This window comes from Tasmannia lanceolata, unplaced genomic scaffold, assembly GCF_043159265.1.
Source record: "Tasmannia lanceolata isolate RefF3 unplaced genomic scaffold, GAP_Taslan_0.1 ptg000018l, whole genome shotgun sequence".
In the NCBI taxonomy this organism is placed as follows: Eukaryota; Viridiplantae; Streptophyta; class Magnoliopsida; order Canellales; family Winteraceae; genus Tasmannia; species Tasmannia lanceolata.
In genome coordinates this window covers 11287962-11359714 of record NW_027518695.1, presented here as the reverse complement: position 1 = coordinate 11359714, position 71753 = coordinate 11287962, and the positions used below count along the sequence as shown (strand labels likewise).

The 71753-nt window shown below is 38.8% G+C and overlaps 4 protein-coding genes and 1 long non-coding RNA gene across 6 annotated transcripts; 1 reads left to right on the top strand and 4 right to left on the bottom strand.

Annotated features, from left to right (window-relative positions):
* Nucleotides 1–7772: 7772 nt before the first annotated feature.
* Nucleotides 7773–10995, bottom strand: LOC143851335 (uncharacterized). Its single transcript, XR_013236292.1, has 2 exons — nucleotides 10902–10995; nucleotides 7773–8100 (listed from the first exon to the last, which is right to left on the bottom strand). It is a non-coding gene; the product is annotated as an uncharacterized LOC143851335 (long non-coding RNA).
* A 914-nt stretch (nucleotides 10996–11909) lies between these two features.
* Nucleotides 11910–14206, bottom strand: LOC143850906 (protein GRAVITROPIC IN THE LIGHT 1-like). Its single transcript, XM_077360193.1, has 2 exons — nucleotides 13771–14206; nucleotides 11910–13548 (listed from the first exon to the last, which is right to left on the bottom strand). The coding sequence occupies exon 2, from the start codon at nucleotides 13465–13467 to the stop codon at nucleotides 12142–12144; it is 1326 nt and encodes a 441-aa protein (XP_077216308.1). The 5' UTR covers nucleotides 13468–13548; nucleotides 13771–14206; the 3' UTR covers nucleotides 11910–12141.
* Nucleotides 14207–25662: 11456 nt separating this feature from the next.
* Nucleotides 25663–27389, top strand: LOC143851619 (uncharacterized). Its single transcript, XM_077361103.1, has 3 exons — nucleotides 25663–26132; nucleotides 26247–26290; nucleotides 26824–27389. Exons 1-3 carry the CDS (start codon nucleotides 26012–26014, stop codon nucleotides 27079–27081), a joined length of 423 nt encoding a protein of 140 aa, XP_077217218.1. The 5' UTR covers nucleotides 25663–26011; the 3' UTR covers nucleotides 27082–27389.
* Nucleotides 27390–31277: 3888 nt separating this feature from the next.
* On the bottom strand, nucleotides 31278–58002 carry LOC143851032 (uncharacterized). 2 transcript variants are annotated; one of them, XM_077360357.1, is made up of 6 exons: nucleotides 57856–58002; nucleotides 55460–55547; nucleotides 55280–55366; nucleotides 32076–32120; nucleotides 31841–31962; nucleotides 31278–31657 (listed from the first exon to the last, which is right to left on the bottom strand). In XM_077360357.1, the coding sequence occupies exons 1-6, from the start codon at nucleotides 57930–57932 to the stop codon at nucleotides 31630–31632; spliced, it is 447 nt and encodes a 148-aa protein (XP_077216472.1). In that variant the 5' UTR covers nucleotides 57933–58002; the 3' UTR covers nucleotides 31278–31629. The 2 variants fall into 2 exon arrangements, with proteins under 2 accessions (XP_077216472.1, XP_077216473.1); XM_077360358.1 differs by having other exon boundaries at nucleotides 31895–31962.
* A 5039-nt stretch (nucleotides 58003–63041) lies between these two features.
* Nucleotides 63042–67006, bottom strand: LOC143851171 (Excinuclease ABC, C subunit, N-terminal). The gene is made up of 4 exons (XM_077360512.1): nucleotides 66770–67006; nucleotides 64201–64339; nucleotides 63968–64101; nucleotides 63042–63865 (listed from the first exon to the last, which is right to left on the bottom strand). The coding sequence occupies exons 1-4, from the start codon at nucleotides 66913–66915 to the stop codon at nucleotides 63055–63057; spliced, it is 1230 nt and encodes a 409-aa protein (XP_077216627.1). The 5' UTR covers nucleotides 66916–67006; the 3' UTR covers nucleotides 63042–63054.
* Nucleotides 67007–71753: the final 4747 nt, after the last annotated feature.

Below are 71753 nucleotides of genomic sequence, written 5' to 3'. Positions count from 1 at the left end.
AGGACTCAACCAAAAAAAAAAAAAAATTTTTTTAGACTTGAGAACTGGTGAAGTTACCAGAGGGCAAGAGTGTGATCAAGTACAAGTGGGTTTAGAGGGGAAAAAAAAGAAGGAAGGTGCTCAAAAAATGGTGGAGAAATGTACAAAACATTCCCGGGGGCAGAGTATTATGCAGACAAGGAAGGAGTAGACAACAATGAAGTATTTTCACCTGTGGTGAAGTACACTTCGATCATGATAGTATTTGATATGACAGATTATTTACCTTGAACTTGGGCGACTTATGAAAATAACTTTCTTGCATGGGAATTTAGAAGAAAAAATCTACATGAATCAATCACAACGTTTCAAGATAAACGGAAAAGAAGTCTATATATGCAAGTTAAAAGGTCTTTATATGACTAAAAGTTGTCTCTTAGATAAGGGTGTCAGAAGTCTATATATGCAAGTTAAAAGGTCTTTATATGGCTAAAAGTTGTCTCTTAGATAAGGGTGTCAGAAGTCTATATATGCAAGTTAAAAGGTCTTTATATGGCTAAAAGTTGTCTCTTAGATAAGGGTGTCAATTTTGGCTCGGGCTCGGAAGCTCGCTCGAGCTCGGCTCGTTAAGAATTTAATATATTTAAATATATATATTATATATTAATATATACATTAAAAGGGTTGTCCATGGAGTGAAAAGAGGGGGCAAAATATGTCACTTCATTTTTGGAACCCCATTTGTTACTAGGACCACCCCCCATAGCGTAAAAAAAGTAGTCAAATTACACTAGTAGGGCTGTCCAGGGAAGATGAGGGGTGTGAACATAATATAACCCGAGCTCGGTAAGGCTCGCGAGCCTGACCGAGCCGAGCCCGAGCCCGTGCCCGAGCCGAGCCTCACTTGTGAGCTTAACGAGCCGAGCCGAGCCGAGCCTGGTCAAGCTCGGCTCGGCTCGGCTCGTTTACACCCCTACTCTTAGATGATGGTACACGAGGTTTGATACCTTCATGATTAGCCAGAGCTACTAGTTTTGATGAGCGGCATGGTAATTTTAGAGATGGTGCATTTAGGCTACTGATATTTGTGCTACCATGTTTTAATGATTTCACAAACTCAGCTTGTTATCAAAACATCGTAGTGTCAACATCAGTACTGTGTATTTAATAGGTAGAGGCCTTAATGTCATATTTGCAAATAAGTTTAACTTTAGAATAACTTTATTTTTAAGTAGGGACTGATTTTGGTGGCATCCAACGGGGCCCTTGAATATTTGTTACATGTGACATGCCGATCCCGAAAGTCTTCTGAGTGTCCAATCTAATTAATTTGAGTGCAATTTGTGAGAAAGCAAATCGATTAGATTAGATTAGACATCCACCATGCCTTAAATCATGCCAAGCATATCAACATCACTATATCATAGTCAAGCACTCAAACTCAATATTCAGAGAGGGATAAACTTAGCTTCAACGCCAGAAACTAAATCCCTTCAAACCAATTCATAGCATCGAAGTTCCAACCTGTCCTGCACGGCAAAGCCATTTTCAAAGCATTATTGTTGGACACTTCATACTGGATAGATGGGGCCCGGAAAGTCCTCTTGTGCATTTAATGCCCGTTCGAGAACCCATTATTTACACTCATTTTTCATGTCTTCCACCTCAAAATGGAATAAACCGATGGGCCCACCTTGACTGATCTAGCCCGTCCACTTAGTGGGGCCCAGATGTTGTGAGGTGTTTTCTGAAATCATTGGATGAGTTATTCTTGGATTTGGCTTCCTTTTGTAGACATCCCACTTTCGTCCTAACAATGGCTTCACTAAGTGTGCAACTTGGGTGGCGCTCAACCCGAACTTGACGGGTTTAACCCGATTAAGGCTCGGGTTGGTTTGGCATTTCCTTGGGTTGGGTTGGGTTGGGTTAGAGTTTGGAAAAGCAAATCCGATTTAATTTCAGGTTGGGTTAGGGTTGAGCCTTGCAGGGCAACAGTTGGGTTAAGGTTGAGGCCTCCGCAACTCAACCCAACCCGACCTCCGTCCTCTAATTTTATCTTGACTTTCTTTGGGTTATGTTTTTTCTTGTATTTTTCTATTTGGCCCTAGGTGAACCCGAAACTAACCAGACTCAACCTGATCCGATTTCGGGTTAGATGGGTTGTTGGGTTAGGGTTGAGACATTTAGAGGCTGGTTGGGTTGGGGTTGGGAGATTTAGAGGCTGGTTGGGTTGGGGTTGATTGTCCTCAACCCGAGGCTAGGGTTGGGTTGGGTTAGGGTTGAGGGAATGTTATCTCAGGTTGGCCTCAATCCGATCCCAACCTGACCTGAGTTACACCAATCAAAAAAAAAAAAGTTTCATCCAGATGTTTGAACAATTTTCTTTACACAGTAGCTGAAACTATTTTAGAATACTTTATCTTTCAAATGGCTTTCTAAAATCATTTTCAAAATTATTTTTATTCAAAAGACAGCAGAAGTTCAAGATTAGACCTTTATAAATAGGGATTTGCTAGGAGATTTCAGGGAAATGCACTTCGCTGCTGACTATTGCACGAGAGAGCAGTCACTTCAGATGAATTCAATGAATAAGACAAAATCTGCAAAAATCAACAGCGAATGCCTTTATGCAAAATTCCCTAGCAAATCCCTTACTACTTGGCTTTAATTCCATATCGGATAATAATTCTATGAATCTAGACCCTATATAAAAGGATTGATTCAAACAAGCAAAAAAGGACCTTTAAAGAACCTTGATGAGTGAAAATTTAAGAAATTTTTTCTAAAATTATGAATTCTCGAAATTACTACAGAACAACAGAACTTTTAGAGTTGTTGGCACTTTAGAAGAAGGAAGAATTAAAGGGAATTTATATCAGAGTAAAGGTGCATCTCCCTTCAACAACACCATCCTTCCACCTTCACTGTGACATAAATTCCCTTTAATTCTTACTTCATTTGTTGCATCTCCCTGCATACAACGCACATGATTTTGGGTTAAGTGTCATGACAACACTAAAAGACAAGAAATAAAAAAATAACAAAGAAGAAGAAGAAGAAGATGGAGATTCTTATATTGAATCTTCCCTCCAAATTTCCAAATTTAAGTAGAGCTAGAGCAAACCAAACTTGATAACTGAAAAAGCTTACCTCTAACTAATGAATCAGATAACATTGGTTAGGACAATATTATCAACACATGTTTAAGCGTTGCCCAAATTGGGAAGCGTCTTGTTTATTTAATAGTCTATATCAAAAAGGCATGTATCGTATAAGTGGTTTACGCATCAAATTGTGGTCTTTATATATGCTTCTAAACTATTGATAGTTAAGGATGAGTTGCTTCGTAAAAAGATGTGCGTATAAAATTCAATCGAGTAATCGACAAAACTACTACCAGGCCAAGTGCCCTATATCAGAGTATCTGAAAATGATTATTTTAATATTGAAACTTTTTTATGTTAAGTTAATTTAATACTTGATTAAAGAAGAAAAAGTAGTGAAGATATGCCACACTTGATCAATGATGAAGAAACAAAAAATTTATTATATGGAGGAAAGAACTAACTAGGGGTGGACATGGTTCCGGTTCAAACCGGGGACCGAACCGAACCTGTACATTTGGTTCGGTTCGGTTCCAGCTAGATATGGCTCGATTCCGGTTCGGAAAGTTTCGAACCGGTGGAAATTCGGTTCGGTTCTGGGTTTGGGATCCCAGAACCGAGAACCGACCCTACTTACTTACTTAGGCATTTGATAAAATCACTCCTCTCCCATTTAATTCACCCCTCTTTAACGTGTTCCTTTGCCTTTGAAATTTTAATGGATATTTGTTGACACAAGAGTTCAAGATATATACATGCGATAACACCATTTTAGATAAGGACACAGAGAGGGGGTTGTCGATAAAACCAACAATAGAGACAGCAAAGAGAGGCAATAGCCTCTCACATTATCTATCGAAGGGAAAGAGTGAATATATCTGTTGTACTTGTCCTCATCGAATTGTACAAAATGTTTAAAGTAGTGGTGTGTGGTAGTAATTAAGGAGGACCCCGCCAAGCATAATAAACAAAAAACTGAGTACCTAACAGGTACAACACGGCATTTGAAACCATACAAACATGATTGGTCTCTATCTTATTAAGTCCTTAGTCCAATCAAGTACACTGGAGGAGATGTGAGCCCCCATGTGTTTGTCGACTTAGTGAGTGAAATTTTAGAGATAATAATGGTCACATAACATGTGGAGACCACATCGCACCCATCATGTGGCTGCTAAGTTCACATTCGGGAATAATTCTGCTGGGCAACTTGGTAAAAATCCTGGAAATGATTGACAAGTCTATCTACTATGTGTGTGTTTTTCTATTGACAAAGAGTACGTATTTACTATACATATACTTATTTTTTTATTACCATGCCGTGTTTGGATTTTTAGCCAATCAAAAAATTCCAAACAAATAAAACCCTAAAACTAACTAAATTTTGGATCCTTGTGAAACAAGGACCGTTGATTTAATCATCGTCCGATCTCTTCTTATCAGCAGATGATAGCTAGGCCTCTGAAAAATATGATCTAGCGATCACCCGAGCTTTCTCGTCAATCCAAATTATTCGATGCTTAATCCGATGGTCTTTAGTTGTCTGATCATGATGTTGATGTGGTCCGCCTTTGATCTATGATATCCAATTAATCTGATGCATGGATCAACAACTTCTTCAATGTTTGGTTGGAATTCATGAGTGAATCAAAGTCGGTTCATGCAACAAGATATGTTGAAGAGATTTAAGGAGAGAGGAAAAATTCTCTTGCCTGCAACTCTTTTCCTTGAAGATATTACAGTAGAATTTCTTCCTCCACAAAAATCTCAGACCTAATTTCAAATTGAAAATGAGAAAAACTCAACTGAAAAGAGTATGCTTTTGCTTATTGTAGGCATACAACGCATATCAAAGGGCATCATCGTGCCCATACCATCTTCAAGATTTCTCCCCTGGCCGGTCGATAGAATCAATAACTCTGACGCCATGTAAGAGAATGATTTCATTAATCTCTATTTAATTACATTAGTCATAAACTTATAATTCATAACAAGTGCATATATAAAACACTTGATGTATAAACCTGACTAATCTAAACAAGTCTAATCTATTCTAACTACCGTACCTCTCCTTTAACTCTCATGTAATACTTGATTATCCAGCAGACATATCTCATCATATCTTATCTAATCATTCTAACAACATCTATAGGAGACAGTAGCGATAAATTCTAATGATAATTAGTTGGGTCCCACATTGGATATGAATGTGTAATCGAGACCATTGATCTTGTGACTTTATGAGGGGATCCATATCATCCTAGTCCATGACAAACGTTCATCGATAAGATAAAGGTCTGCACAAATCCAGGGTTTAGCTTTACATGGAGACCCCTAAAGAGGAAGTTTTTGATCGATAAGGGATCAAGATTCTTTGATCATCTTGAGCTCATCTGAAGTGGGCCATACATGTCATTCTGGTTGGATCAACAGACTCGATCACATCCACATGCTACATTTGGGCCCGATGCATGCCGTTCCTAACAGCCAACCTCTTTTCAGCATTTTAAATTATTACAACATTTTTGCTTTGTTCAACAACAATCTATTCTGTTCTATGGATTTTCAGTAGGGGTGCAACTCGGGTCGGGATGAAGCCAACCTGAAACTCTAAGCCATCAAACCGAACCCAACCTGACTCTCAACCTGATGAAGGCTAACCCAATGTCTCAATCCAACCCGAACCCGACCTGATTTCCCAATTCCAGTGGGGTGACCCGGTTATGGTGATTTCTTTTGCCTATAGGTTTTTATGTTCTAAAAAAACAAAATAGAAAATGGTAATGTTAAAAAAATATCTGGGTTTTGTTGCAGGTCGGGTCAACCCGATACCTCAATTGGAACCCGACCCCGACCCAGGTTCAACTTCCTCAACCCGAACCCAAACCCCACCCTACTCAAACAAAACACAACCCTTGACTTTTCTGGGTTGAACCGCACACGAGTTTTTATGGTCGTCTCATTCTTTGGGAATAGGCTCGTTTTTGCTTGGCTTAGTTGGATTTTTTTTGTTTTATTTTGAGATTGTTGCACTTTGTGGAAATGAAAATCATAGGTCAGGGTTGACAGTTCTCGCTAGGGGTGTCAATGGACACAAACTGTCCGATGGATAGTCTGAATCCAAACCTTAATAGACAGGATCTAGGTACATTAGAAGGATCCATGGACATATTTTGGATCCTCTTCCTAAGATCCGAAAAATTTCGGATTGTGATCAAGACATGGCAAAAAAATCCGATTGATAGTCACGATCCGAAGTCCTTTTACTAAACTACCCTCAAAATATTTCTTATATTAAGTCTTATAGGAGGGGTATTTTCATAAAAATTAACTAAATTTTGCTTAGCTTAGAGTTTCCACTTCCCCCCTTTTCGAGGCACCTTTTTCGCTTCCTTTCCTCAATCGGTTTTCCTTCCTGTAAACTTGCCACTCACCATCAACAAGAATTAGTTACTTGAAAGTTTATCGTCACCCACCGTTGAACATTGGAGTTCTTTTAATAAATAATAAAATCTACTCTTCATCAAAATCATGGGTTGTTATTAGGTTTCATAGAATTTTCTATAGGATTCATTTCATAGAAAAGTGGCAAAGTTTACAGCCGGCTGCCAACCTGATGCCTACCCTCGTCCTTCATCCTGGCTTGGGACGGGTTGTGAAAAACATAGGCGGAGTTATTGGATATAGTGACTAATTCTTTTCTGAATTGAGGAAGTTTAAGAGTTCATATCAAAGACACTCTGATGGATGGTCCAATTTGAAATGGATCTTGACCGGGACACAAGAAGTAGGATCCGAAGAAGACTCCGAATCTGATCCGACCTATAAGGGATTTGAATGGATCGTGACTAAGACATAGGTGGATCCGATCCAAAATGGATCCGTTGACACCCCTAGTTCTCGCATTTATCTTAGGATAGCTTGTGGAAGAATTTTGATATTAGTTTTCAATAATCTTTTCTTCATTTCCGTTGGAATTAGGGATATTGTTGGAATTTGGTTTTCTTGTTGGAATTAGGGTTTCTTGAGGCTATATTGTTCTTGAGATTAGGGTTTATTCAGAGTGGGAAAATGTGGAATGGGAAGATGTGGTTGGATAATGGGTGAATGTGCGGTCAGGATTGGTTGGAGAATGGCAATTGGATAGGTGGGACCTTGTTGGGAATTCGAAGTTTTTTTTATTTTTTTTTTCTGATGACGTAGGATGTCCCCACCCCCTTTCGGGAGTAGACATACGGATACACGCAACGACCCACTCACCACATGTATTAGGTAAGTCGGGGGCGGGATTCGAACACTCGTCAACAGGGAGCAAACCCGTGACTTTATGCCGAAGAGCCATTGCCTCGGTGGGTGGGAATTCGAAATATTGGGGTAAGAATGGAGGTGTATGTTCTAGAGCTCGAAAACAGGGCCCTGAATAATTTTAACAGGCTGAATGGTAGTAGATTTAGATACTTCGACATCTTTTCTATCATTCTTAAAAGCTTTTAATGGAGCTACATTTTTTGGAAGGGGTGCTCCTACTTCTGCAACCTGTGCTACAAAAGTGAACAACTCTTCTTGCTCTGGACATCATGTCCAAATTTCTGTTAATTGGAGAGAGTTGCATTCCTCTGAACACGTAACAAGGAAGTTATCTTCAAGTGGAGATGATAAGGCTACCCTCCAGTTAGAACGACATGTAAGTTCTGATCCAATAAAATCCAGAACTATTCTGATTGAATGTCTAAATTTTGGTTAAATGCACGAAGGATTGTCCGAGTCAGTAAACATGCCCAGTCTTTATGGCATACAATAGTTTAGTTTTTGTTAACTATATTGAGGCATGACTTTGCTTTACAATTAATGGCCATTTTCAAAGCAGTATCAAATTCACATCCATGTCCAACGGTTCAGAAAAAATCATGGCAGCAATTGGTTACTCGTTCTTCTGCTGCTCCTTCATCCTCTGATGCAAATTCCATTTGCTGACCAAATCAACATCTTCAAGCAGAAGGTCGAAGCCCACAGATACCTGACCAAACATCACCAACTTATCAGTTCAACAACCAAATCAATTTTGGTTTATCCTTACCTTTCAGTGTCTCCCCCTTATGTACTGGTTCAGTAACTGCTAAGTCACTGGTGAATCTGTATTTTTGCTCTTGTTGAAGAACCCTCATATGATTTTATATCCAAAGATTCATAAATTTATGAAGACCCTTGTTCTTTTCCTGATCCAGTATCCTTGCTTGGGTCAGTTTCGGAGTCAGTATCCTTCCTAGCACTTGCTCTCCTCAAAAAAATTGTGCTCGTAATGGGCAGAATGATGGGACATTTAATCCTCTTGGTCCTGGCTCAAATGATAATCATCGGTGGCCACAGAAATGGCAATCCGTTCGAACTGTCTCCAGCCAATTGTTGGTCCAATTGAGTTCTCTATTCTGAATTTTTTGGTGCCTGTTTCTCTTTTGCTTGAGTATGGGCTGGCGTGAAGGTCTGTTTTTTAATGTGTCTTTTGTGATCGCATGATTGATTGCTATTATTTTCTTCCCTTTACAATTAGGGTTGTCTTGGAAAGTCGGACAATTGCCTTCTTATGTTCAGATTAATTGGTTTTGGGCTGCTTCTACTCACGTGGATATATTGTGATTATTTCTCAATAATTAAGCAATTGTTGTGAAAGTTACTGCAGTATGACCAGCATGAGAAAGAAGCCTTTTTTTATCATTCCAACTGGTGAATTTTTTGTCATCTGATACCACTTTTGATGTAGAGCACGACCGGAAGCCAAATTAGCTTAGGTGAGAAGCTCTGGTACCAAACTTGATGTAGAGCACTATTAGAAGCCAACTTAGAACAATATGCTATGATACATATTCTGATGTAGAGCTAGAGTAGAGAACTGAACTGGATTATCTGCTAGATCATATCACCATTGAACCAAATAATCTTCAATTCTCAATTTCAGTTAAATCCATGCAGAACTGAATATGGTTCCAGGTCAAAAATACAATGATATATCATATATTTGAGCTATTCTAGATTGGTTCTGCACAAGAGTTTCTTTTCTGATTTCAGCTCCAATTAATTCAAAGGAGACTTAACTGAATGAGGTAAATGGCAACCCTTGATTCGGTTCATAACTGAACTGAAGTAGAAGGGAAGTGTAAATCGCTGTTCAATTTTGAACTAACCTACCATTCAAAAAAAGAAAAAAAAAAGAACTAATCTACAAAAATTTAATTGAACCGAACTGCTCATGAAACTCACAAGATTTTTCAATCTGCTGCACGTGCCATACGAACTAGACTGTAGTTCAGTTCAGACACAATCCTATACCTAACACCGTGGGCGTGGCTTGACTTTTCTTCAATAATGCTGAACTGATCTTCTAGTTCAAACCAGAACTGGAGTTTTCTTTTCTTACTGTTGCTCACAGTGTACTCCCAAACAAATTAGCTGAATTAACTAGAAGTTTAACTTCAGCTGCAAACTGCCTTGATTGATACACTACTGAGCTGAATGTAATTCACTTTTGGATTGAATTTTCCCCACTGCTCACAGTTTGATCTAAATCAGAAATGAACCTTTGCGTGTGGCTCACGATTTTCATTCCAAACATCAATAAAGGTCTGATTCAAATAGATCTGAAACTACTAGGTGTGGCCCAGCTAACATTTGCAGGAAATTGAGAAGAAACTACGGGCTTTGTGAACAAAATTGAAGAGCTGCAAGTATTTAGTTTAGTAATGAACAGAAGTCGTTTAAACTTCAGTCCTCAGTTCCAGTCAAAGTTGTAAGTGATAATTAGTTCAGAATCGATCTAAACTAGCTCTTGATTCAGGAGACTTCTAGGTTTTATTAAAGGCAAATTCTTGACAAGAAACAGTCAAGTTCTGCACAATTCAACTTATCTTGAAGCTGATGCAGATCATATCCGAAACAGTTCTCAGGTTCAGCTAGAACTGAACTCCGCTGAAACAGATGCTCACGATTTCTACCTTATGCAACATTAGTTGATTTGGAATTGTTAAGAACTGAATTGAATTAGTCTAGAATAATAGATCTCGATTTTGTAAATATTCACATGCTAAAGAAATTCGGTGAGAAGTAATGGTTTACTACTAAGAACGATCAAAACTGTAGTCCATTCAGGTCTGGTTTAAGTTGAAAAAATGATGTGACTTATAGCGCAGTATATGATAATCGACCAAAATTGTTGCAGAAACAATTATTCTTCTGTATATTGTTGAGTCTTAGACTATCAGAAGTTAGGTTGGACATCTGGATGGGAGACCAAACTGAATTACTTCACTCAAAGATCTTGATATGTCAAAGTATACGATTGTCAAAGGTGATCTGTTCTCGGTTAGAAGTTTAAACAGAAAGTTGCAATTCGGACTAGCAGAGCCGGAACTTCAAAAAATCAAAACCTTCACTGGTATTGATAAAGATTCGTTTAAGAGCTAGGATAAAACATCAATCTCGGGGATTCTCATACAAATAGAAACTCAATTTCCTTCAGCATGCAAAGAAAAAGAATCCAAATGACAGTCACATGCAGAAACAGAATTCTGCTTGTGATCGGATTCAAAAATCTCATATCTGACCCAAATCAACTCATATAAACTGAAGTAGATGGAACTGATAAGCATGGAAGGCTATTTCAGTAATGAATTATAAAGGTGAGTTTAGAAAATTATAGAACTGAAATTCAAGAAGGAAGAATGATTGCATTCTAAATGAAAAGATAAAAAATCTTACCATTCAAAAATAAATAAAAAATAAAAAAGATGGAAAACAAGATAAATATGAGAATTGAAGATCTCTTACTCAAACATTCTTTCAGTTCCTCATCTATGGAGGGAACTCTCCACTCCTAGAGCTCTCAAGCTCACCAAACTCTCCCAAAATTTTAACTTTTCTCAAATCCAGAACTACTTTCAAATTACAGCATGAGGTCCTATTTATAGTTCTCTTAGTAGCTGCCGGCTAAGAGCTAGTTGTCATGCCAGCTAGCATACAGGTAATTGACTGGTGAGGTGGCACAAAAGGCTAGCTCAATTACAGCTCTTGTAATGATGGTGACATGCATCTTGATGTACTGGTTATTATCTTGTAGAAAATTGAGAGATCTCTAATCTCTCGAAATAACTCTGTTTAGCAAACGACGAGAAGAGATGCATAAAACTCAATCACAGTACGCTACCAAAACTATGATCAACATAGTTTGGTAGCGTACCTACATCCACAGGAGAAGAGTTATACTATTTCGGTTCAATTGTATAACTCTCCTTTTCTCTCGGCTAAAAAAACTCACAAAACCTTACAACTTGTTACTCGAATCCATCATGCACATTAGTCTGCCAGAGGGATCAATCATTGCCAGAAAGACATCTGCACAACATATCTCGGAGATAATGCTGATTGAATCTCGAAGACAATATTGCCAGAATTGCCTGCACGTTAGGAGGCTCCAACTATCTTCAAGAAATGGCACTGCAACATGCATCTAAACCATAAAGGAGTGTGATGTGCAAAAATTAAGCACGGGCGTCCTTTATGTAAATAAAGGAGTGTGATTACTGAAGAAATGGAATGAGGCAGATGCTGGGACAACTCATATGAGAGAGCATGCATTTGAAAATTGATCCCAGAAGTACCCTTAATAAAAATAACAATTTGCTAGGGTTAGAAATTAGGTGTGTACGCTAAGAAATAAAATGTGAACAAGGGTGAGCTTAGATTATGTCAAGAGAGGAGGAGAAAAGTGTAGATATCATTTACCCTTCAACAATAGCTCAAAGGGCCAAGACCATTCAAGCGGTCAAGCAATTCAAATCTTCCAATGTGACTTTCATAATATTTCTAAGTCTACAGAGTATAGACGACTGCTAAAAACATAACAAAGGCATTGGAGTCTTGCAAGAACTCTTGCAAGAACATTCAAATTTACAAATCCATTTTAACTTTGTAGGAGCATTTTGCTCCAACAAAAAAGAAAACAGGTGAGAACAAGACAACTATTCCGTGACTAACATGGCACATGCTATCTTCACAAACGCTACTCAGGCTAACATGCACCGAGCGATGACTTGACTCCACACAGGGACAGATAAACCCTGCTCCTAATTACAGTCCTCCCAATTCTAAACCCCGGCATAACCATCAACCCAACCTTCAACTTCCCTTCACCCTCCTCCACAACATCCTTCCCCACATTCTCCATGTAAACCTCAGAAAATCCGCTCCCTTTCCGCACCAAAAACATCTCTGCCTTCGGATTCATCGATGCTGCCATGGCCAGCAAGACCCACACCCACCTAGACATTTTCACAAACGCCTGGTAAAATGGCGTCCTTGGATGCCCACTGCTCAATACAAAGGCTCTCTGATCCAAATTCCCAAAGAATGATTGCTCCATCGAAGAATGCACGACTGAGAGATACTTTGATCTGCAGAATCTCCCAAAATTTGAATCTGGGTTTTCAATTAAAGCATCAAACGGATCTTTAATCTTTGTAATAAGGTTATCCTCATCGCCAATTTTATCCAATCGAGGAGTAGAGCCACCAAACATTCTCCGGGAGAGATAGGCCTCAAAGGCATACTTCTTGTCAGCCCTTCTCGCATACACAACAGAATCTTCAATGGATGATGCAGCCAGGTCTAGATTCCAACCTGAAGCTTTCATCAAGGCAATCAATGGCTTAGCAAAGTCATGGATAGATTTCGATGCTGCTTCAAACACGTCCGAGAATCGTTTCGGAGTCAGATCAAACAGAATGCTCTCTTCATCTGAAAGTCTATGTTTGATATTCTCCTCAAATTCAGCATTCTTTCTATCCAGTTCCTCAATTTCTCGCGTCAATCTAAGAATCTCTGAGTCTCTAACTTGAACATGGGTTCGTAATTTCTCTAACAGGATCTCATATTCTTGAATCTCAGCAAACAGAGAAGAATGACTTAATGGTGGTTTGGCATTCCGTTCTCTGTAGAAGTGCTTGATTTCAGAAAGGGCTTTCAGTTGGGAGATGACTAGCATATCAGCAGATTGAACTTTTTCAGAGTCGTAAGGAATGTGAGCTTCTTGGAGCTGAATGTAAGCGGATTTAAGGGAAGAAACGGAGGCAAAAATTTTCGAAATTGCTGCTACAGTTACAACATCTTGGTGGGTTTTTGTTAGGGTTTCTTCAATGGGTTGGGGATGAATTTTCTGATCATCATTCTCATAGCTGGTTGCTTCAGTGGCATCACTCCCATCTTCAATCGATGGAATATCATCGATGTTTCCACCGGAGAAAACTCCGATCGATGTCAGTCTACAAACCTTAGCAAATCGGTGCACAATGTCGGAGATGTTTGATGAAGGTTTAGTAATTTTTGATGCAGAATCCATGGCTGTAAAATATTTCAAAAATATGTGGTATGGAAATGTCACAGAGATTGCTCTAATACAAGTGAAATCTGGATTTTGGGCCTACAAGAAACATAAAACCCGGATTTCACAATGCAATGGAAAGCTGGATTTCTGAAAAGATAGCCTGGATTTCGAAGGAAAAACCCATGAGATCAGTCAAAGAGAACAGAGCAGTTTGATTGTGGTAAAAAACCCTTCTAAGAAAGATAAAAGAATAAGTGAGAAGTATAGTTTTCAACTTCAAAACCATTCTGCATAGAAATGTATAAAAACCATGATCACCTGAATAATGTAGAAAGACTAAAGATAGTCTGATCGATGCAGAGAACCCAGATCAGCTGAAAAGTCATGAGGCATCTAGACAAAAAAAAGGGCCACAAGAAGGTCACGCATTTCTGCTCGAGGTCAGTGAGAATATCAGCATTTCTGAAGGCTAATAAGAGCTTCTTGGTTTTTTATCTTCTCTCTCTAAATCCGATCTTTTCTCAAGAATCGCCGAAAATGGGTTTGGTTTAATAATCGGCAAATAAAGTGTGGAATAAGGCGATCCTGCTGGGGAAGAATCGGGTCAGTGAGAAAAGGCTTTATTTATTGAGAAATCTAATCTTTCTCTGTACCTCATGCCGCAGAGTTTGAATTTGAGGAGGTTGGTATCCCCCCCTCTTTTATTTTATGGTGGATAACACCAAGATCGAGGCTCCTCTGTTGCAGATGAGACATCGGACGGCCAACATTAAACCCATTGTATATTTAAGATTAACGCTCCCCCTCTATAGTAAATGACAGGCCCTTGACTCGATAATCGTACCTCGACGAATATCCTAATGTCTTATGGACTTTCAAACTAGACCGTTGCCACTCATTTGATTTTTTTGTTTTGTTTTTGAAGGCCGTTGATCAGACAGATTGATGGCTGTGATTTCCATGGGGTAAATAATTGATTCTTGCATGCCCAAGTGAAACCAACTAAGATTGAAAAAATCACACAAGCACTTTCAAAGAGGAGATCCGTTTTCAAAATTTAAAAAGGTTGTTCACAATAATATTTTTTCACACTTAAATTTGAAAAGTTGATTAAATTATTGACAACAGGGATTTATTGTACTAGAATAAAGACCTTAATAGTTAATACTCATCTAATCGCCTCTCTCTCTCTCTCTCTCTCTCTCTCTCTCTCTCTCTCTCTCTCTCATCATTTTCCCCTTCCATATTCTTCCTCCTCTTCCCTCTTCTCCATACTTTTCTTCTTATGCCACCACCCCCCTTTTTCTTCTTTCTCTACTCTTCTTCTCCACTACTTTTCCCCCTTTCTCTTTCTCTTTCTTCTCTTTGGAAAATCCTCTTCCTCCTATGAAGAGAAGAGGAAGATGAGAAAGTGTAAGAGAGAAATTGTTTTACTGCATACTAGGGGTGCATTTTGGGTTGGCTCAACCTGAACCCAAAGATTTTGGCATTTCCTCAGTTGGGTTGAGAAAAGCCAACCTGATTTAATTTCAAGTTGGCTTAGGGTTGAGGCCTTGGCAACCTGACCCAACTCAAACCCAACCTCTAATTTTATCTTCATTTTCTTTAGGTTATGTTTTTTTCTTGTATTTTTTGTTTTTTTTTGGCCCTAGGTCAACCCAAACCCAACCCGACCCGATTTCGGGTTAGATGGTTCAATTAGGGTTGAGAGATTTACAGGTGGGTTGCGTCGGTCTAGGGTTGAGGGAATGCTATCTCCAGTTGGGCTAGGGTTGTCCTCAATCTGATCCAACCTGACCCAAGTTGCACCCCTACTGCACACACAGATGGGAAGTTCTCCATTCCCTAGCCTCTTTTTAATCATTTTCTATTTACGTGTCACACCCCTTGAGCCTGCAGCATAATCCAGGGAAGTGGCAGCGATCACATGCCCATAGGACTCGGTCCCATAAGCTTGCAATGTCTCTAACTTTATCTCAAATTTTATAACAGGACAATTCTAAATAATACCATTAATACCTTGATTTGCATAATTTGATCAAAGTTGTCAATAAATTCCTGAATCTCAAACACTCAACTAAATAAAAGAAGGTATGGACCTCCAAAATAAGGGAGTTACAATCCTCAAACCCATTACCAATTAAGAAAAAAAAAGCGAGAATAAACTAAGTGTTTTTATCTTCCAAAATCTCTATATGATTCACAAGACAATCGAGGAATATTAGCGTCCATTTTTTGCTACGCTGGAAATAAAATTTATTGGATTTTTTTTTCTTTGAATGTATTTTCATGAAAAGTATCCCTTGTAAAATAAAGACACAGCTAGTAGCTACGGCACTGCTTGTTTTTCAAAGTTCTTATGAAAATTTTTACCTGAAAAGATGGGTTTCTAAAGTTTTGGATGGCCATTATAGAAAAGAATTGGATTAAAAAAAGAGAGTACCCCCCGCTCTGTTAATGTGATTTGACGTCAAAAAGCATTAAAGTTGCCCACTGTTCATGTTATAAGGGGGCCGAATGCTTGGGTGAAAATATCATCTCCCTTTACATTATTGTTCGCTAACGACCGCATTTCAAGTTTTAATTAGAGGGACCTTCACTTTGTAATGGTATCTCTCTAAATTAACCACATCCATATTATTTCTTTCTAAACAATGGAAACAAAAAAAAAATCATTTTCCACAAGAACTAATTTTCAAATTTTTTTAATGACATGCAAAATGCCCACAAATCGCAATTGTTGCTTGTAGATTGCAGCTCAACATGAAATTAGCAGACTACCAAACCCACTAACCCTTAATAGTATGTACACTCAAAATAACATAAGCTCAAATGTGAAAAAAGAGACTGCTTGTGCATGTTGCTCCTACTGCAAATGTTGACCAATGTTATAGATCCACATGTTCACTGTGTGTACTAGAGAGAAAGAGATGGAGAGAGAGGAATTCATTCCAAGAAGAATTGGACGAGCACTAGAGTCCAACCCGAGTGTCAGTCCAAGGCAAAAGAGAGCAAAATCCAATCAAAAGGGGACCCATCTATTCACAAACATGGAAATACAGTTCATCTCTCTTGCTCTTCAAGAAATACCCACGGTGTGTGCGTGTAGGCACGCAGATGCTCTTTATAGGCCCCTATGATAGTTATTGATGTTGAAATACTTCACAAGGTATCTTGTCACTGCATGCTCTGTTAAGGGGAGACATACCCAACAGGTCCAACCAAACCGTGGCTCCACATAACATCTCTTTCAATGTTAGACATGAAAAAGGATAATCTGCCCTACAAGTATAAATGAACAAGAGCAACGGAACAATGAATCAAGAACGGCTTTTGTTGCTTGAGATAACTTACTTCAAGAACAAGACATCTTTCCTCTGGTAGTTACCTTACCTCTAGCGGGAGTGTAAATATCTATTGCCCTAGGGAGGTACCGAAGCCCGAGAGTGACACTTTCCTATCACGTTTTGCGAGAAAGATAGAAATACAAATACCCCATTTTGAAATAGTAGGAAAAATTGAGAACACTCCCAAAGAAGTCACGTGATCTCCTGCTTCCAAAACCGGGATATTGAAGGACCATCCGTGAAAAACCTTTTGCAATGGACCTTATCAAATCCCTGAAAACATTTTAACAAAAGCAATTTTAGTAGTATACTCATAAATCTTGATAGTAGTGCTAAAATTTGATAGTTTCATTGATGAAAATATAAGTAACATAAAGTTTGAAACGAAGAACTGGCATTTGAGGGTATATAATGCTTAACAATCTCTCACTTGCACTCAAAGTAAATGAGAGGCATGTATTTGATCCCCATCTTCTTAAGATGTTTCTCAGACAAACTATGGATCGAGCCTTTTAGTCAGTGGATCCACTATGCTCGTTTCTCGTCGGATTTGAGCATGGTTGGGCTCGTTGCTAGATCCACTATAACTTACTCGTTTCTCGTCGGCTTTGAACGTGGTTTGGCTCATTGGAAAGCTTGTGACATGAGGTTCACAAACAGCCCAACGATCACACTGCGATATCACCGGAGAATGAATACAAGGGGGAAAATCCCTATTTTAAAATCTTAACTTATGAAAATCAAGGTATTTAGGATATCTTAAGCCAAAATCACAATCTAATCCTATTTCTTACCTTAGATCAATCCCTCCGATGGTTGGAACAGTCTCCTGTAGCGCTTGGTTCATCTACAAATGTTCTCCTATTGCGTTTAGGGTTTCCTCTAAAGAAATAACCACATAATTAGTATTTATACCCCATCTTAACAACCCTAATCCAAATTTCCTGACGTCTGACCAAAATACTCTTTTACTTGAAACGTAATTGCGATAGGGGTATTTCATATCATAAAGCAGATAAAGGAGATTCCTACACACAGGTTAGGAGCATGGTTTTAAATTTCGACCGAAATTTCGGATTTCAGTCGATACCGAAATCATAATTCCGGAAATTTACCAAATTTCTGTACTTTTGGAAATTTCGGTTTTAAATTTCAATAAAATATTGTTTTTAATTTCAATAAAATATTATTTTTATTATTTTACCGAATTTTGGCCCAAAGAAACGAGATTTCTTAGCTTTTACAGGATTTCGGCAAAGCTGAAATTTGTACCAAAACCGAAATTTAAAACCATGGTGAGGAGAACTAATGTGCTGTAACTTTTTTTGTTTATTTTTTTAACATTAACTGTGATGTAACTTGTTGTAAAACAATGGAGAACAATTTTGATGTGACTTGTTGTAATAGAACAATTTTATTTTATTAATGCAGGCCATTTTATATTACACATTTCATTAATGCATGCCTTTGTATATTACAGAAAACATTTTAGGTTTGAAACTTCTGGTGAGTTTAATGTGTTTGTACTCGTTCTAGTAATCAGTTGTGCAAGCAAACTCAAACAAGTTTCTAGGCGACTCGGCATGTTTTAGTACTATGACAAGTGAAATGTGATTGTAATATGGAAAACACTTCCAAAACGGAATTTCGCTTGGAAAATAAAGAAGAAAGTCGAATTGACTGATGATTTGGTCAATTCCTTTTATTTTTTTTGGCATTTCGTGTGGATATGAGCTCACCTCCTTGTATTTTGCGCATGTGTCAGAAGATAGGATTTCGTCTTTATTTTCCAAACGGACTCACGTTTTGCTAGTAGCCCTCTTGTAACAAATATAATGAAAGGGCAGTGATACCGGCACAACCAAGTTTTGACGATAGGAGCAAACTTGCCTTCTCTTATATGCTCAACGAGATGTTACAATTCTCAAGAAGTTGTCAGCAGCCTTTGTACCTTTCAAAGTTGGTTAAAGTATATGGGAAAAATTGCCAATGGGGGACACCATAGTACAAGAATTGTGAACGGAGACTCACTTTTGAAAAATTGTTAAAGAGGGACGAAATGGAGGTTATCAAGTCTCTAAAAGGGGGTTATCAACTCTCTAAATGGGGTTATCAAACTCTCAAAAGTGGGTTATCAACCCTCTTTAACCATTTTTCAAATTTGTGTGTCCCCCATTCACAATTCTTGTATTTTGGAGTCCCCCATTGGCAATTTTTCCTAGTATATAAGACAATTTGCGTTCGTGCCGTCGTGCTTATATCATTTGCCTAATGTAATGAGACAAAGATAAAGTTTTGGGGGCCGGCCTTAGATGGACCATTACCGAAAGAGCTCCTTTCTTAGGCGCCTCAAAAGGCGAAAAAACAATGTTACAAAATCATTCTAAATTGGAGGATTGAGTAACGCAGGGGATTGTAGGACTTACCAAGTCAATGGTTTGGATTCTCAAACTGTTGGACCCCACTAGCACTCTTGACACCCACAGAAAATAGGTACAGAGATCATATAATTCCGCATGTTTTGTAGGCTATTTATTTCCTCTTACTACCAATCTCTGTTTAATGGAAACGACATGAATACAGGGTGTGTCAGGCCTGGCCCTAACCTTCTCCTGAAAATACCACAGTTAAAGCATTATCAGTTATGTGGCTTGTTGAGGATGGCTGTTAGGAAGCAAGCTTCACACAGCGTGTCTTCCTAACAGCTCTCTTTCTTGAATGAGTCTCCACTAGGGGTGTTCATTATTCGGTTATAACCGAATAACCGAACCGAACCGGACCAAATTGGTTCGATCGGTTTGGTTCGGTTTTTTTCCTTTTCGGTTCGGTTTTGGTTATCTCAAAACGAAAATAACTGAAATTTTGATAAAAACCATTATCTAAAATAAAATAAAAAAACGCTATATGGGCACTCCGTAGGATGATCAAATCCGTCCATTTGATTGATCACGACTTAATTAGGGTGTGCTCAAAAAATCATTTCGATTGGATGATCCTAGCCCTCCGATCGAAACCGAGATTTTATTTTTTTTCCCTCCTTTTCTCACACTATTCGGTTAACCGAAATAACCGAATTTTTTATCGGTTCGGTTTCAGTTACCGAAATTTGATAACTGGAATTATTTCGGTTCGGTTATAACCGAATAACCACCCCTCTCCACCCATGAATGGTCCAAAATGCCAAAGGAGATGATTCGCCGAATTATTTGTTTTGATTTTGGCATTCTCTATTGATTTTTAGGCTCCTCTGACTCCCTGTTGGAAAGGGGTGCAACTCGCACAGGGTTGGTTCGGGTTAACTCTTGTCGAAAAATCATTAGGGTGTGCTCAAAAAATCATTTCGATTGGTTCGGGTTAATTAGGGTGTGCTCAAAAAATCATTTCGATTGGATGATCCTAGCCCTCCGATCGAAACCGAGATTTTGTTTTTTTCCCTCCTTTTCTCATACTATTCGGTTAACCGAAATAACCGAATTTTTTATCGGTTCGGTTTCAGTTACCGAAATATGATAACTGAAATTATTTCGGTTATTTCGGTTCGGTTATAACCGAATAACCACCCCTCTCCACCCATGAATGGTCCAAAATGCCAAAAGGGATGATTCGCCGAATTATTTGTTTTGATTTTGGCATTCTCTATTGATTTTTAGGCTCCTCTGACTCCCTGTTGGAAAGGGGTGCAACTCGCACAGGGTTGGTTCGGGTTAACTCTTGTCGAACTCACGATAGCATTGCTATACACTAACCTGAACCAATCCGAGCCATGGGTCAAGGATGGTCAACCCTAGCCCAGCCCGCCTCTAAATCTTTAAATCCTAACCTGACCCATCTAACCCCTTTTTTTCATATCGGGTTGGGTTCTAGTTGGACGAGGACAAAAGTAGAAAAACTACATAAAATAAAGCTTACTGGTGTTGACACTACCATGTTTTGAAAATTGCACTAACTGATCTTGTCTTTTATTATTTAAACAACTATCAAAGATTATTTTAGTTCCCAAAAAGCTCTCAAAAGCTAATTAAAGATGAAAAGAACATGCTGAGTCTATGCAGTTGCTAAAACATGATAGCGACTACATAGTAGCCAAAAAAAGACTTTACTCTAAGATTTTCAAAATTAGAGGAAAATTAGAGGAAGGAGGTTGGGTTCGGGTCCTGTTGTCCTAGATCACAACCTAACCGGACCAAAAATTAAATTGGATTCGCATTTCACCCTAACCAAACCCAACTCGAGCGAAAACTGGGTTGATCGAGATGGGTTCGGGTTGAGCCCGACCCAAGTTGTGTTCGGGTTCCATGCAAAAGCAAATAGTCCCATATCGGATAAGCAGATGGGTTATAAGGAAATGGGCACCCTCCCTCTAATGGCTAGTTTTTAGGGGTGAGTTCTACCCGGTTAAATTCCCAAACAAATGATATCAGAGCTTAGAGCGTGGTAAACCCGGTTTGCCTTCGAAGGCAGAAAGGTCCCTCGGGAAAGATCCCGGTATTGTATCTCGTGGCTCCCACGTTGCCGCCACATGGAGGGGTGAGATGTGGATAGGTTCAGCTGCGGAGACACATATAGCAAGAGGGGAGCCATGCACCACCCCCCACATCTAATGACCAATGTAGGCAATTGTAAATTAGTCTGGCCCCTCAAGTGTAAGTTAGTCTCTCACATAACAAGCTCGTTCTCCCATGATGATAAAACAAGGGATCGCAAATGTTACAGAGAAAGATGTTGTAGAAGATTCAATGGGGAGTGTTTTCACGTCAAGAGGTGTGTCTGCAGAATCTGTTTTTTGGGTCCTGCGATTCGGACGGAAAAGAAACAAAGCTGCAAAAGAAGGAAGCCTCTCAAGTCTCAACATAGTAAACCTGAGGATCAGACGATTGTTGCAAGATTTGACACCACTTCACATCTGCAATACTAACAGATCATGAGTCCAGAACCGTACGATCCTACGATTCCTCTTTCAATTATTTTATGTATTTTCCTGTGTATAAATCTTAAATAACGTAATCCATGTTTTTTATATACTCTTGAAATGGGAAGGTCCGTAATCCGTTAAACGGGGAAATATGAGGGCGCGAAAACGGGATAGGGAAAAGTGGTCGTTACGAAAGAAGGGTAATTTTGTCCTTTTAGTTTTTCTTTTGGGTTATGAGTTCTGGCTGAAAATGAATCGGGTGGTCCTTGGAAATGATACATTTGCCCCCTTTTCTTCTCCAGGTCATCCCTTGTAGCATCAAAAGAGTAACCAAGTGGCCAGGGTAAGAAATGGGGGGCCATTATATCATTTCCCATCAAATAATGCGTACCTAATTGTACAAATTCTGAACACGAGTATGTTGTAACAGATTGCAGGGAAACTTATCATAAATTAAGGGAAATGTTATCAGCACTGCTGTATTTTGATGAGGGCACTCCTTACTTTATTAAAAGTACGGTATGGCCCGTACCGTAGGATGATCCAAACCATCCATTAGATGGGGCACAGCCTAAATAGGTTGTGCCCCAAAAATCATGTCCATAGGTTAATCATAACCCTCCGATCTGAATGTTACAGGTTGATCATAACCCTCTATAGATTGGAGGGTTAGGATCAACCTATGGAAATGATTTTTGGGACACAACCTATTTAGGCTGTGGCCCATCTAATAGACGGTTTGGATCATCCTATGATGCTGACCATACTGTACTTTGAATAAAGTGAGGAGTGCCCTCATCAAATACGGTAGTGCTGATAACATTTTCCTAAATTAATCTTAAAGTTAACATTCATTGCACGTCTTATGTTCATGTATTATGCATGTTACTTACTAGTTGATGACGAGTGAACATTCATTGCACGTCTTATGTTAATGCATTATGCATGATACTTACTAGAGGCTCAGTCCCTAACCTAAGGAATTTATGAAACAAGGAGGTTGATTTGGGTGCAAAGAGCTTAGTCGAACTCATAAAAAAAGCTAGTAGCTTTCCAATATACTAGAAACTATAATTTTTAGAAGATATATATGAGAGAGAGTGAGAGTAAAAAATTTCAAATTGAGCAGAAAAATCAAGTAAAATTTCTTCCAGTGAAAAAACATCAGTTGTTTCATTTTTCTAGTGAAAAAAACCATGTTATTTCATTTTAACTAAAACCGTTTGTGAGAAAATAATAGTGAAGTGGAATGTTAGAATGCTTTTTGCTTCCTCTCTATGAGTGTTATTCTAAATCTATACGTGTGGCTCTATATTTCTAACTCTAAATCTATGCATGTGATGGGCTTCTTCATGATCTTAACATCATCAAGAAAATTAGTACCCATTTGACAACTGATGCTGACGCCTCTATATCCATGATTCCTTTGCCCATATCTCAGCAAAAACAGGCGTATTAAGAAACCCACTTACCTAGAGGATTTCGTTCTATGATTTGATCCCCTTCTTTTAGCTAATATTAGTAAGTAGTTTGGGATTTAGGAGTTCTTAAGTTTTCTTTTTGATTGGTAGTTACAGTAGTTGCTATTTGATGGACTCTTTTGCTAAAGATCCTGTACTGATCTTGTAAATAAAAGGATAAAACGATATTCGAGTGGGGAATTTTTGGTGAATGGAAGCATGGCTTCTAGGAACCCTTTCTTGGTTACGGATTTTTCCAAAATCCATACTGAGTGTTTTGGATTTTTGGTTCTTTCTTCTTCACCCCATAAACAACACTAACAATCAGGGCCCTTTTGAATGTCGCGAAGATTTTGATTTGGATTTCTCACATTTGCAGCCCTTTTTATATTGTAATTTGGATCGGATCAAATTCTTGGATTTCTAATTCAGCAGCTGACGGTGAAAAAAAACAGATTTCTAAATTTTCTGTGGAAATAAGAAATTGGAAATCAACAGATGTTGCAGGACTCTTTGCTCCTCAACCTCTCCCCTCCACTAGGAAGTACCCCCTTCCCTCTCTGTCTCCCTATACATAAGCTGCCGGATCTATTCAATTTGTATTCAAAACTCAATTCCAAATCCAAATACAAAATGGGAGGTATCCAAATGGGCCCTTATGGTTGTTCAAATACCCAATTGCTGCGATTATGTGGTCTATCTTCATTGGGCCTTCCATATGAACAATTAAAATCTTGTACACATACATATATTGTTGCTTGACTGACAAAGAGAAAAAAAAAACAAGTGTTAGCATTTATCCTTTCCCAATGATGATTAGAAAAAGGTTTTTAAATAATAACAAGCGCAGCATTGGAAATGATCCAATCTCAAAAGGTCCAAACATTTTTTTAGCTTCTCCTAGTCAGTGGTTTACTTACATGGTGTTCGAGGACAAATGGACGACTGACGATCAGCAAAGGTTGATCAACGATCCCTATTCAAGAGGCAAAATATTATCTGGTCGGATGGTTGAGATTATCAAACAATAAAAACTTTTGACTCATGATCCAAATCTTCCAAGTGAGTGTCACATATCTAAGTGGTAGTTTGAAGAGTTGGGACTTTTTTATACCATTTCCTCATAAGAAAGAGTTAGTGGAAAATACCATTGGATTGCTAACAATCGATTCTAGGACCTTCCAGGTAGAGGCTCAAGATATCAAATCAAATAGAAGTGGCACAAGTAGCTAGAGCCCAAAAATGAAATTTTGCCTAAAAATACAACCATTTGGCACTTTTCTTTCATGGTTTTCAATGAGAAACTGAAATGCACTCTGCAAATAAACCATTCACTTGTTATTTAAGGTTGAGAGAAGCTACTGCCGAGGAATTGAATGGGTAAGCAGAGGAAATCAATGGCTATTTACACTTAGGACTGTAATTCCTCAATTTCTTATCCGATAAAAGAAAAAACAGATGAGATAAAATGAAAATAAATTTACAATGAGGAGAGGTGTGTTCCCGACAAAAGGCCTAGGGATGCCCCAGACCATCTGCAGACTCCAATAAGCAATGTGTCTCTTTCTTCTCCCTTCTTTTCCCAATTATTTGTTCTCGGACGTGACAAGCTTACCCATCATATTTTCTTCAATTGACTATATTACCCTACTTCTTTTCCTTTTATTTCTTTATCTTTCTTTTTATCCACATTGTTTTTCATTCTCTACAAATTAAGTAATTAGAGGTTAAAATTAGGCTATTGAAATCGGCACTACTATTTTTAATAATTGCACAAACTCAGCTTGTCTTTTCTTCTTGTTTTTTTTTTTTTTGGGGTCTTATGAGAGCATGGCATTAGGTAACGGTAATAACCTTTGACAGCTGTTTAAATAATAAGAGACAAGATGAACAGTAATAATCTTTGACAGATGTTTAAATAATAATAGACAAGTTGAGTTAGTGCAAATATCAAAACAGGTACTGCCAATATCAGTAGCCTAAAATTAATAGCCTTTGACAAATTTTTAAAGGGAAATGATTTCTACGTTCAATTGTTTTGATAAACACGCACTCCACTTGTTCGTGGTGTAGAGTATTTAAAGGGTTCTAAGAGCTTTTTAAGAACCGTAATATCCTCTAACATCCCTTTAAATACTACACGACAAACAAGTGCAGCCCGTGTTTATCAAAACACTAGAGCGCAGAAATCATTTCCTATTTTTAATTAAGTATCCTCCAGAAGGCACATTCAAGGGCTGGCTGTTGGATAAGAGAGCAGCCACCTCAATGAATCAAATGAATAAGACAAAATCTGAGCCTATGTGGCTGCTCTATTATGCAACAGCCGTTCCGTAAAATGCCTTCTGGGATGGTCTCTAGCAAATCCTATGATATGATAAATAAATAAAAAAAAAGGCCAAAAATAGAATCCCTAGGATATAGAAATGTTATGTGTAGGTTTTATCATGAGAATGGAAAGTTGCACTTTCTTTCCTTTTCTCATCAACCGAATATAACTACTTGGCCTTTTCTTGGCGTGGAGCATGACAATGCTGCACTCAATAAAACATCGAGGGGCAAAGTTGTCATTATGAAGCTATAACCTTGAGCTTATAATTAATTCATAAAGAGCAAGGAGAACATGTTTTTCCTCTGTTTGTGTAGTCTTTGACAGAGAAATAAAAAACAGAGAGATTCGGAGAAAACTGAGTTGGAAGGATGGTTTGCACTGACATTTGTATGGGAAGGGACGAAAACCGAGTTTAGATCTGGAGTTGAAGAAAAAAGAGGATTGTTGCTTTGTTTTTCTTCTTTCATTTTCACTTTTATTTCCTGTTTTTGTTCAGTTCTTGTCTTCAATGTTGGTGGATTTAAGGAGAATGAGATACAAGTTCTTGTCAAGGGCGCCTCTTTTTTACTGTTTCTCCATCTGTTTGTTCTCTGTTTGTGCTCTTCTCAGCACTGGAAGTTCATGTCTTGGTGAGAAAAATCTCATTCTGGTGAAAGTCCCATTTTCATTTTTGCTAGATTGGATGAATTTGGAACAACCCATCTCGATTTTTAGCTAAATGTTGTGATTTTTTGCCTTTGCAGACATCAAAAGCTTGTCTGGAAGAAAAACCGAGTGTTATATTCAGGTGGGTTTTTATTATTGCACTTTATTTATTTATTCGTTTTTTCTTTGACTGAGATACTACGAAGAGTTTCTGGTCTTTTTAGTTTTTTAACGAAGGCACGCACTAAAATACGCCGGTAGCATCGAATCGTTACAGAGGGGAATTGCTATTTCCTTGCAATGTTAATCGGCACCATGTTTTCTGAACCGTTGGTGGCACCATACAACGGTTGATCTTGTCATAAGTTGATCTTTGATCACCACCCAATGGTTCCTTGCATCTTGGCCAACTGATGGCACCCAACAAGGCAGTGCACGTTAGCACGTTGGGAAACTTTGTCATTTCCCATTAAGGGTCTTTGCTAACGTGAACCGGTCATCGAGGCGACAGTAGGTTGTAACGCTTGCAAACAAGACTTAATCCTTGTGAATTGAAAATGACACTTTGAAACAAACATACAAAAATCTTATGCGCCACTGGCGCATGTTATAACATGGAGTGATAGGTAGGCTATTGTGCTCAAGGGTGCTAACGATTGGGATGATTATGGACAGGGAACTGAGGCTACTGTGGAGAAAGAAGAAAGTGGTAAGATGGGGGTTTGGAGGAGGAGGAGCCAATCGTCTTGGAGCATAAGAAGGCGTTTTCTGAGCAGGCCAGGTTCGTCTCCTCCGCGGTGTATATCGAAATGCGGAAAATGCACCCCATGTAAGCCGGTTCACGTGCCGGTTCCGCCTGGGACGCGTGTGACAACCGAGTATTATCCAGAGGCTTGGCGGTGCAAATGCGGTGGCAAGTTGTACATGCCCTAGGGGTTTGTTCTGTTGCGCTACTTAGCTCGGAAAGGAAAAGGAATCAGAAAGGAAAAGGAAATGATGTGGCAAATGGAAAGGAAATAAATAGAAAATATTAGATGACTTAGGTTATTAGTAACTATGAAAAATCCTACTACTCTCTCTCTCTCTGTCTTGCATTTTGCCTCCGGGAAAGAAAAGCTATTCTTGGAGCTTCCGCGTCGTCTAAATATTTTGAAATAGAAAAAGAAAAATGTTAAGATTTTTGTGTTGATATAAGACTTTCATTATGTATGAATTAATGAATATCGATGACTTTTATTTTACTAGCTGTGCAAGTGATGGTGTAGTTTCTTACTTCTCTTCTTTTGAAGTGGGATTTATATTAATGAACTTTGATGAGCTTCCTTTACCCTCCTTGCAAGGGATTTCCGTTGCTTCTTTTATTTTTGAACCAAACCAACCATGCATCTTTTAGGCCCTGTGGATGGCCCATAACTCAAAGTTCTTTCCCATTAAACTATCCTAGCTCTTGGATTTATCGAGATTTTCTTGATGAATGAAATCTATTACAGTTCTACTTTTCTAACCAAGTATTTAGGCCATGTCTAGCAACAATGATTTTTTTTTTTCATGAAAAATTAGTTTCTCCAAGTGGAATGAGAGGCGTAGGATGGGTGGGAGGAGAGACTTGAGAGGGCACGAATGAGTAGAGGGTGAGAGGTGGCTAAAAAACAAGGAAAAATCAATCATAATTTGGGTGGAGTTTTTTGTTGCCTTGTTTTTCAGGCTATTCTCACCCTCTCCTCAGTTCCTAGCTCAGTCCCTCATGGTAGCCAAACATGCCCTTAAAGACAACTACGAGAGCTTAGAACCCCCCACGAGGGAATGTTGACATGGGTTACCCATACGAAAATGGAGGGCTTAGAATCAACCAATGAGGGAATTTTGACACATGGACCATTCATAACATGTCCGAGCAAATAAATGGTATGGATCAATGAGTGGTCCCCACTTGGCCACTTGTACTTCTACCTATCCATATTGAGAGAGAGAGAGAGAGAGAATTGTGCTTTAATATGATTTTTGTGCAAGGAAAAAAAAGGGCAGTACAAATGTAAGTGGGTCCCAAATATCTGGATGGTCTAAACTATTTAGTTTTTTTATCTCCACCGTCAAAAATCATCTCTATAGGATCATCTTGACCCTTCGATTTGTGGAGGTTTCTATACCACTGTTCTTTTTTTAAACTTTAGGAGCCGTCCATTTTACACGAAATATAATGAATGATTAGGATCATCTAAGGCAGATGATTTTTGAAACACTACCTATCTATGGTGAGGCCAACGAATTAGTAAGTAAGAGCGCTCAACATGTACTTTTGCCATGAAATAATTCCTCAAGAAAAACATGTGCATCTTGTTAGATAGTGAAAGTAGATCCGAATTGAAGGTTTGTGCTTGACATCCTGTAGGATTCACTCACTGATGATAAATTTAATCCTATTATAGGCAATACTTATTCTATTGAAGGTCGGAATTCTGCAGTTACTAGTATTATTTTCAGCTTATCATCTTATCTACATCAAAGCAATTGGCTTTATTTTGTGACTTGGGCACCTGTACCATCTCATTTTACTATTGTTCTCGGGTTGCATATCAGATTTTTAGTTTCTCTTTCAAGTTTTTCTCTTCATTCCATGCGTTCTTGAACTGGATTCTTCGTGTTGTAACTTGTAGTCAGATATCACAGTTCCAATGTAAGAATTCACTTTGAATCACACGATTTTCCATCAGCTTTAACAATTCTGAACTGGACTGTTGAACTCTGAACCACCTTTTTTTTTTATCACCAACTCTGAACCACCTTTATCCTGTAATTACTTACTGCTACTCAATTTCTATTCTAGATCTGCTTCCTGTGATAATTTTCAGTTTAGATCTAGACTGTTTTTAGATTTATGTTTCGAATCTGTACTGGAAGATCAGGTTAATCTGTTCTCGATCATAAGATACACCAGAACTGTTTCTCCTACACTTTTGTTTCTCCAAACACCATAGCTTTAAGATTTCTTTCTGAACTGAGTGTACAAGGTAATACTGTCTTCATTTTTTTTACCTGAATGGAACATCAGTCCAGTCTAGGATCCAGGTAGATCACCTTAAGGATCTGTCTCTGTTTTATGTTCAGATTCACTCTAGCTGAATGTATGTGAACTCCGGAACTAAGAGTTGTTTCAGAAATTATTTCCAGGACATCACTATACTGAACTAGAATCTAATAGATTTGTCTAAAAAAAAGATTAGTACTCTGCACAACAGAGTAAACTCACACCTATCTGTTGCTAAATTGATGTTATATCGACTTCTCTTTTGACACTTAAGAAATCTTTAGAATAACAGATTCCTTTGTTTCTTTACATCGATAGCCTACCTACGGCCGAAAATGGAATTAGCACTTTAGTATCAGACTAAGATAGGAACACTTCAAGATTTAAACAGAAATTAGAGAAATCTTTTAGAACTGGTCGTCATACTCTCTAGTCATTCACCAGCCATTAAGAAGCTAAATTGTTACTGTTCAGCCTACAATCATAAAAAGATTCTTTAACTATGTTTAAATCTTTATCACAAAAAAAATGATCAGTTGAGTGAAAATTCAATCGATTTTCAAAACTCAAGAGAAACTTGCCTGACATTTGTATTCAAATTAGGCCAGAATTGAATGCTATCATTATCGACAATGTACATCTATTTATCGTATTGTGTGATTCATATTGAAATTCAGAAATGATCTCAGTTCTTTTAGATTGGTATTCCTGTGTGAAATTTAATTTTTTCTCTTTTTTGCTGCAATTCACAGAATAGAGCAGTATTTCAGTTCCCTTTTGATTCTCTGAAATTTTTCGTCAATATTATCTTGAACTTCGACACAGAAACTGTCCTGTTTCAATATTTCTGGTTGGACCTCTTTTTAGTTGATATTATCTTTTGAGAATAGTTTTGTTCCTTTTGGTTTTCCCTTTTTGTGTTTCTAATTGCCTTCTTGTCTTTCTGTAACTCTCTTACTCCCGAGAAAATTCTTAAGCCTCAGCACCTCAGCAAAACCAGAATTTACTTCTGCTGAAATCCACCTACATCATCACCTCATCTCACTTTGTATCGTTCTGGTCATTTGAACCCTTGTGGGTCCCCTTTTAATGACCAACTCTGAGGGTCAGGATTCATCTTCATCCTATAAACAACAATAGGCTACAGCGTCAAAAGAGGAAGGATGTCTATAGGGCCCCATCTAAAACTCTTCAATTCACTCCTTACGACCTACCTTGGATGTTTAGGGGGTACACAAGTAATGACGAATTGTAAGCATAGGGTTGCTGGTTCCTGATGGTGAGGGGTGGGCCCATTGGCCGTTTTGGCTTTTCTCTTCTTGGAGGACCCCGACCGGTATCAGAATTGTGCACTTGATGTCCTTGTCTTCTCGCTCGGATTTAGTTTAGCTTTTCCCAACCCAACCCGGGGGGAAGGCCAACCAACCCGAGCCAAAATCAGGTTATGAACCTGTTACACCCCTATTCTTGATAATTCATATGGTTCTATGAATGATTTGGAGCACAGTTAGGACTTTCTACACAAGAGTTCACCACAAAAGAAAGGGGCGACCAACATGTCAAGAAGGGTCCCATCAATTGGCCCAATCCACGACCAGTCTTTCCTCCTCTAGTTGGCTGATTTTTCCCCCATTTTGATCTTTACCCTTGTTCTGCCCAGTTTCCTTCAGTGCTGACACAGCCCATTGTTTCTGGTTTGGCAATGAGCAAGAGAGGTGAATGGCTGGCTCTGAATACACTTAACAAGAGATATTAAGGACAAATACTAAATTTTCTACATCACAATGAAATGTCTCCAAGCAAAGAGAGTGAGACAATGTTTCCTCCGTGATAAAAATAAAGAAAATGCAAGTTAGTAGTCATTTCATAATCTGAATTTTCAATAGAAACTCAATACCTTTACTTATAATCTTCAAACTCAAATGAGCGTTTCTCAACGTCGTTAATGAGTATATAATCCAAGGATGCCTAAATCCCAATTTTGAGAGTGATTCAAACGTGCATGTGGGGTCAAATTACTAATCTTTGGTACAAGTAAACAGAAACAATGAACTTTCTTCAATGCAAAGGCTCTTCAACATATGAGCACATTGGAATCATGGGATCCAACAATCCTAAAACGACATTTAGGCAAAAATTATATAAGGTAACAGATGGCCCCTAACAGTGGAAAAGTAGCTAACCATCTTTTACAAAACAAGCTCTCTAGCTAATCAATTATAAGTAGACAAAGAACAGAAAATCTGAAATTTATGGACAAAGAACAAAAGGCAAAAATCCTTTTGGTTAAAATCCTAATGCTACTATACAATAGCCAAACGACTTGCCTTTTGGGAGTGGTAAATGATATTACAGCAGCCCCTCATCTGTGCAAGAGAGATGATTTCCAAAATATGAGATTCTTCAATGGATTCTCGAACCCTTCGGTCCTAATAATGAATCTCCAAGGAGCTTTATCAAGCAATCCGCAAGTCCAGCAGATCCCTAATTTCAAGAAGTGATTAGATGTATTGCAAGAAAAATGACATAACTGAACACGCATACTATTAAGGTAAGGAACAAGTCCTATCTTCCCTTTACAATGCAAATAAGGTTCAAAGTTAAATGAACCTATTACTAAAACGATATAATGAAAAAATTAGTAACGGTAAAACCATTTTGGCTAACATTTCCATTGTTGATATCCAAATAGCTTTTAGAGAGAGGGAGTAAGAATGGTACGGTTCATAGCTTTCTAAGCGCTCAAAGCTCTTATTGCAAGGGGCCCAACCCATACAATCTCCATAGTCCTGCAACCCTTGCAAGCCAGGCAATAGTCAGATCTCTAGTGCGAGCGCACTCACACAAACACTACAGAGAAAATACACCTAAATCTGAAAATGAATAGCAAAAGCCCACAAACCGGATCGAACTTCCCAAGCATTGCTGAATCCGCTTCATCATCCACCTGAAAACAAATGTCTCGCCACTCAAGTCCCGACAATACTAATCAAGTTTTGGCTAAAAGTTCTTTAGCATATCTTAGCATATTATGATGAGAATGTAGCAGATATTACATGATAATATTTATTGGTTATTATTTAATACTTATCTATTATTTGGAGATTTAGTCGGACTAAACGTTTCGGCCGAAATATGTCGGTTTCGGTGGAAAACGAAACGAAATTCACAGTGAGTCGGAAAAGTACCAAACTTCGCCGAAACGTTTCGGAAATTTCGACCAAAATTTCGGTGAAACGTTTCGGCGAAGTACAAAATTTCACCCGAAATTTCGGTGAAACGTTTCGGAAATTTCGGTGAAATTTTTATAAGATTTCGTCCGAAACCAAGATTTAAAACCTTGCTCTTAAATCTTATTGGCTATTGCCTTATTTGGCTTTGTTAGGACTCTTTTTCTGTTTAGGAAGGTGGCATAGGAAAGAGATCTTTTATTCAGGTACCCAGTACCCAACCGCCAAATGCTAATCCTAAGGAATTCGGCAGCAAGAATCTTCAGTCAGTTTGACCAAATGTTCAAAACCGCACTTTTTGAGACTTTTCCGAAATGCTTCTACCCGTAATTTCTATTTTTCAAGAAAGGAATGAAAAATTATCTTCTTCTCTCCCTATTCTTTTATTGTTCTTGAGGCTATCCCCTTGGACGTGGGATTATCTGAGTCACTCTTCCGAGCATCATATTAATTGGTATTGGAGCCATGGAATATTTCGGTTTCGGTGGAAAACAAAACGAAATTCACAGTGAGTCGGAAAAGTACCAAACTTGGCCGAAACGTTTCGGAAATTTCGGCCGAAACGTTTCGTTTCTGTAAAATTTCGGAAATTTCAGTGACGTTTCGGAAATTTCAGTGAAACGTTTCGGTGAAGTACAAAATTTCACCCGAAATTTCCGAAATTTCCGTGAAACGTTTCGGAAATTTCCAAAATTTCGGTGAAATTTTTACAAGATTTCGTCCGAAATTTCGTACCGAAACCGAGATTTAAAACCTTGATCGGAGCAACGATCCTCAGCTTTGTGTATCAATATTCATGGCAGATGGAACAAGACTTCAACAAATTGAGCTGGAATCAAAAGCCCATTCTACGACAATTTCCAAACTTTGAGAGACGGTTCTCATCATTCAAAAGAGCTCACGAGGTTGTGTGAACCTGTTGAGATGCTGAAGTATGTTGTTGTTCGATTGGAATCTTTCGATACAACCCAATTTACCAAGATTCTACAACGCTCCATTAGGACCGTATTTGCTGATTTATAAATTAAAGGCAACACACAGCTGATCAGAGTGAAGTTGTTTTGCAACAAATATCGGCTCCTTTAGGTACGTTCCAACTTCCAAAGCTATACAAATATTGACTTTCATAAATTTGTGGGTGATGATCTGAAAGGATGGGTTAATCGTTGTGACAAATTTTTCGGGGTTAATGGAATTGATACGGAACAAGGGTGGTCCTAGCTTCAATTCAATTAGAAGGAAAAGTTGTCTAATGGTTTGAACATGCAAATGGAATTGTTTCCCGGACGATTTTCAAGAAAGTCGTTAGCCAATGCTTTGGACCAATAATGAGAGATGACCCCCTCGAGGATACTATGCAGCTTTGACATACTAGAACGGTTGCAGCAGCAGCAGCTGTAGACACCCCATTTTGACCGTGCCCTAAGCACTCCAATTTTGTGTAAATCCCCAACCAAATCAATCAGCTAGGGTCTCAAACTTCACCCTAGGCTAGCTTAGGATCCCAGCTAGGTATCAGCAAAATTTCATCGAAATCCGAGTGTGTTTGCCTAGCGAACAAGCCAAGACAATGCCCGTAGTGTAAACCAGAAGGGGGAGTGGATCATCTAGTCGATGGGGTGTCAATATCAACAACGTATATAATTTGGGAACAAAGACAAGTAATGGGTGTAATTACTAAAGCTAGAGTGTGATGAAATCAGCACACCCTTCACTTATATAATCTCATCCGAGCTAAGATTTTAGGGGAGGTTATTTTTATTATTATTCTCGTAAAAAATCCAGAGGGTGAAAAAGAGAGTGGGTGCCATTACCCTTTAATGTGTGTGATTAGATGGATGGCTAAGATTGATCAAGGATGAGGTAAATTGTGTGAGGTCGGTTGAAGTTGTGGAGATAGTAATTTTCCCCCCTTTAAGGTAACAGTAGCAAAAGTGCACTTGAAGGGGCTGTCCACCTGTAAATCAAAGAATAATGGTGAAGTTACACATTTGCACTAGATAAGAGGCTATACATAAGGAGGGTTGAATGCATCATTTCTCATCTTGATTTTTTTTCCTTTTTTCACCCGAGCCATCCCCTAGCAATAAAGAATGTCAAAATACATTATTAAATGGTGGGTTGTGCATGGAAGAAAAAGGGACAATACATTAGTTGCCTTCAAGGGGAGTGAATTACTAAGAAGGTGGCTGATTAGGGAACAAAAAAAAGAGTGAGCATGCATGTTTGTTAGAGAGATACATTTCATTCTATACAGCCCTTTTTGTGAAAAAGAATAGTTATAAATGCTAGTAGGGAGCTGTACCGAGAGGGGAAGGGGGGTGTAAATTTACCATAGGCCTATAAAAGGCAGCAAGGGTCGATGATAAGAGGATGGATTTTTTTTTCTCTCGTTTGGGGCTTTCTTGAGAAATCAGGAGAGAGAGAGAGATAGAGAGAGAGAGAGAGAAGAAAAAAAATATCACCTCATAGTTTTCATCATCTTCTCCGGCTACCTACTCCGGCAAGCTCGTCGGAGCTCCGATCTACACTTCTTGCTCATTTTATTTTTCAGCCCTCATTTTTTTTCTTTTGCTCTCACACAAAACTCTAGATTTGGCATTTCAAGTCTCCAAACCCTTTCTTATTTAACTTTAAACCCTAACTTCGGTGGACTTCTTCGGCGAATCCGAGCTCCGGACGGCCTTACTTTCCGCTCAATTGCTTAATCTCCTTATCTTCTAAGCCTTAGCTGTGTTCTTTCATGACCTTCCTCAATCATCATTTCACCTTCTTTCACTTCAGTGCTTGGATCCATGAAACCCTAGATCGACATCTCTTGTGGTTTAAATTCAGAAAATTTTAGATCTGTGCAAAACAAATCAGAGAGAGGAGATTAGAGAGAGAGAAAGAGATGGAGCAATAGACAGAGAAAGGGAGCTTGATCTCATCGTCGGCACCATCTCTTCCGGCGAAATTCCCGTGATCCAATTACCATTGGCTAGAGATCATCCATTTTGGCGACCTCACGCTTGTTGTAATCTGCAGCCCTTCAATCAGGTAACTCAACCCCTTTCTATGCTTTGTATAGTTGTTCTTATGGCTATGTAATTTGTCAGGAATTGAAAGTAGACACAATTATCTTCTTAGATTGGATGATCACGAGTGTCTTTACTGTTAGGAACATTTCTTCATGTATAATCTGTTTGCTTTAGTTGCTGTAACTATTGATCATAAGCACTGCAAACAGGAATTTTCTTGCTAAAAGTTTGCCTTAAGAACAAGGAAATTTTGATGTCAGTCTTCTCATATGCTATATTAACATAATCATGATCTTTACAATTATAATCTCCTTTAGCATCATTTAGTCTTTGTGATCAATTGAAATGATTATTTTTTTATATCTCAATTCAGTTTCTCATGTAAATGGATTTAAATTTTAAGGTTTCCTCAATTGATTGCCATTCTCAAGATGTATTCATTTTTATCACAATGATACGGGCTGAAAGCATTTGAAAGTATTTTAGAAAAGTATTTGGCCTGCACTTTGCTTTACAAATTTTAAGTGGAATTGAAGAATGTTGTCATCATTGAGGAATGTTCAATTTAGGCTACGGATTAATTGAGAGTGATATCAATTGGACAAAAAAAAAAAAAAAAAAAAAAATTTCTTTTCTTCCCACTCTTTCCTGATAATGAATAGAGATCCCTTTTGTTGGCCCTGTGGGAAATGCTATTAGTGCAAACAAGGTTTGTTCTGTATGATGCTGTAACTTACTAATGTTAATTCATTCTTAAATAATGTTAGCATAGCCATGTATATGCACTATGCACCCACACTTGCATCACGCTGACTTGTTCTTATTGTGTCTGAGTGAGTTTATGAGGATCAGAGCTTTATGACCACAATATATCCCATGTTAATTTACTCATATGATCTTTATCTTGAGTGGTAGAAATCATATAGGATTATAAAGATTTATTGGAAATTTTTAATGTCTCACAATCTCACCTCTCACCAGTTCACATGGTTCAGTGATATATAATTCCATTTAAAATGGAGTTATGCATACAGAGCTCTTTGATTTAGTTTGGTTAAGGTCACCTGTAAGCAATTCACTAATTGGGCTCAGAGAGGTCATGTGCATGGGTTATTGACATAGTTTGATGAGGTTGCACGTGCATAATGCTCTTTGTGATAGGCTTGAGTTAAATGACCATTTGCACACAGTGCATTAGAGCTACATGTGTTAGATGAGAGTAAAACACATGGGAATTTAACTCAAATCAGTGTATAAATAGTGTCATTTCCATCTGAAGGGATCAATGCAAAACACTGAATTTCTTAGAGAGGAGTTGGATGTGTGGCTTAGAGATTTTTTTCTTTTCAGATGCACAAATTTTAGATGTCTGGAAGTCTCTCTTAAAATATCAGGTTATTATCTAATAATTTCCTCTTCTTATATTTGATTTTTTCATTTACGTTTAAGTAATTAGAAGAATTGTGGTGGTATTTTGTTTACAACTATTTCATCCCTAGCCAAATATTTGTCATAAGATAGACTAACAGGGATCATACTATATATCTATTTGCTTGGACTTTAGGAGCTTTTAAGAGCTTGAATTTGGATGTGTTCCCATGATACATTCATTCCTTCTCCCCTTCGTAAAGACTTGCCTAGTCTTCTATATATGTACTTTAAACATTAATACCCTCTTCTTTCCCTTTCTTTAGAAAGAGCCCTGCTTAGACCTTTAGACACTCTTAGACATTGGTAACCATTATTCATTGCAAGGGCGATGAAGGCGTTAGCCCAAGCCCATCATTAGGGGACTTGCTCAGTCTAAGTAGCATTCCCCTCTTTTGTTTAAAAGACTTGCCTAGTCTTTTAGATGTACATTCCTTAAATCTTAGGTTTCCATTCATTGCAAGGGCAATGAAAGAGATATCTTGAGCCTGCTCTTTAGGGAGACAAGCTATGTCCCGTGTAGAAAAGTCAAACCTTTTAGGGAGACAGGCTATGTCTCAGTAAAGTAGTTTATCCTGAGAAGACTAACTCAGTCTCATGCTAAAGCATCACCTTCTTTAGGTTAAAGACCGACTTGGTCTGTTAGGTACCGTACCCTTATGTCATTGCAGGGGCAGTGATAAGGTTACTTGGAGCCCATCTCTATGTTTAGGAGACTTACCCAGTCTCACTAGCATCCTTCTTTATCTCCATTTCTTTTAGAAGACTAACCTAGTCTCATTAGCACTCCCCTCTTAGGGTTGTGCGCTAGGAGTCAGTCCTTTCGTATAGGAGTCAGTCATTTAGCATAGGATGTCTGTCCTTCGCCAGAGAGTCAGTCTTTCAAGAGTCTGTCCTATCATCATAGGGGTTAGGATTCTGTCCAACCTCTCATCAAATCATGTGTTTTTCTATCCGCTCCTGCAAGGTATAGGATGCTGTCCAACCCTTGCAGAGCTGTGATTCTGTCATTTTCCCCCGCAAAGCATAGGATGCTGTTCAACCTTTGCGGGATATCAGAAGTCGGTCCTCCCCTTATGATGATAGGATTCTGTCCTCTTGTGTCAAAAAACATCAAAAACATCTGAAAAACCAAATATCTCAAAAATCTCGAGTCCCTAGGAGCAGTTAGGAAATCTTTTTCCGAACTACGTTGGCTTGATCCCTTTCCATAGGGTACGTAGTGCAGCTTGAGATTCACATCCCAAGTCCAGCCAAACTTTTAAAAATAAACATTTCAAACATTCAAAAAAATACAAAAAATATTCAAAACCTTTTCAAAAAAAGATCTTTCTCCTAGAGTTAGGAGTCTGTCTTAGCTGTTTGGGGTATTTTAGAGTTAGGAGTCTGTCCTGATTTGTTGATATGGTGTGTCCAGTCGTGTGAGTGTCCCTAGAGTTAGGAGGCCTCAAGTTGATCGGTTAGACATTTAGTCGAACCGATGGCTAGACTAGGAAGCATATAGTCAGCCCATGGTTTTCTTTAGGTTGCACAGCCTAGTTACACATAGGATGTAGGGCCCACCTGCATTGGCTTAAGGCTAACCAACTTACATTAGTTAGGGCATATAGAGTCCTAAAAATCACAACTCACATGAATTTAAGCAATTGTACAAAAAAGCTTTAAAAATCAGTCGAGTCTAGTGGATCGAGTCTAGGATAAAGGTTCTAGATTGTTAGGCATAGCAGTTTAGAATAGGGCACCGAACTACGTTGGCTCTGATTCTTCCCGAGGCCGGGATACGTAGTGCAGCTAGGATGGATGGCCATCCTGGTCCGAGTCAAGTATTGCATTAGAGTCTAGGGTTTGTCGTGTCGGGTCGTGTGTCGAGTCGTGTTGTGTTGTGTGTTTTGCTGTGTTTTCTTATTTTTATGTACAGATCATATACCTTTAGCTGTAACATGCATGTGCTTGTCCACCAGAACTTAGACACCAATTAGGCATGTCACTCATAACCTAGCTATTCTTAGGCGACATATCTTTCACTTCTTTTATGTGTGTTTCTTATTCATCTCCGAGACGTGCATGATTAGCTAGACGTTATCTCGGGGATATTCGTTCCCATTTCGCATGATTTTCTCCCAAAACTCTTCAAAATTAATAATAAATGGCATAAGAGACCAGGTGCTAGCACTTGGGCGAATTGGGGGCGCCTAATCCCTTCCCCATTCGTCATCAGGCACGAACCCTATTTTATATCTCTGGTTATCCGTTGCAACAGAGCACGGCATGGGATCCAGGGCCCACTTCCTTGGATGGCGACTCTTCTTTGTTTAAGGTACGCCTCGAATCTGGGCTAGTCCCCGAATCGAGAGGTATCTCACTTTACATCGCCGCTCATGCTGTGAGGGGCACTCTTTCGAGAGTTCCTTGGTGGGGCTCTCCTTCACGTGGACGATCTAGAGAGACTCGCGCGGGGGCACGTCCCTCCACGCCCGTCCCGGATCGGGGTCCACAGGCTGGCGACTCTGCTGGGGATTATCTCTTTCGAGATATTGCCTAACTCTGTTAAAATGCCACTTGTTACTAACTTTGAAGAATTTTGAGCTAAAATCATTATAAATGGGAATTTAATCGCTTAGAATCCAGGGGCACCAAATAAGTGTTTAAAACAAGGGATTCACACACTGCACAGCATACATCATCTTGTTCTTTATTTTCTTTTATTGATTTTTATTATTATTAGCTCCACGGGATAGAAACAATGCGTGCCACATGGGATGTCATTACCCTGTTGGTGCTATTGTATCTATTTCCAAGCTATGCGCTCGTGCTGCACCCGTAAACACTCGGTGCACTTGTGTTTACAGCAGCCGATGAGCAATGAAGCATACTATGTATAGCACTCGGTGCACTTGTGTTATACATACTAAGTATGGATCATATGCATAGTACCTGATTGAGTCCGGAGCTCTACTTTCCTTTTACATATATTATGTACATGAGTATATTTGCTAACCTAGTAAAAACTCAATTAGGACTTGCTTGTACTTACATATGTATTTTATTCATATAGGAGCGAACATGTGTTACTTACACATGTTAGAACCTAGATTTAGGAACCTTGTCCTGTGTATAGATTATTGTAACTCACCTTATGTGGTTACAATGCGGTCCTAGTACACTCACATGTCTGTCTTGAGTCAAGTATCTTGACTCTGTTTGGATATATTTAGGGCTGGTGCCCCTGGTTGGGATATATATGTATATATATATATATATATATATATATATATATATATATATATGTATTGATTTTTAGATTAGGGTTCTCCCTTTCTCTCTTTAATTAGAGTTCCTTATTCAATTCAGTGGGTTACATCCACTCATTATCCAGTTTCAGATATAATCTATGACTCTTACTTGCCTTACCATAGTCATGATCTGTCATTCGATCTTTCAGCTATTGGATTATACCCTGTGTCACATAGACTCAACTTTGGTCAAGTTTTATCCAATTACCTTCTTCTCATAACACTGTCATTTTGAGATGATTAGTATTCTTGTTCAGAGTGCTACATTACTATTTCTTCTTACCCATATACCCTTTGTAGCACTGTTGTGCTGTCAAATTTTACCTAGAACTTTTTGTGGATAGAGTTAGATAACCATGAGCCTATCTTATCATTGCCTCATGAGTTTACTTTACCCTGACCTCCCTGTATAGCCGTTATGCTGCCGGATTTTATCCAAATCATTTTGAGCATGACTGCTAGTCTTTAGAGTCAGTTTGCATTGTTTCGATTCCCATTTTCAGTATCAGTTAGCTTAAAAGTTCACTCTTAATGGGAATCTCTGATTTGATCAATTGCGTTCACGTTCTTTCGTCAGTGACCCATACATGTCATTGTTGATCATAATCTATTTTATTATTATTATTATTATTTTTTTGGAGGATAACCATTCTTGTGTTGTATCATAGATTCAATTTGTGTATACGTTTGTTGTCTATTAATGGTTTGGTTATATCTTTCCCATCTATATCTCAAGTGCATAGTCATTGCTGAGATCAAAACATATTTCGATTATGGGTGTTTATCATTCCTAATCTTTCTTAAAAAGAAAAAAAAAAAGAAGACAGCAGCCATATCTAAAGAAGACCCAAATGAGTGGATTGAGGGTTCTTTGAGACCCTGTGGGTGTAGGTCGTATTATCACTGTCTATTTTTTACCTTCATAGACTATCTCCTTTTGACATTCCAACTCAAAATATTAATGGATATGCTCAAGATGGCTTTTATCTCAGTTTGTTCAGAATTTTTTTATCCCATGACATTGACCTAGTGTGTGTACTTCCAATTCAAAAGTCTGAGTTCAGCAAATGACCTCCCTTCCAAAAGACTGACCACTTTCAAATACATTTGATCAAGGCAGTTTATTGCTTCCCCTATTTTGCCAACATAGCCTTTTATTGTCCCACTTAACCCTGGCCTTGTAGGGTTACCCTTTCTGAGATTCCTACTTCGAGATCGAACTCAGTAGATACCTTCATCATGGAGGAAGGTGTATCGCCCAGGAACTTTCAGTGCCACTCTCTTGCTCATGAAAAAGTGTCCAATTTTCAGAGTTTGTCTTTTGTTGAGTTTATACCAATTCTTGTGTCAAATTTGGTAAGTCTAGTCGTGTCACCAATAATTCGAAATATGTAGTGTTTGTCAGTCTTCTTATTGAGTCAATGTCCAGTCTTCTGTTGAGTCTGATGTAGAGCCCGTTGAGGCGCGTCTAAAGTCATCAATGTATTTGAAGTTTCCAATTCGATAAATACTTGATTACATCGTTGTCTGTATTGTTATGATTCACTCTTAGATCTAATGTTTAAACTACAACTAAAGACACCCTTCTCGAATGAGAATGCAGACGAAATTCCCCTCGAGATCTGAAACATGATCAAACGAGAGGAAGAGCGTCGAGCGTAGCCATTCAAAGAAGAAATCAAAGCTGTTGATAGTGGTATTGAAATCCGAAACTCGGGAAAGATGGATTGACAAAACTTTATCTTCCGAGGAGAGCGAGGAATTGATAAACCTGTTTATAGGGGTTTGAGGTAGTCTTGCTTGATCCTATAAGGATAAACCAGGTGAACGCCTTGTTGTTGTGAAAAGCAAGACTCATTCCGCTTTAGACACTCAGTCGAAAAGTAAGAATTTGAGAAGGATGAACATCAAGCATTAAGTGAAGCTGATGAAGACATTGAGAGGCGACTTTCAGAAAAGAAAGCCATAGACTTGATCCCCAAGAAGAGCATTTGTGTTGTACATCTTGGTGGGATTTCAAGTCATTGTATTCAGATAGTAAGGACAGTTTTTATGTCCAAAAGAAAGAGAATATTCAAAAGAAAGAAAGGCATGAGAAAAAGAGACAGAAGGAGAAGGGAATGTGTCCCTAAGACAACATCTTGGAAAAATCAAAGACCCAAGTGATGGAGTCTATGAGATGGATTGAATATCAAAATTGTCTCCAACATTTGGAGACTATTGAGAGCAGTATAATCTTGAGCATGAGTTCAATATTCGAGAAGCGCACAAGTTTAAGTGGAGCACCATGGTTGAAGTCTTGCTTGTAAATACCGCCAGACTCTAAGAAAAAAAAAAATTCAAAGTCTTGAACCTTAAACATTCAAAAGCTTGTACATCAAAACACCAGGAGGCCATCCTTGAACGTTTGAGCCTTTATAGCCAAAATCCCAATGTTTAAAAAATCCTTTTGTGAGCCCTTTGAGCCAATATTTAAAAAATCAAATAATTCTTTCAACCACATTATAAACCAGGGGCATTTTGTGCACCTGAACTACGTCATGACCTGATCCCCAACTCTTCGGGGGTACGTAGGCAACCTGATCAACTCAGGTTCGGTCAAAACCTTGGGGATAAAAGCTAAATCATTCCCCTTCCAAAATTTTGAAGCTAAAAAGCTAAACCATTCTTTGTTAAACCCCGAAGCGAACTACGCGGATCTGATCCTCCATTTTTGGGGTACGTAGGTAGTCTGGCAAGACCAGATTCGGTCCAAATCGTTTGAACTTTTGATATCTAACCCTTTTGAACCCGAGCCTACCTATAAAGTTTTTCTGGTGAGACGAGCAAAGGTTTAAGGCATTTGAAAACAAAAACAGAAGGAAATGAAAAGAACGAGAGTCTGAAGACCCACTAGGTTGAAAACCCGAAAGGGCAGCCTAGAATCGTGCGTTTGCTAAGTCGATAACCAAATGAGATGGCTTATGCAAAATGAGGGTAGTGGTCTACTGGATTGAAAAATTGAAGAGGCAATCCAGTCAGAGGCGAAGACTTCCCACAAAAAGTGGGCTGATAAACATGGAAGGAGTTCATCGGTTATGAAGAACTTTGACGTTTGAATAGTGTGAGAATTCCAGGCAAAAGCTGAGGCAAATGGTTTGCTAGACCAGAAACCAGGAATGCTATAATCATGAGTTCCCACCAGAGGAAACTCGAAGAGATGAAGAAGCAATCACTGCACAGGGCAGGATCTTGGAATCCAAGTAGTGTCAGTGAGACTTACTTTGACACCCTTTTTAAACTAGGAGCATTAAAACTGAGCAATCCAAAGGGGGGTAATAACCATGACGGAAATACCGATGGAGGAAATTAATGCCTCTTGACATGGTTTTTGAAATTATTCTGAGAGCGGCTAGCCTTACCATTTAAAAGTACACATAAGGTCTAAGGGTGAATCAAAAGTGAGTCGAGTCCCTTGAATAATGTACATTTTCTTTGATAGAGTCTTGGAAGTCTGTTCCTCATTCATATTTGTTTTCCTTCAAGGTCCAAGTCATCTGGCACTGGAAGAATGGGTGTATACTTTCTGAAGTGATAAAAATGAATAGACCCTGGTTTAAGTACCAGAGAAAAGCGAGAAATATTTTGTTCAGAAATGTTGAAGATGTCAAATTTCAAGCAGAAGGTGGTGGAAAGAGCGAACCTCAAATAGTGGTCAATGAAAGGAGAAGTCTTTGAGCTTAGCCATTATCCCATCTTTATTCCAAAGAAAGAACCTATACAAACCCAAATTTTCCTACCTATCCTGGTTTTACTTTCCTTGGGACTCTTGTTATGGAAGTACAATACACTAGGGGCATCTTTTATGACTTGCGTCATAAAAGATATCAAGCAAAAAAGGCAATCAGTGTCAATGTCTTCAGTAAGTTGAGATAAGAGATGTAAGAGTATATCTCGAACCAAACTTCTAAACTCCTTAGACGAGTACACTCTCCTGAAGAGTCAACTTCCCAAGAAAAATCAATTTCCTCAGTGGAGTCTAGAATTTGCTCCCCAACCTTCAAACCTCAGCATAATGCTTTTTACCTGTTAAAGAAGGGTCAATACCTGGAATTTTCTTCAAGTTTCTTGAGTTTTATCTTCAGCAAAGATCATGCATTTTCAATCATTCTTGGCAAAGAATGACTTATTCACCTGGTGAAATCGATCAAAGTTGGTCTTTTCTTTCACCATTTGAAAGATTTTAAAAGCTGTTTTCGCCAATGGCTCCGTGATTTGGAGTTTGGTCATTTCTTTCACCATTTGAAAGATTTTAAAAGATGTTTTTGCCAATGGCTCCGTGATTTGGAGTTTGGTCATTTCTTTCACCATTTGAAAGATTTTAAAAGCTGTTTTCGCCAATGGCTCCGCGATTTGGAGTTTGGTCATTTCTTTCACCATTTGAAAGATTTTAAAAGCTGTTTTCGCCAATGGCTCCGTGATTTGGAGTTTGGTCATTTCTTTCACCATTTGAAAGATTTTAAAAGCTGTTTTCGCCAATGGCTCCGCGATTTGGAGTTTGGTCATTTCTTTCACCATTTGAAAGATTTTAAAAGCTGTTTTCGCCAATGGCTCCGCGATTTGGAGTTTGGTCTTTTCTTTCACCATTTGAAAGATTTTAAAAGTTGTTTTCGCCAATGGCTCCGCGATTTGGAGTTTGGTCATTTCTTTCAACATTTGAAAGATTTTAAAAGCTGTTTTCGCCAATGGCTCCGTGATTTGGAGTTTGGTCCTTTCTTTCACCATTTGAAAGATTTTAAAAGATGTTTTTGCCAATGGCTCCGCGATTTGGAGTTTGGTCATTTCTTTCACCATTTGAAAGATTTTAAAAGCTGTTTTCGCCAATGGCTCCGTGATTTGGAGTTTGGTCATTTCTTTCACCATTTGAAAGATTTTAAAAGCTGTTTTCGCCAATGGCTCCGCGATTTGGAGTTTGGTCATTTCTTTCACCATTTGAAAGATATAAAAAAAAAATGTTTTCGAGGTATTCAAGTCCGTTTTCACACGGCATTCAAGGCATTCACGTATTCCAAGTCCGTTTTCACACGGCATTCACGTATTCCAAGTCCGTTTTCACACGGCATTCAAGTATTCCAAGTCCATTTTCACATGGCATTCCAAGTCCGTTTTCACACGGCATTCAAGACCGTTTTCACACGGCATCCAGATTCATTTTCTCTTCAAATTTCAAGATCATTCATAATCAAATCTATCCTTTAATGTTTTGCAAGAGAGGCTATCTCGTCAATATATACTGAGTTAAGAGTTGGAGAGAGGCTATCTCACCAGCGTTTGCAGAGTCAGAGTCCGGCGAAAGGCTATTTCACCGTGTTATCTTGTGGATATCATTTTCAAAAATCAAAAATCAAAAATTTTAAACTCTTTAATTTTGGTCCAGTCAAAATGTGTTGTCTGTTCAGCTTTGACATTCGCGCGACAAGCACGCTCTGCCAAAGAGGGGCATCTGTAGACACCCCATTTTGACCGTGCCCTAAGCACTCCAATTTTGTGTAAATCCCCAACCAAATCAATCAGCTAGGGTCTCAAACTTCACCCTAGGCTAGCTTAGGATCCCAGCTAGGTATCAGCAAAATTTCATCGAAATCCGAGTGTGTTTGCCTAGCGAACAAGCCAAGACAATGCCCGTAGTGTAAACCAGAAGGGGGAGTGGATCATCTAGTCGATGGGGTGTCAATATCAACAACGTATATAATTTGGGAACAAAGACAAGTAATGGGTGTAATTACTAAAGCTAGAGTGTGATGAAATCAGCACACCCTTCACTTATATAATCTCATCCGAGCTAAGATTTTAGGGGAGGTTATTTTTATTATTATTCTCGTAGAAAATCCAGAGGGTGAAAAAGAGAGTGGGTGCCATTACCCTTTAATGTGTGTGATTAGATGGATGGCTAAGATTGATCAAGGATGAGGTAAATTGTGTGAGGTCGGTTGAAGTTGTGGAGATAGTAATTTTCCCCCCTTTAAGGTAACAGTAGCAAAAGTGCACTTGAAGGGGCTGTCCACCTGTAAATCAAAGAATAATGGTGAAGTTACACATTTGCACTAGATAAGAGGCTATACATAAGGAGGGTTGAATGCATCATTTCTCATCTTGATTTTTTTTCCTTTTTTCACCCGAGCCATCCCCTAGCAATAAAGAATGTCAAAATACATTATTAAATGGTGGGTTGTGCATGGAAGAAAAAGGGACAATACATTAGTTGCCTTCAAGGGGAGTGAATTACTAAGAAGGTGGCTGATTAGGGAACAAAAAAAAGAGTGAGCATGCATGTTTGTTAGAGAGATACATTTCATTCTATACAGCCCTTTTTGTGAAAAAGAATAGTTATAAATGCTAGTAGGGAGCTGTACCGAGAGGGGAAGGGGGGTGTAAATTTACCATAGGCCTATAAAAGGCAGCAAGGGTCGATGATAAGAGGATGGATTTTTTTTTCTCTCGTTTGGGGCTTTCTTGAGAAATCAGGAGAGAGAGAGAGATAGAGAGAGAGAGAGAGAAGAAAAAAAATATCACCTCATAGTTTTCATCATCTTCTCCGGCTACCTACTCCGGCAAGCTCGTCGGAGCTCCGATCTACACTTCTTGCTCATTTTATTTTTCAGCCCTCATTTTTTTTCTTTTGCTCTCACACAAAACTCTAGATTTGGCATTTCAAGTCTCCAAACCCTTTCTTATTTAACTTTAAACCCTAACTTCGGTGGACTTCTTCGGCGAATCCGAGCTCCGGACGGCCTTACTTTCCGCTCAATTGCTTAATCTCCTTATCTTCTAAGCCTTAGCTGTGTTCTTTCATGACCTTCCTCAATCATCATTTCACCTTCTTTCACTTCAGTGCTTGGATCCATGAAACCCTAGATCGACATCTCTTGTGGTTTAAATTCAGAAAATTTTAGATCTGTGCAAAACAAATCAGAGAGAGGAGATTAGAGAGAGAGAAAGAGATGGAGCAATAGACAGAGAAAGGGAGCTTGATCTCATCGTCGGCACCATCTCTTCCGGCGAAATTCCCGTGATCCAATTACCATTGGCTAGAGATCATCCATTTTGGCGACCTCACGCTTGTTGTAATCTGCAGCCCTTCAATCAGGTAACTCAACCCCTTTCTATGCTTTGTATAGTTGTTCTTATGGCTATGTAATTTGTCAGGAATTGAAAGTAGACACAATTATCTTCTTAGATTGGATGATCACGAGTGTCTTTACTGTTAGGAACATTTCTTCATGTATAATCTGTTTGCTTTAGTTGCTGTAACTATTGATCATAAGCACTGCAAACAGGAATTTTCTTGCTAAAAGTTTGCCTTAAGAACAAGGAAATTTTGATGTCAGTCTTCTCATATGCTATATTAACATAATCATGATCTTTACAATTATAATCTCCTTTAGCATCATTTAGTCTTTGTGATCAATTGAAATGATTATTTTTTTATATCTCAATTCAGTTTCTCATGTAAATGGATTTAAATTTTAAGGTTTCCTCAATTGATTGCCATTCTCAAGATGTATTCATTTTTATCACAATGATACGGGCTGAAAGCATTTGAAAGTATTTTAGAAAAGTATTTGGCCTGCACTTTGCTTTACAAATTTTAAGTGGAATTGAAGAATGTTGTCATCATTGAGGAATGTTCAATTTAGGCTACGGATTAATTGAGAGTGATATCAATTGGACAAAAAAAAAAAAAAAAAAAAAAATTTCTTTTCTTCCCACTCTTTCCTGATAATGAATAGAGATCCCTTTTGTTGGCCCTGTGGGAAATGCTATTAGTGCAAACAAGGTTTGTTCTGTATGATGCTGTAACTTACTAATGTTAATTCATTCTTAAATAATGTTAGCATAGCCATGTATATGCACTATGCACCCACACTTGCATCACGCTGACTTGTTCTTATTGTGTCTGAGTGAGTTTATGAGGATCAGAGCTTTATGACCACAATATATCCCATGTTAATTTACTCATATGATCTTTATCTTGAGTGGTAGAAATCATATAGGATTATAAAGATTTATTGGAAATTTTTAATGTCTCACAATCTCACCTCTCACCAGTTCACATGGTTCAGTGATATATAATTCCATTTAAAATGGAGTTATGCATACAGAGCTCTTTGATTTAGTTTGGTTAAGGTCACCTGTAAGCAATTCACTAATTGGGCTCAGAGAGGTCATGTGCATGGGTTATTGACATAGTTTGATGAGGTTGCACGTGCATAATGCTCTTTGTGATAGGCTTGAGTTAAATGACCATTTGCACACAGTGCATTAGAGCTACATGTGTTAGATGAGAGTAAAACACATGGGAATTTAACTCAAATCAGTGTATAAATAGTGTCATTTCCATCTGAAGGGATCAATGCAAAACACTGAATTTCTTAGAGAGGAGTTGGATGTGTGGCTTAGAGATTTTTTTCTTTTCAGATGCACAAATTTTAGATGTCTGGAAGTCTCTCTTAAAATATCAGGTTATTATCTAATAATTTCCTCTTCTTATATTTGATTTTTTCATTTACGTTTAAGTAATTAGAAGAATTGTGGTGGTATTTTGTTTACAACTATTTCATCCCTAGCCAAATATTTGTCATAAGATAGACTAACAGGGATCATACTATATATCTATTTGCTTGGACTTTAGGAGCTTTTAAGAGCTTGAATTTGGATGTGTTCCCATGATACATTCATTCCTTCTCCCCTTCGTAAAGACTTGCCTAGTCTTCTATATATGTACTTTAAACATTAATACCCTCTTCTTTCCCTTTCTTTAGAAAGAGCCCTGCTTAGACCTTTAGACACTCTTAGACATTGGTAACCATTATTCATTGCAAGGGCGATGAAGGCGTTAGCCCAAGCCCATCATTAGGGGACTTGCTCAGTCTAAGTAGCATTCCCCTCTTTTGTTTAAAAGACTTGCCTAGTCTTTTAGATGTACATTCCTTAAATCTTAGGTTTCCATTCATTGCAAGGGCAATGAAAGAGATATCTTGAGCCTGCTCTTTAGGGAGACAAGCTATGTCCCGTGTAGAAAAGTCAAACCTTTTAGGGAGACAGGCTATGTCTCAGTAAAGTAGTTTATCCTGAGAAGACTAACTCAGTCTCATGCTAAAGCATCACCTTCTTTAGGTTAAAGACCGACTTGGTCTGTTAGGTACCGTACCCTTATGTCATTGCAGGGGCAGTGATAAGGTTACTTGGAGCCCATCTCTATGTTTAGGAGACTTACCCAGTCTCACTAGCATCCTTCTTTATCTCCATTTCTTTTAGAAGACTAACCTAGTCTCATTAGCACTCCCCTCTTAGGGTTGTGCGCTAGGAGTCAGTCCTTTCGTATAGGAGTCAGTCATTTAGCATAGGATGTCTGTCCTTCGCCAGAGAGTCAGTCTTTCAAGAGTCTGTCCTATCATCATAGGGGTTAGGATTCTGTCCAACCTCTCATCAAATCATGTGTTTTTCTATCCGCTCCTGCAAGGTATAGGATGCTGTCCAACCCTTGCAGAGCTGTGATTCTGTCATTTTCCCCCGCAAAGCATAGGATGCTGTTCAACCTTTGCGGGATATCAGAAGTCGGTCCTCCCCTTATGATGATAGGATTCTGTCCTCTTGTGTCAAAAAACATCAAAAACATCTGAAAAACCAAATATCTCAAAAATCTCGAGTCCCTAGGAGCAGTTAGGAAATCTTTTTCCGAACTACGTTGGCTTGATCCCTTTCCATAGGGTACGTAGTGCAGCTTGAGATTCACATCCCAAGTCCAGCCAAACTTTTAAAAATAAACATTTCAAACATTCAAAAAAATACAAAAAATATTCAAAACCTTTTCAAAAAAAGATCTTTCTCCTAGAGTTAGGAGTCTGTCTTAGCTGTTTGGGGTATTTTAGAGTTAGGAGTCTGTCCTGATTTGTTGATATGGTGTGTCCAGTCGTGTGAGTGTCCCTAGAGTTAGGAGGCCTCAAGTTGATCGGTTAGACATTTAGTCGAACCGATGGCTAGACTAGGAAGCATATAGTCAGCCCATGGTTTTCTTTAGGTTGCACAGCCTAGTTACACATAGGATGTAGGGCCCACCTGCATTGGCTTAAGGCTAACCAACTTACATTAGTTAGGGCATATAGAGTCCTAAAAATCACAACTCACATGAATTTAAGCAATTGTACAAAAAAGCTTTAAAAATCAGTCGAGTCTAGTGGATCGAGTCTAGGATAAAGGTTCTAGATTGTTAGGCATAGCAGTTTAGAATAGGGCACCGAACTACGTTGGCTCTGATTCTTCCCGAGGCCGGGATACGTAGTGCAGCTAGGATGGATGGCCATCCTGGTCCGAGTCAAGTATTGCATTAGAGTCTAGGGTTTGTCGTGTCGGGTCGTGTGTCGAGTCGTGTTGTGTTGTGTGTTTTGCTGTGTTTTCTTATTTTTATGTACAGATCATATACCTTTAGCTGTAACATGCATGTGCTTGTCCACCAGAACTTAGACACCAATTAGGCATGTCACTCATAACCTAGCTATTCTTAGGCGACATATCTTTCACTTCTTTTATGTGTGTTTCTTATTCATCTCCGAGACGTGCATGATTAGCTAGACGTTATCTCGGGGATATTCGTTCCCATTTCGCATGATTTTCTCCCAAAACTCTTCAAAATTAATAATAAATGGCATAAGAGACCAGGTGCTAGCACTTGGGCGAATTGGGGGCGCCTAATCCCTTCCCCATTCGTCATCAGGCACGAACCCTATTTTATATCTCTGGTTATCCGTTGCAACAGAGCACGGCATGGGATCCAGGGCCCACTTCCTTGGATGGCGACTCTTCTTTGTTTAAGGTACGCCTCGAATCTGGGCTAGTCCCCGAATCGAGAGGTATCTCACTTTACATCGCCGCTCATGCTGTGAGGGGCACTCTTTCGAGAGTTCCTTGGTGGGGCTCTCCTTCACGTGGACGATCTAGAGAGACTCGCGCGGGGGCACGTCCCTCCACGCCCGTCCCGGATCGGGGTCCACAGCAGCATATTAGGAACGCTTTGAAATTTTATCTAGTAAAACCGAAGGTCTTCCTAATCAATTTTTTTGTAAGTGTGTTCCTTGGGGGACTCAAGGATGAGATTCGACCGGGTGTACAATTGCTTAATCCTACAAGTTTGGATCAAGACATCGAGTTTGCCGCAGGTTACATGAGGAATCAGACGATGTTACTTGTCATCCACGACCCCCTTCTAAGCCGGCTTTATTGCCTTCATCGCCAGTTCAGAATCCTTGATGTGGTGGTGATAATGGCCTTCTTCCTATCCAACACCTCACCGAAAAAGAAATGATGGAACGTCGAGAAAAAGGCATCTGCTACAAGTGCCATGAGCAATTCGCACCGAGACACACATTGTAAGCGACGACAATTGTTTCGATTAAAAGGTTGTGATAATATTGAGGTTGGGGCATGACTAGAAGATATTGATCTTTCCCTTGAAGAGGTTCCACTTATGGATTTAGAGAAATTTGTGTATGCACTCACATGTTCGTCATCATTCCCAACTATGCGTATTAAAGGGTCTGGAAAAAAATGCCGATTATGATCCTTGTGGATTTTGAGAGTATGCATAACTTTCTGGACCCACGGGTGGCGAAACGAGCTGGTTGTGTTTTGCAGAAAACAAATCCCTTGCCAGTGATTGTTGCAGATGGCACCTAGCTCTTTAATACAACGATATGTCGTGATTTTCAATGGACGATATGTGGAAATAATTTTCAAGCTAAGGTGTTTATTGCCATTAGGCGGCTGAGACATGGTTCTTGAGATATAATGGCTGGCGACGCTGGGCCCAATAGTGTGGGATTTTGCAAATTTACGCATGGAGTTTTCTCGTGACGTCCAAAAATTTGTTTTACGAGATTCCATACCAGGTGATGTTCAGATGATGGACTCACAATAGATGAGCAAGGTTCTACAGAAATCTAACAAGGAATGGTAGCACAATGATGGTCACTACATGCAGCTGCATCAAATTGGGTTACAGATCATTTCCGAAGGATGCCACATGAGAATAGTAGCATGACTTGCAACAATAATCTCCAGATTTTAGACCTTGAGGACAAGGTCATGTTGAAGGAGAAGGGAATTGATGCTAACATGATAGATAATACATGATAATATATATTAGTTATTATTTATCTATTAGTTGGAGATTTAATAGGAATCTAAATATTATTGGCTATTGGCTTTTTTGGCTTTGTCAGGACTCTTTTTCTGTTTAGGAAGGTGGCGTAGGAGAGAGATCTTTTATCAGCCTGTAATTTCTATTTTTCAAGAATGTTGGGCCACCAAGAAGTAGCATGTGCATAAGATGAGTGTAGCGGAGATGCGAATGCTTAGATGGATGTGCAGCCACACAAGGTTAGATCGAATTAAAAATGAAGACATCCGTAAAAAGGTGGGGGTGGCACCGATTGAGGTGAAGATGAGAGAGCACCGCTTAAGATGGTTTGGACATATCCAACGTAGGCCTTTGGATGACGCGTGCCAAGTTGATGGAGTAAAAAGAGGTAGGAGCAGACCGAAAACAACTTGGGTAGAAACAGTGAGGAAAGACTTGAGGGCTAGGAACATAACAAGAAAAAACTTGAGGGCTAGGAACATAACAGAGAACATGACGTTGGATAAGAGAGAATGGAAGAAAATGATCCATGTAGACGAACCCAACTAGTGTCAAGATTAGACTTAGTCAATTTGAGCAGGGTAAATCCTTTCACCTTCTTCATGAAAATTTTCTAAAGGATTCATTAGCCGACCCCAACTAGTTTGGGACAAAGGCTTAGTTGAGTTGAGTTGAGTTAAATGTCTATTTTTCAAGAAAGGAATGAAAAATCATCTTCGCCTCTCCCAATCTTCTATTGTTCTTGAGGCTATCCCCTCGACGTGGGAATATTTGAGTATCTCTTCCAAGCACCTTATTATATTATCTAATTGCAATTAAATCTTGAAGCATAGGGTGCAAAACTCATATCAAGTCATCCAAAAGGATACACATTATGTGTAGGAAAAATAATATTTCCAACCCATCTCTTTGTCGTTCATTTTAGGGAAAAAGCAAACTGGGATGGAAATGAAGTCATTTTCAGGGAAAAAAACAAACAAAATGAGGTAGAAATGCTGGATTTGGGTGGGGGGAGGGGGTATATATATATATATATATATATATATATATATATGAGAGAACATTTCCTACACACTTATGTAGGTAAGTTACCTACACACTAGCTTAAAATACCGTGGGGGCCCACATTGTTTGGGTGATCCAAACAATTCATTTGAATGGTCCTCACATAGATAGGGTGTCAACAAAAAATCAGATCCATAGGATCATCCCAACCCTACCATTTGTTGAGGTAAAATGGACGTGTATAAACCTTCACAAATATATAACTTACCTACACCGCCGGCTTAAAATACAATGGGTCCACATTGTTTTGGTGATCCAAACCATTCATTTGATAAGCCCTTACATTGATAGGGTATGCCCAAAAAATCAGCTAGGTAGATCATCCCAACCCTTCAAACTGTGGAGGCAAAAATGGACAGATTTGTGAAGGTTTTTACACGTTCATTTTTGCCGCCACAAATCGTACGGTTGGGATGATCCTACCTAGCTGATTTTTGGGGCACACCCTATCAATGTGAGGGCCTATCAAATGAATGTTTTGGATCACCAAAACAATGTGGGCCCATTGTATTTTAAGCCGGCGGTGTAGCTAAGTTAGCTAAGTTAGCTACACCGGCGGTATAGCTTCACTTTCCTCATATATATATATATATATATATATATATATATATATATATATATATATATATATATATGAGGAAACTTAAGCTCACCATAAGTTTGGTGAGCTAGCTTGCCCAATCACATGGGTCCCACATTTTGGGGAGTGATCCAAACCATTCATTTGCAAGGCCTTATCATGTGTCTGTCCATTTTTGTCCTCCACAAATGGAGGGGTTAGGATGATCCTATGGAGCTGATTTTTTGTACACCCCCCATCTATGTAAGGGACTTTCAAATGAATGGTTTGGATCATCCTAACAAAGTGGGCCCCCATGTGATTGGGCAAGCTAGCTCACCATAAGTTTGGTTCCTCTATATATATATATATATATATATATATATATATATATATATATATATATATATATATTTTTTTTTTTTTTTTTTTTTAATATTTTTTTTCATGTCCAACACATACTCAGACATGCCAATTTCTGAAGAACTAGAATGTCCTAGTCAGAGTAACAATTTAATAAAGCAAAATGATAAAAAGACGATGGCCGCTAGGCTCTATCCTAAGAGTCACTTTTTGGGTCACTAGAATGTCCTGATAAGATCTGTTGATACGTCAGGCGAACACATGTCTGATGCAGAACATGCGGGTGGAAAAAGTCCCCCACAAGTTACTTTAGTCGTTGCTTGTGTGATCTCCATCTCATGTTGCTGTTATGCCTCCCTACATCAATGTCCAGCCAAATGCCATTGGGAACACATTGATCAGATGATCGTTGGCCCTTGATCCATGACGCCTTGTTTTGGGTTCCGCCACAAAAAGCAAAACCGTATGAGACATTTGTTTGGCCTGGAACCAAGATAATGTAGGTCACCTCACAATGTTCTACAAGATCGATGGTTTGCACATACATGTCCTCATGTGGGGCCCAAAGTATGGCCATTACAACTGATCTCGATAGTGACCGTCCACCTAGTCATTTCCTTTAGTAAACCATGACCAATCACGATTCTCTAACAAACATAGAATTTAAAAGAAAACACACAACTAGCAAACATAAAACATGGTAAATAAAGACTTGCATTAGAGACATTAGTTCCAAAAAAATATAACAATCAGTAGTTAAGCATTTAGAATCAGATTTAACAAACTTGGTTTTTACTTTTTACCATCAATTATAACTAAACTTTGTTTTCAGTTAAAGGAAAAAACCCTGTGGTTGAAAACCAAAAGGATAAAACTTTCTGCCTATTTAATTAACTATAAGTGCATTTTTCCAGTATGTGAGTATTAATGTTGTTACAAAATCAAACCCAATTACATCAAAGCTTCTTCCTACCTTTGATATATTATCAATCTCTTCAAGCACAACTTTCAGGTACGCCAAGTTCACTTTTTCTGCTTGAATTTTGTAAGGATACCTCTCCTGAAACACATTGATCAAATTTAAAAGGACTTAAGCTATTTAAGAAATCATACATATAAATATTATTTGGACAATTTTCAATTCAATTTGTACCTTTGTGGACATATTTTTCCACGTCTGAAACCCTATTCGATCAATCTTGATGTGATCCTCAGACTTGCTGAACTTTGTAAAGCTTTCCCTGCAAAATCCAATACATGAAATTATGATGTCCACGGCTTGGTTGCAACATAACATTGCACTTAGTAAGTATCATTAAGTTTTTTTAGTCACAATAAAATTACAGAAAGTATTAAATAGTGAAAACTGAGAAGAATCCCATCATAAGAAAAATCAAGAAAATCATACTAGGAGATGAATTAACATTTACTTTTCCCAATGTAGAAGGAAGATAGGATTGTTATTGATCTAGAAGTTCCTGAATCAGTCATGGATATGAAGAGAAATTATATGGTAGCCGCCTTTACATATAACGGGCGGAGAGAGAAAATATCAAGTAAAAAACGGTGGTTTGACCTGGATCAAAAATCAAGGGGGAGAGTTTTTTCTCTCTCTGCCCTTGTTGGTTGACGGTCGGCCACCATATAAAGACTCTGGATATGAATAAGTAACAAAGGATTGCAAATTAGTTTCCACATGATGCCCAATGAAACAGCACTAGTACAACTCAACTGTGAGTGCCTTCAAACCTAGTCACGCTATGAATGTCTGAATTGATTCACCCTAATCATTGGAGATGCATACATGCATAAATGCATGCATATGTACACACAAGAAACCCCTACTTCGGGAAGAGGGAACGGAAAGATGAGGCATTTGCTCTATCTGCTTCTTCCTCTTTGCATGGGATAAAAAACTAAATTTATTATTTTTATATAAGGCATAACTTGAACTCAAATGAGAACTTGGTCAAGGTAAACCGAGTTAACTCGGGACTCGAGAGATTTTATACAGTGCACATATACATTTCTAATTAGTTAATTTTCCTTCTTATGCTTTATTGCCAGACCACAAATCTTGCTACTTTAGTCTAAGCCAATAAACCAGATTGAAATTATGCATAATGGAGTCAACTTAAAAAAATCAGGAGAGATAAATGAATGTCACCATGGACTCTCCTGAGTCAACTACCTTTTACCTTAATGACATTTCTGTTCTACTGCATGTTTTGCCCTACAAAGCAAATCAAAACTCCTTTGACCCTCCCGAGTTATAACCGTGTTAACTGAGTACACAACCATGTTGTACCAAGTCTTCACTTTGGCCGTCTTTTGACCTGCAGCCCCATTTTGAAACACACGCCTTCACGTGAACCCAATGCTCCGTGGGATGATATTGCCATGGATTTTGTGTTGGGAATTCCGAAGCCTGGTAACAATTCTAAAAAAGCTCATTTTGTAGGAAGACTAGTCATGTGGCTGAACTATATTTCCGTGACATTGTGAAGTTACAAGGTATTCCCAAGACTATTACTTCAGATCTAGGTTCAAAATTTATTGGTGTATTCGGCCATATCATTAGCATCTCCACTGAAACGATCAGAGATAAGACAAGTAAAGGAACTAAATCCGATGGGCTATTTGGATTTTGACCGTACATTGCTTCAGATGGACCCATACCAATCGATCGATTCTTCGATTTATTGCAGGCAAACTCGGCTTGAGCCAAAACATCACTCCAAGGCCCTCATAACTTGACTGTCCTAAAACCTCTTGGAAACTTTGTACAATGAAGTTGACTTGCCCAAATCATGAGATAAATTAGATACCTAAATACATACAGGCAGAGACTGATAACAACAACAATAGTAATTTTGTGATGATAAAAATGACGACAAAGACGGCACCCATGATGAAATTATGTAGCATACACAGTAAGGAACTTCTGTTACACAGCAAACGATAATAATAATAATCGGATCAATGATTTTTTTTTTTTGAACTGTTGCTCGTAACTTTTGAAGATCACCCAGAAGGAAGATGTCAATAGGAAGATTGTTAGGAAATATGGTTTATATTTTAAACACTGAGTTTAAATGTATCGATTATACACATGATCACAAGAAATAGTAGAAGTAGAAGTAGAAGTAACAATAAATATAACATTCATCATCATTACTTGCTGTCAATAAAAGGAGAAGAGATGATGAAATGCAGACATATAAAGGTGCAGGGAAAACAGGAAAGAGAAGACGAGTTTTCTGAAAAAAAAAAAAAACAAAAATAGAAGCTATGTTGGGAAAACCCAGGATTCTACAGTAGAAATTAAAGATGGTTTTAAGGAGGTAAAAAAACATGAAAAAGAGGAACTAAGTGATGGGTTTTGATTAAAAAACAGATTGCAAGAGACAAAGAAGAAATTGAGAGAGAGAGAGAGAGAAGGAGATGTGACAGAGATCAAAGACAAGGAGAATGAAATTTGCAGAAAAATCAAAGACAGAACAAAAAACAAGGACTCTGGGTTTTGAAAGAGGATAAAAAAAACAATACCATTTTTTAAAAGCGCCTTGATCCGGGGCTCGTCGAATGGCATGAATCATTTTCTGGGTTCTTGGAGCATCCGCCATTAAAAGTCTGAAAATCGACCTGTGAGACTCCTGACTAGTTTTGTTTGGTTCGTCTATCGCTTTAAATACGGCGGTAAAAACAAAAGAAGGACCTCTACTAACGTGAGCCATATGGCGTAGTTAACCAGCTAAAGTTGGCTATTGACGTGCTTACGTGTGTATGGTTCAGTCATCGTACACTCCGCATGTGAAACGTGTACTTGGATAGAAATGATCAAATAATGAGACAATCCATACCATTCGATCACTAGCGATGAATTTTGGATTGTCATCCACTCATCCCTAAGAATAGAGAGTACATGACAGGAGATATGGGATTTCAGTTCCTTGTCGTGTTACTTGTGTAGAGACTTTAAGTAGAAATATATGAGTGTGTAAAAGAGTGGGAGATGATATTTTCACCCCCTACAGTACTTGCACACCCCCCTTATAACGTGATTTTGACATAAAGTTGGCCTCCTTTCACGTCAAATCAGGTTATCAGAGGTGTGTGCAAGTACTGCATGGGGTGAAAATATCATCACCCAAAAGAGTTTATACATTATTGACTAGGACCTATTACTAAGGAAAATAGAGTGGATAAAACCAAATAGTTCCGGTTGCAATTATATCCAAGTCCCTAAGACCGAATGGGCCTCAACTCATTCTGTATATCGAGAAAGTGTGACTCATGCTTCCAAATTGATGATACCTTTAATAAACCGGTAGGGGTCCCACTGTTGGGTTCCACGCAAAGGCAAATTGCTGGAAAAGTGAGTGGATGTGAATGCGCTTATAAGGACTTGGAAGCCCTCACCTTAATGGCTAGCTTTTTAAGGGTGAGTTCTATCCGGGTCCCAACACCTGCCAAACCCCAGCGTACCTCAACTCAACTCAACACAACACAACACAACTCAACTCAATAAAGCCTTTGTCCCAAACTAGTTGGGGTCGGCTAAATGAATCTTTTAGAAAAATTTCATGAAGAAGGAATCTACCCAGTTCTAATCCTAGCTCTAGTTAGGTTCTTCTACGTGGATCATTTTCTTCCATTCTATTATATCCAATGTCATGTTATTTGTTATATTCTTAGCTATCAAATATTTCCTCAATGTTTCTACTTAAGTTACTTTCGGTCTGCCCCTAATTCTTTCTACCCCATCAATTTGGCACGAGTCGTCTCTTCTCACTATTTCTACCCCAGCTTACCTACCAAAAAAACTTTGGAGATGAAAACTCGCTATATGACGAGGTCACTTATTCAACAATCCACATAAATGTTGTATCATCCATTGCAACTTCATTCACAACCACTTATTCAATGTTTCACATTCCTAATGCCCCATTCCCTTAAGATTGTGAGAATTGATTGTGAGTCCATAGCTAAGGCCTTGTTTGTTTGAGATTGTGTTAGCCGATTGTGATTATTGGACTCTAAATTAAGGGCCCCGTTTGTCTTAGATTATGACTACCGACTGCAGAGTCCCAACCAATTATTGGGCCGAAAATTGCACTAAATTTGAGTCCAATAGACAGTTGGGGACTCCACAATCGGATGTCATATGGCCATAAATGATTTCGGGGATTCAAAATTAAATTGAATTCAGTAATAACAATCAGTTGCCACAATCTCAAACGAACAGCCTAAATTATCAAAGAAATAGATTGATTTGAAAGGCTGATTTCTGGGGCGACACACTTAATCGAGACCGGGGTGAAGGGCCTAGATTAAAAAACATTTTTTAATGGGAACTGAATGCTGATTTTTTTAGAGCGCATTTGGCAAGCACCAATGAGGTAGCCCAACGAGAACGTATGATAAATCCAGTTTTTCCTACAACGCTTGCCCTTGTTAAGGGTAACCCCAGTGGGTGAAAGGACGCTTTGTGGAGTACTAACCAGACGCTGGCACGTGGGAAAGCTATCTGTTGTCGATTGATTTTACGTAGGAGTAAGGTGTTGACTGGTTGAGTAGGTCAGAAGTTGAAATGACCCCACCGCCGTTGGTTTTCTACAAGCTCTTACTGTACCATCTGAAATAGGATAAATCAAGAAAGTCCTAGGAAATGTCAGAAACTTGAATGACATTTCAAAAATCTAAAACGGCGAAAAAGGAGATTTTACGTCTCATCTAATTAAATTGCACCACCTGCATGAAATTTTGAAATCTTGTAGAAATTAATGAGGGAGATGCATTTGATTGGTGCTGGTCATGTGATGTTACCATGATCTGGACGGTTCATTCCACGGACCGGTTTGGGGGATGCGGTAACAGGAAAATTAGATATCTTTAAATTATCTTTGCCATTGGACTGATGGATGCTCATTAATAGTTACAAAGATTGAGCAATGCCTCATGTTCAAGGCCTTCCCAAGGTTTTAAATTTCGGTTTCGGTACGATTTCCAACCCACCGTAATCCGAAATTTCGTATTTTGTCTCGAAATTTCGGACCGATTTCCCAAAATTTTGAAACATTTCTTTTTAAATGGCATTTTCTAGAAATATCGAACTGAAATTACCGAAATTTCAGAAATTTCAGCCTAAATTTCCAAAATTTCGGTTTCGGTCCCCACCGAAATCCGAAATTTAAAACAATGGGCCTTCGAAGAGATTGATAGACTTGTTGAACCTGCGGATGGTGTGGTGTAATTGGGATCTGGTCCCACAAACTCACATTTGAGTAGGAGTCAACTTGGCTGGGACCCAACCCGAACCTGATTTCAGATCAGGTTGGGTAGGGTTGGGAAAAGCCAACCCTATTTAATTTCAGGTTTGATTGGAGTTGTGGCCTTTGACAACCTGACTTGACCCAATCATGTCCACAGTCTACCTAATTTTATCGTGATTTTATTGCGACCTGAGATACAGGTTGGGTCAGGTTATGGCTCAAGTAATGCTACCTTGGTTTAGGATTGGCCTGAAGCTAACCCATCCCGGCCCAAGCTGCACCCCAATATTCAAGTCCATTTAAACTCCTTGAGAAACAGAGTGCTGTTCAAGGTTCACTTGATCCATTGGATCAAATCATAGAAATGTAAGACATGTTCATTGGATTTTTGTTAAACTAGTTTAGCCCATCGTACATGTTGCTGCTGAAATCTGAATTGGTGCTCTTGAGTGGCGAGCGGCGCTAAAATGGCTTCGGAATGAAGATCTACAGCATGTGAAGAAACTTCATAAAGCCGCCTGGATTTGAACACTGGCGGGCTCTCTAATGCCTAAGTCAAAAAGGGTAACAAATACGAACATAGCTCTCTGCGGACTCGGTAAAAGCAAAATAACGGGTGTGAATCCGTACCTTAAAGCCTCGATCCCTTTTTTTATAGAGCAAGAGTCCCCAGCTAATTATGAAAGTTGCCTCTCTGAGACTCTCACTCGACTGGCTGGCTTTCCTTGAATTTCAGTTTCTAAGATTATATTTGGTTGCTATGAATTTAGGTTTTAGTTTTAGGATTTCTAGGGCTTTCAGAAGAATTGTGAAGTTAAGGTTTTGAGTCTTTCGGTAACATGTGTCAGCCTCCGATGGGTGCCAATGTTTACCCCAACAGTAGACATTACATTAATGGTGATCACCATTGTTGATTTACTGGACCCCATTAATCCATCTCATCACCGATCGTACGATGGTTGTATGATTTTATGTAGCTCACTAGTTGTATATTGATTAAAACAATGCATAAAACATTCTTAAAGATGCTTAAAAATGATTTGTTAATTAAGATTTTATTCACGGACTTTGTATATTTGATATGATTAGGATTGGACAAGCGTAAAAAAGTTGATTTCCCGAGGATCTATAACCCCAATCCCTTTTGGGGGCCAAATACCTCCGATCTCTACCGTAGGTGCCAAGGAAGAATGAGAAGAAGCCCAAAAAACTAAAAAGCAAAAAGGAACATAACCTCCGATAAGATCGATGAACGTGGTAAAACCATATCGAGGGAGTAATGATGGTCAACTTGATCAACAAAGGCAATGGCCATAAAATGTATAGTTGTAGATGTAAATTAACAAGGATTCTTGGAGTCACCTCTGGTACCTTTTTGAGTGGCCATTGTTGAATAAATTGTGGGTTAGTATAAGTATAGTTTAACAATCTAAGTAATATATATCAAGCGGCTGATCATCTAAGGAGTAAAAATCTAACCACAATCTTAGTGTATCTGGTGTTTAAATCCGGATGCAAAATTCGATTAAACTAGAAAAAAAATTGATCTTGGTAGATAGAGACTCATTACAATCCCCATACTGATGCCCATCTTTAGAATACAACACCACTGTACGATATATTTGATGGTGTGCATGCCATGGCTATAGCTCCATATGCAGTAAAAGGAGCTCGAGAAGGGGGTCTCGCCCACGGTAAATGTAGTTTCTTAGATAAATGTGAGTTTGTCTCTAGGCTACTAACTCGCGGGAAAGTGGCAATAGTCACACTAGCTACACGTTTATCACATGAATGTTTTCCCATGCTTATCACATGTGAGTTGGACCACATTTTCAGAAAGCAGGTAAGGTGCGGTGGCTAGTTGTCGAGCACGGCTAAACAGATGAGCGACGGGCAACGAGCAAGGGGCATAGGACTTTACTTTGGTTAAGCAAGCAGTTCGCGATTCCCTTGTTTACTTCGGATCTATGGGCATGCCGACCAATACAATCTAAAACAAAGGGAATTGCCTCATTATCAAAACATGTTCGTGCGGATATCAATACCCTAACTTTAACATATATGAAGCTGGTTGGGTTAGTTCCTTGGGTAGCAAGTAGATACAAGGTGTACCCAATAACTACCTAATTTTAAAACTTGCTTTGACAACTAAGCCCAAGCCAACTAAGTTCAAAGTCAGCCCAATCACCAACCCAGGTGTAGTAACAAGGTATACCCCACTTTGATAAATAAGCCCAAGCCCAACCCAAGTAAGTTCAAAGTCAGCCCGATTACCCAACCCGCACAGGGTGGGTTCACTACCTCCTGTGGTCTCAAGCAATTTTGGTAATAACCTGCTGATAGCGCATCCCATAAGAATCCAAGCCAATTCAAATCCCAATTGTGGAATCATTTCTGTTTGCCAAAGTACCACCCACATTATCCAATTTTTTATCAATGAAACTGCAAACATTATTCCAGTGCTCAAAGAATTTTACAATTGAATGAAAATAGGTGAGGAGTTTGTCAAATCAATAATCTCAGTATACACTGAAGCCCGCTTACCGCAGGATCGACTTAAGCAGTTAGATGGTGACCGCCTATTTTTTATCTTGACTTCAGGAGTGACAAGATCAATTGATGGAGGATCATCTTGTTTTCGAGAAGCTGTCTGAATCGACTGGCCCATAAAAGTCACCTCAGGAGAGAAACAACTATCGACAGCAGATGTTAGAAAATTATCCTCAGGCCTTGGAGTTGTAGGTGCACGATCTCCGTTGCCTTCGTCAAGCCATTTGAAGGTAATGTTACTACTGAAAGTCCTCCTCTTATTGTGTTTGACAGAAAATTCAGGAGAATTGAGAAGACAACCAGACAATGGATTATTGTCTGTTTCAGTTAATGATTCCATTGATTGTCTGAGACCACCATCATCTTTGATCTCCATGTTCTGCACATTCTCTACTCTATAAATCTCTGCTATATCCATTGATGCCTTCTCAAACTCCATTGATGCCTTCTCAAACCCATCATCATCTTTGAGATGTTGACCTCTTTTCTCCATGTTCTGCCCATTCTCTGCCCTATAAATGTCTGCAACATCCATTGACTCCTTATCACACCCGTCAACATCACTGTCTTTGTCGTTCTCTTCTTCATCTTTTTCTTCTAAAATCCAACCTTCTGTGTAGCAAGGAAGTTCGTCCATGGAACGGACCCGCACCTCCATCTGCTCCGGCAATCTTGGGCATCCCGCAGTGTGCTTCACGTATTTTGTTGAAAAGAAATTTACGGTGAGGTCCAAGCTGATGGAAGGGGAGAAACATAATCAAAATCAAAACATGTCAGTAAATTGAAGTTAAAATAATTAAAAGCAGTAAGCAAAGAATATGGGAGGTGGGTTTTACTTCTGCCAGGCCGGAAGTGTGAGCATTGTGTAAGCGAGTTTGATCTTATTGGCGACCCCGGAGAGGGATTTGAAGTTTGCAGCAGCTTTTCTAACTGCCAGGGACTCTGTCGGGTGCTGCCACGCCCATTCAAACTGCGAAAGCAATCCAATTGAACACTTCAGAATGAAGTTATTGAATGATCTTTTTAAGCTGTTTTATATGTCATAAATATGTTTGGAAGACTAATTGACCTGTAGCGCAGACACATTGGAGGGGAAACCATATATTGACAATACCATCTCCCACGGGCGCTTTCGCTTTGTCCTCCATGCACCACACCTTATTTCACCATTATGCTGCCTAATTCTGCGTCGTGGATTGACGGTAAACCTACATAATCAATAATAATTCCAATACTTAGTATTAAGAAGAAATTCCATTTTTCATTTTTTTTTTTTTAAAAAAAAAAACAAGAAGAAACTCCATTTGAGTACCTAGAAAGCCCAAAGAACATATTACAGTCCTCCAAATTCAGGAAACTCGATCACGTATCAGACCTGATCAAGTTTTAATTCATTCATTAAGTGCCATTTGAATTTCGATTTGTTGGTTCTCATCAGAATTACAAATTTTGGATTTGGGAATAACCGACGAGGTAAATGTTTGAACAATTCAGGAAATTTTTGGAAGAACTTTGAGTTGTTGACCATCTACTACAAATATACTTAATTTTCCAAGTAAGACAAACCAAGCATGGAAGGATGGTTAACTGTATGTGGTCAAGAGGTTAATCAATAAGATTTTCAATAATTTTGAATTTTCATGAGATTTGCAAATAATAGATGAGAAGTTGACGAATTAATAGTCAAACTCGTGTTTGATTTGAAAAAATGTGAGTCTCTGAATTATTCATGATTTTTAAAGTTGAAAGAGGGTGTTAAAAAATAGGGATTTTTCCAGAATTTTTCAATTGTTTCATAGAATTTTGTAACTATGAGGATAATGAAAGAAAATTCTATGAGGATAATTCTTGACCATCGATGTGGCAGTGCAAAATCAATGGCCAAGATCACAATTTTGGATGAATTGGGCAGTTGGGAGTTGGAATAGTGAAGTGGCTGAATGCATTGGCTGCTAATAGTGATGTCGGGAGATGGTTGGGGGATATAGGCATGATGAGGGTCTCGTCCCCCTTCCATCCCCTCTATAAATTGAGCTCAATTGTTCCATTCTGCCCATGAGGCATGATGAGGGTCTCGTCCCCCTTCCATCCCCTCTATAAATTGAGCTCAATTGTTCCATTCTGCCCATGCACGCTCCAAGAGCTTCGGTTTGGTTGTTGCAATCCACGGTGAAATACCGGCAAAGCTTCAGTCCCCATCACCGGAGAGTGTGAAGTGAGGAGAGAAGGCCAAAAAGAGGTCCTCGGTTTTGTGTTCCCGGAGTGCATACTCACCACAAGCCTAAGCCTTTGCCATAATGGCAGCTGGTGTGTATTTTTACCCGTTGAGTTCTAAAACCGAAGGAACTAAAGAATTCAATTGATTTTCTCTGAGTTTGATCGCCTAAGATATAATCAAGATGTTCCATTTCAAAAAAAGATGGGATCAAGGACATTTACAAAGTCCTCTAAATAAACGATGAAGGCATGTTTACACCGGAAAAAACGTGTCCCTAACCAAGATGACATAAATAATAGGCAGGTTTACACTGGAAAAACTTGGCTGACCACTTTCAACTGAGTTTGAATGAAACACAAGACTTCATCCTCGGAGAATTCTGAGACCTCAGTCACAAACCACATTTCAGGGGAATGGAACTTCAGAGAGATTCTGATCAAGATAATCGAAATAGAAGTTTTTCTTGTCAGTTCCAATGAATCAGAGATGCTTTGATACTTACGGAGAATTCAAGACTGATTAAGATAATGGAACTTCTCCGAAAGATTCTGATTAAGATAATCAAAATAGGAATTGTTTCTGGCCAATCCTAATGAACCAAACAGAGAGTTTTCGTTGAACATCACCATAGACATGTATGGTCAACGATATGTTAATTTTTGACGTTTTTTTATGTTTAAGAAAAGTCATAGATTGTGCTTGGTTATTTACAGAAAGCAACCATAAAACACCAAAAATCCACACCGCATGAACAAAACCACATGTATCCCTTGGTTCCATAGGAATTGCTGGCAACAGTGGCCTAACTTCTACTTTGATCCAAAAGCATGCCTAAAACACACCATGCGAGGTGCCAAAATATAAATTCAGATAACAGCTTGGGAATATTTTCACCGGCCATGTTGAGGATTGCCATAACCAACCAATCTATCATCTATGTACTATTTTATCATGGCCCATCAATGGTAGGGCTGAAAATATGTAAGAAACAGAGATCCTCTGGCTATAAAGCCATGCTTATAGTCTTGACTAGACCATCTGGGATCGTGGCACAACGGCCCGAAATAAGCTCATTGAGAAAATTTCTTAACAAAGAAATGATCCCCAGGTAATCGTTAAAAAAATTCAAAATATATCTTAATCAATAATAACCAAAGAACTCGACAATCTACAAGCATGAGAAATTAATTTCAGGGTCCTTTGAAATATTTCTCTTGTGTAGATCGGATCAATATTCTAGATGGGTTTAAAACGTGATAGAAGCCTCTTCTTTTAGAGGGGATTTCATCGGATGAATCGAAGTCCTCTAATGTAAATGGGTTTTTAGGGTTTTCTTGTTATTATACAAGAGACTAATCAAGAACATAAAAAAAGCCAAAATAGGGCATGAATTAAGAGAAGAAAAAGAGAAAAGAATTACCCAATATAAGTGTGGCCTTTATGGCGAGGGCTCAATGAAGAGAGCAGATAACAGGCGAAGAATCCCTTCCCCTCCTCCTTTTCCATCTCTCCCACTGATTCTCGAATTGGGATTTCCGATTTCCCTTTCCCTTTCCCTTTTCTCATCTCTCTCTCTCTCTCTCTCTCTCTCTCTCAATGACGGTGGGTTAGGGTTTCTTCATTTTGTTCTTTCCTGTTCTTTTGAAATGGGAGAAAATTCGACCGTTGCAATATTGCTTTGTTTTACATGGAAAAATAGCAAAATAAAGTCGTCTGACTGTCTTGAGTGTATGGGCCCAACGGATTATTCTAACCCAAGACATTTTTTGGGGGTAAAAGCCCTCTCTACACTGGAGCCCAACAAATGAACGGTTTGGATCTCAGAAAAGGTGGCACCCAATGAATTTTTAAATAAATACATGCTATATATTAGAACATAAGCACATATTTTTCTAAAAACAGTGGGGCTCACCTTGGTCAAAGATCTAAACCATTCAGGGCGTGTTCGGCAAGACTTCTCATTCTCGCCTAAAGAAACAGGCGGAATTGGGTTGATGAGAATTTATAGAAACGACTTTTTGTCGCTTCATAGAATCCCAGCTTTAAGTCGCGCAGAGCGCTAAAATATTGGAAATGGGCTTTCCGGGTCAGATATACCGAATGAGATTTTTTTCGATTCTCAAGACTTTTCATTCTTATCACTTAAAAAAGTGCCGGAATCCATTATCTAAATGATTGCCGAACACGCCCTCAGTTTTTAGGCCCAACCTAAATAGGTTGTACCTCGAAAATCATCTCTATAGGTTGATCTAACCTTTCCATCTGTGTAGATTTTTATATGGTGTAGTTTATCTACATATTAAAGGGTTATTAAAAAAGTAGGCTATGGTATATTTAAAAAGAAAATATGCGCTTGGAGGGCTGCTAAGGAACGGAGATGGGGTTGTGATTTAGGCATTTAGTGGTCCAATAGGGGTGGCAGACTCTAATGAGGCCGAAGTTCGAGCCATTTACCAAGGAATTAAATTCCTCCAAATGAAGATTTGAATAGGATGGAGGTATAAAGGACTCTCTCAATGTCATTAGGTGGCTTAGAGGCTCACACATCACACCTTGGAGATTAGCTGCATTATTTGATGAGATTCAGGATAGAAGTGGATCATCCTCGATTTCCTTCAATCACATAAGATGGTCGGGGAATGGAGAGGCTGACAAACTTGCTAGAGAAGGTGTACATAGGGAGAGAGTCGAGCTTTTTTACTTCCTCCCCAGTTGTTTTCATTTTTCTATCATTTGTTTTTTGGGTTCTTATGCCCTCCTTATCCTTGTAATTTTAGGGACCTCCCTGGTCTCTATTGGTTTTGAATGAATTCACTCTTACTATTCCAAAAAAAATAAAAATGCGCACCTGTTATATGCCACGAAAGAGGAGATATTACAACATCTTAGAGTAGGTGTACGTTTTTTTTTTTTTAAATACAGTATAGCCCACCTTGTTTGAAGATCTAAGTCATTCAGTTGTTTGGTCTCAATCTAAAATAAGTTGCACCTCAAAAATCATCTCTATTAGATTGTGGTCTTACCGTATGTATGCATGTTCTCTTTCATGCCTAAGCTTGTCAACAACATGTAACAAGTCATCCCACAACAAAGTATTGCTCTTTCCCATATAGAACTACAATTGCTTGTCAACACATAAGCTATTTTGCATTCTTATGGAATACAAGCTTTATACATTGTTATTTTTAATTGTGCTATATATAAATATATGGTTAAATTTTATCGCTTTTTTTTTCCTAACATCTCTATTTTTTTTATTTTATGGGCAAGCTGGGGTTAGGCAGACCCCTAACAGATATATTAAGAAAAAAGCATATTACAATCTTTCATAGAGGGACCCCAAAGAGTCCGAGGACAAGACCTCTGCAGGGGAGGGGGACAGAAAATTAGGGGGGAGATTATCACCCTTAAAAATAATCCTGTTTAGAAAGGATGTCTGCTGCTGCATTTCCTTCTCTCCAAATATGGGAAATTTTCCAAGAGTTTAGATTTCTAAGCTTACTGTGGATCATGGCAAGAGTTTGGAATTTCCTCTAAGGGCAAGCTTGGGTGCCTTCGATCACTTTGACGGCATGGATTGAGTTAGATTCAATCCATAAGCTGCGGATGCTGAGATTCTCTGCTAGATTTAGACCGTGAAGGATGGCTTCGATCTCCAGGTGATGAATAGCTTCAGGGGGGGACGATTTCCGAGAACAGGCCAATGGGACAGCTGAGATGGTCTCTAATAAGGCCCCCAACAGATCCAGAGTTGTCCATGAGGGATGCATCAGTATTAAGTTTATGAGGGCTGAGGTCGGGGGGGATCCATCGACAGAATTTTGAGGTTTTGGGTTGCTGGAAAACTGGGAGTGACAAGTTTGCAGCAATTTTGGAGCTGGCCTCGGTGGGTGCGTCTGAAAACCTAAGGAACAGTATTTTTGTGCCAGAGGTCGAGAGAATTCGCTTGAGGAGATCCTGCTTGTGAGAACATTTTTCATTATGGATTCTAGCGTTCCTCTCACACCAAATGTGATAGATAGAGGAAGCAAAGAGAATTCTAACAGAGATTGCAGCTTGTCCTTTACCTGGGAAGGAGGATCGAAGCCATAATTCTTCTTCGCCTAAACTTTTCTTCTGTTTTTTTCTCTTGGAGATTCTCCAAAGCACCAATCTCCAAATCCAGGCGAAGTAGGAGCAAGAGAAGAACAGGTGATCTCTGGTTTCAGGTTCGGCGTGACAAAGAGGACATCTAAGATCGTCTTGGCCATTCAGGAAGGGAAGGCGATCTCTTGTGCATAATTTGTTTTTAATTGCTTGCCAAGCGATGAAACTATGACGCGGTATGTTACCAGGGAACCATATAGAAGAAGACCAATCGACTTTGGCTTTTTGGGATCTGATGGTATTCCAAGCTGATTTTACAGTGAAGAAACCATCATTTTTTGGTTTCCAAATTGGACGATCAGAGGAGGTCTGAGAGAAAATAGCATCAGAAGTGATTTGTTTCAGCTCTCTGAGGTATGATTCTGATTGAATGGAGTCCCATTTTCCAGACTCAATTACATCTTTAACATAGAAATTGCTCGGAATAACATTGAGGATGGGGCCCATGGAAGGTTGAGAAATAATGACACCAGACGGGACCCAAGGTTGAAACCAGAAGTTTATGCTAGCACCATCACCCACAGCATAGCATAAATGGGGCCTAGCATCTTCACGAGCTTTTAGGATACTCCGGACAGCTCAAGATGGTTTGCGGGGCATCTTGATAAGCCAAAAATTCCGATTTCTAATATATTTTGCATTGAACCAGTGATTCCAGGGAGTGTTTCTGTTCTGGGTTATATTCCATACCTGCTTGATTTGGAATGCTCTGTTTATATCTGAGAGGGATCTCAAGCCAGCTCCACCTTCTACTTTAGGAGTGCAAATGTCACTCCATGGCAGAGGATGGTATTTCTTCTGGCACAACATCACAACAATACAATGAGAGGCCTCTACTATGACATAGTAGGGTCCCACCTTTTGTATCCAAACCGCACATTTAGTAGATCATGCTTTGGAACTCTTATGGTAGGGATGTTCTAATTTCTATCAACTCTACGCTCAAAATATATTCGATCTAAGATGGGACCATTTAGATTATCTTCTCCGACGGTTATTAATACCATTCTTGGGAAATATGAGATTCAAAGTTGGGCCCATTGAGTCTTAACAGAATCGTATTGTTTGTGCCAAAAAAATATCAGAGAATAATGATGCGCTTATAAGATTGTATGGGCAATGTGAGATACAATGGGTGCTAGCAAGAAGGTGCAGGAGGATTCCAATGTCAGGATGGTCTCTGCTTGGACGCCATACATGTGAGTCAGATTGCAATTTAGTCTAGCGAACATACACGGTGTGCGGGCAGAGGTCGTCCTTGCCTCGTCACTCTCCTATAGTTTCCTCAATTCATTTTTCTTTATTTCATTAAATATTGATGAGAAAATCCATCAAATAAATGCCAAATTACTCGAAACATATGATATATAGTAGCTTATTTCATAACAATTAATTATTCTACACGCCACAAACATTTCTAATCGGTTTCTCATAGATCATGCATGCTTAATATTTTATCACAGCACATGTGCTTTGCATGGAAAAACCACTAATAGAGTAATATATATGGTATGATAGAGCACTACAGATGAACCAACCTGACATTTTGGTATGAGTAACCCTTATAAAAGGTTATGTCTTTGTCCATTTACCATTACGAAGTGAGTGAGCAAATTGCAAAAGAATGCAAGTAATTATTGAATTAACCGTGCTAAAGAATGAATTGAGATATTGGAAGAAACTAATGGAAATATTTCTTCTTTGCCAACCATGGAAGCAGCAAGTGGCCATTATTATGGGATGGTGTTGAGAAAGTGATGTAGAGCGGGTCCCGACCTAGGTGTATGGGTTTCGTGTATAATCTAGGGAAATTATAGTTTGTATTTTCATTGTGGAGAGGTATTTTGGTCCTCTATGTTATTGACATACGTCGATCCATGTGCAGCGTCAATCGTTTCGGGCAGTTCTACTAAGCAACTTGCAGAATTCTAACACTATAAAAGAACATTGTTTATTTATGGAGTTTGCTAAAAAAATCAAGGTTTTGATTTAGGAATAGCCTAATTAACTGAGGAAGAGTAAGATGAGGGTAGACAATTCACCGGCGAGCTTGAAGACTACTTAGAGGTGCCCAAACAAAAATCTTGGCCTCGCCCCATCCCCTTTGGTGTTAGTAACATTCTCAAAATTTCCATTACATTATGGAATTGAGGGATAAGTGTGCCACCACGGCAAATGAAAGAGACCATGTCGTTGACGACCTGCCATGTCCAGGGATACTCCGTGCTGCACATCTTGCCTATGAGCTACAAACTGCC

Coding starts and splice junctions, on each gene's coding strand:
- LOC143850906 (XM_077360193.1), bottom strand. CDS start 13,467: ATGGATTCTGCATCAAAAATTACTAAACCTTCATCAAACATCTCCGAC.
- LOC143851619 (XM_077361103.1), top strand. CDS start 26,012: ATGTTGGTGGATTTAAGGAGAATGAGATACAAGTTCTTGTCAAGGGCG. Junction 26,133..26,246: donor CACTGGAAGTTCATGTCTTG/GTGAGAAAAATC, acceptor TTGCCTTTGCAG/ACATCAAAAGCTTGTCTGGA. Junction 26,291..26,823: donor AAACCGAGTGTTATATTCAG/GTGGGTTTTTAT, acceptor GATTATGGACAG/GGAACTGAGGCTACTGTGGA.
- LOC143851032 (XM_077360357.1), bottom strand. CDS start 57,932: ATGGCGGATGCTCCAAGAACCCAGAAAATGATTCATGCCATTCGACGA. Junction 31,963..32,075: donor TGCTTGGGAAGTTCGATCCG/GTTTGTGGGCTT, acceptor CAAGGGTTGCAG/GACTATGGAGATTGTATGGG. Junction 31,658..31,840: donor TGGATATCAACAATGGAAAT/GTTAGCCAAAAT, acceptor TCTTGAAATTAG/GGATCTGCTGGACTTGCGGA.
- LOC143851171 (XM_077360512.1), bottom strand. CDS start 66,915: ATGAGAAAAGGGAAAGGGAAAGGGAAATCGGAAATCCCAATTCGAGAA. Junction 64,340..66,769: donor AAAGGCCACACTTATATTGG/GTAATTCTTTTC, acceptor TTGATTATGTAG/GTTTACCGTCAATCCACGAC. Junction 64,102..64,200: donor CCAATGTGTCTGCGCTACAG/GTCAATTAGTCT, acceptor TTGCTTTCGCAG/TTTGAATGGGCGTGGCAGCA.